The following is a 69172-nucleotide window of genomic DNA, read 5'->3' on the forward strand; positions in this document are numbered from 1 at the left end:
TTGGGATCTGCGGGTCTGTAGTTTTCATCAGAGTTGGAAAATTTTTAAACGTTATTTCCCCTTCCACATCTTTTTTCCATTATCTGTTTCTGTCTCCACATATCTGTTTATCTGCTTATGTACAAGGGGGATTCAAAAGTTCATGGAAAAATGGAATTAAAGGGCAAACTTGGCCAGCACCGCGGCTCACTAGGCTAACGCTCTGCCTTGCAGCGCTGGCACACCGGGTTCTAGTCCTGGTCGGGGTGCCAGATTCTGTCCCGGTTGCCCCTCTTCCAGGCCAGCTCTCTGCTGTGGCCCGGGAAGGCAGTTGAGGATGGCCCAAGTCCTTGGGCCCTGCACCTGCATGGGAGACCAGGAAAGGCACCTGGCTCCAGGCTTTGGATCAGCGCGGTGTGCTGGCTGCAGCGTGCCGGCTGTAGCAAGCCATTGGAGGGTGAACCAACGGTAAAAGAAGACCTTTCTCTCTGTCTCTCTCTCTCACTATCCACTCTGTCAAAAAATAAATAAATAAAAAATTAAAAAATGTTTAAAAAAGGCAAACTTATTTTGGAGCAGAACAATTTTGAAATCTGTACATAGTTTTTGCGTAATGTTTTCCCTGAACTTTTTGAAGGCCCCTCATATATGTGTTTATATACACACCCATACGCACACATGTATACACATACAATACACATGCATGCATACATAACACACATACACATACACTTTACATGCATGTACAATACATACACACAAACACACGTATACATGCATGATACACATGAACACATATATACATGTGAGACATACACACAATACATGCCCATACACAATACACATGCACACATATACATTCACAACACACAGACACATGCACACAATCCACATATACAATACATACACATGAATGCACACAAATGACACACACATACACACAGGAGACATGCACACATACAAACACACATGCATATGCACATATATATACACCACACAACACACACACATACACAATACACACTTGGCACTGTTTCAAGTATCACTGATACTGTGTTCATTTCTTTTTTGAAAACTTTTTTTTAAAGATCTATTTATTTATTTGAAAGTCAGAGAAAACACAGAGAAAGAAGGAGAGGCAGAGAGAGAGAGAGAGAGAGAGAGAGAGGTCTTCCATCTGCTAGTTCACTCCCCAGTTGGCTGCAATGGCCGAAGCTGCGCCAATCCGAAGCCAGAAGCCAGGAGCTTCTTCCGGGTCTCCACGTGGGTGCAGGGGCCCAAGGACTTGGGCCATCTTCTACTGCTTTCCCAGCAGAGCTGGATGGGAACTGGAGCAGCCGGACTTGAACTGGTGCCCATATGGGATGCTGGCACTGCAGGTAGTAGATTTTCCTGCTATACCACAGTGCCAGCCCTGAAACCTGTTTTTCTTTGTGCTTCATTTTGGATAGTTATAACCCAAATCTTGGGTTATACCGAATCTTTCCTCTGTCTTCCTTTTTTTTTAAGGATGTATTTTATTTATTTTAAAGGCAGAGTTGCAGAGAGATGGAGAGAGAGATTTTCCATCCACTGGTTCATTCCGCAAATGCTGCAACAGCCAGAACTGAGCCAGGCCAAAGCCAGGAGCCAGGAGCTTCATCCATGTCTCTCACATGGGTGCAGGGACCCAAATACTTTGGGCATCTTCTGCTGTTTTCCCAGGTGCATTAGTAGGGGGCTGGATTGGAAGTGGAGAAGCCAGGAGTCGAAGCAATGCCCATATGGGATGCCGGCACTGCAGGTGGCAGCTTTACCTATTGCTCTACAATAACTCTGACTTCTTTTTTTTTTAAGATTTATTTATTTATTTGAAAGTCAGAGCTACACAAAGAGAGAAGGAGAGGCAGAGAGAGAGAGAGAGAGAGAGAGAGAGAGAGATATCTTCTATCTGATGGTTTACTCCCCAGTTGGCCACAACGGCCAGAGCTGCGCTGATTCGAAGCCAGGAGCCAGGAGCTTCTTCCAAGTCTCCCACGTGGGTGCAGGGTCCAAGCACTTGGCCATCTTTACTGCTTTCCCAGGCCATAGCAGAGAGCTGGATCAGAAGTGGAGCAGCCGAATTTCGAACCGCGCCCATATGGGATGCCGGCACTTCAGGCCAGGGTGTTAACCTGCTGCGCCACGGTGCCGGCCCCAGCCTCTGGCTTCTTAAACATGGGAAATGCAGTTGTAGTCATAGTTTCCTCATCTTTGTTCATCAATCTTATCAACTGTGTCATTTCTGTCTGATTGCCAGTGATTGACTTCTTCTTCATTAATGGGCTGAATTTCTCTGTTTCTCTGCATGCATGCCTGGTGATTTTTGGATGGATTCCAGACATTGTGAACGTTTACCTTGTTGAATGCTAGAGTCTTTATTCTTCCTCTCTCTCTCTCTCTCTTTCTATACCTAGATTTTTTCCGGGACACAGTGAAGGTACTTGGAATCAGCTTCATCTTTGAGTGAGGTGCTTTTTGATGTAATCAGTGTGACATTTAGTTCAGAGCTAGTTTTTCCCTCTGACTAAGGCAAAACCCCTTGCAAGCCCCTGCCAGCTCCTGGTACATTCTGGTCCCCGGCAGTGGGGACAGGCTCCTGGGATTGCCTCCCACCCGCGTCCTTTCTGGCACTTGCTCGACACACGTGTGCCTGTTCCTCGGTTCTCAGCCGATGCCAGGCACCTCACTCTTCCCCAGGGCTCCTCGGAGCCCTTTGTGTCCCCTCCCCTCCCCGTCAGCCCTCAGGGATCCTGTGCCGTGTGAGCCCCAGCTCCTCTGGGCTGGCCTGGCTGCATTTGTGCTGCTGTCATGAAATAGGAATTTATAGAGCAGAGGTTGTTTCTGTTGGTCCTGGAGGCCTGGGCCCCTGGAGGGGACTGCTTGTGCTTCCAAGGTGGCACCTCCAGGGCAGGATCCTCGGGAGGGGAGGAGCAGAGGGGGAAAGGAGGAGTCTCTGCACCACGCCCCTTCCAAATGGCAGTCACCCATTGGTGGGGGAAGAGCTCCCTCCCAGGGCCCACCCCCTAGCACTGTGGGACTGGGGATTGGGTCTCAGCTTGACTGATGGCAGGGGACAGAGACATTCAAACCTCAGCGGCCTCCCAGCTGCGGGTCCTCAACCCAGGCACGCTGCTGGGCTCCACCTGGGCTCCCCATCCTGCACACTGGCCTCAGAAGTGCAAGAAGCTGGATGCAGGCACCCCAATATGGGACATGGATGCCCCAAGTGGTGCCTTAACTGCCACAAATACCCACCCCTGTTGTCCAATGTCTTGAAAACTATTGTCTAATGTATCTGCCCTGGTTGCTCCTTTGGGTAACATAATAGACTCATTCTCTGTTACTCTACGTTGGCCAGAGAAGTCAACCCATGAGTTCAGGTCTCTTCCCAAGGAATGAATGTGTTTCCAGAAGTTTCTATCTGACAAACAGGATGGAGAACCATTCGATCAAAGCCATCCTGATTCCTCCTTAAAATGCGTGCCAAAACACCGGGTGGACCAAACAAGACCCTCACCAGCCCTTTGCCTGCCTTACCGGGACCCACGCTTAATCTGTATCCAGACTTGTTTTTCTTATTTTTTTTAGAAGATTTTATTTATTTATTTGAGAGGTAGAGTTACAGACAATGAGAGGGAGAGACAGAGAGAGGTCTTCCATCCATTGGTTCACTCCCCAAATGGCTGCAATGGCCGGAGCTGCGCTTATCCGAAGCCAGGAGCCAGGAGCCAGGAGCTTCTTCTGGTCTCCCATGTGGGTACAGGGGCCCAAGGACTTGGACCATCTTCTGCTGTTTTCCCAGGCCATAGCAGAGAGCTGGATTGGAAGAGGAGTAAGCGGGACTCCAACCGACGCCTATTTGGGATGCCGACACTGCAGACAGAGGATTAACCTACTGCGCCACGGTGCCACCCCTGTTTTCCTTAGTTGTTAGTTCAACCACTGTAAGTTTTAAAACAGATCATCTTTGCATGTTACTGCCCCAAGTTAAGAAGCTGGGAGTTGGAAGAGACAGGATTTGAACCCATGGCCTCTGTGACTTCCAAGCCAGAGCCATTCAGTTCCTGACGTTGCGCCCCTCTCGCTCGCTATCCGGGCCTGCGCCTGCGCAGTGCACAGGGCTCAGTGGGTTGGGTCTTCACCGTGGCCTCCGGGCCCCGCCCCGCACGTGGGGATTCAGCAGCCGGCCTGCCTGTGGGGAATGAGGAAGGGGTTTTTGCCTTCTCTTTCCAGCCCCAGGTCGTCGGCTGGGGTGGGGCACATCCAATCTCAAAGAAAACGATGCGTGATTGTTGACCAAAGCTGCAGCACGAGGGGTTATGAGTGAGAACCAAGGAAAAGGCGCGGCTGGTGGCTTTCTCGGTCGGTGCACACCCCATGCTAGAGATGCGGCGGGCAGGGGACTTAGCCGTGTGCATGCTCACTGCAGCGCTGCGCCTGTTGGTCAAAGACCAGGGCTGCAGACACACCAAGGCAGCACCGAAACCTCTGGAAACGAACGCACAGAGGCTCAGGCACCTGTGCCTCACGTCCGAGTACCTGGGCTCGGTTCCTCTCTCCGGCTTCCTGCTCATGCACACTCTGGGAGGCAGCAGGGGTGGCTTGAGCAGTTGGGCCCCTGCCACCCCTCTGTGGGAGACCCGCATTCAGGTCCCACCTGGGCCCCCAGCTCTGACCCCTTGTTTGCAAGCACATGGGGACTGAATCAGAGGATGGGAGCATGCTCTCTCTCGTGCTGTCTCTTTCGTTCTCTTTGGAAAAAAAATGAATACCAGAAGAATAATGACATGAAAAATGTTTATGAGCAATTGTTAAGAAATCTCGATTACAAAATTATATGCATATTCATCACAATTAATACTTCCTTTGTGCTCTGCTAATTCAATTAGCCATGTAATCCCTACAGCAACTTTTGTGAGGCAGGTACTATGCTTGTGGCCACGGAAGCTGCAACACAGGGCGGGTGTGTGTGTGGGGGGGGTGGGGCGGGCGTGGGGGGAGACACAGACTGACTTGCTGCTGGCTGACAGGTAACAGGTGGCAGAACTGGGTTCCGATCCCTGGTGTCCCTGAGACTAGGGGTCCCCAAAGGGGAGTCCCTGGGCCAGCAGCTTCACATCACCTGGACGTTTGTAGGAATGCTGGTTCCCAGGCCTGGCTCCGCTCTTCCGCCGGGAGGCCCTGGGGCTGGGGTCCCACAAGCCCTGCAGGTGGACACAGGCTCCATGTTGAGAACCACTGTGTACCACGATTCCACCTTTTCTTGAAATTTCAATTTAAAAAATGGACAAGTAGGCATAAAAATGTGACAGATTCCTCAATGAATATTCCGAGTGTTATCTGTGGGTGGCAGGATTCTGGGTGATTTCGATTTGCTTCTTTGTGATGTTTTGTCATTTCCAAAAGGTATATAATGAAATTTTGTGACCAAGGTAAAAAGAAAAACAAAAAAAAACTACATGTTCTTAAAAAATGAAGAATTTGCTTCAAAATTCACTGAGAGGGCATTGGCAGTATAGAAGGAATGGTTGCCCTAAATCATATAGAAGCCCTAGTGCTTCTCGGGGCATACACAGCAGCAGGGGGCTTGTGGAAATGCAGATTCTGACCCAGCAGGTCAAGTTCACCGTGGCTGAGACTCCGCATCTCCAACCAGCTCCCCGATAACACCAGCCAATGTGTCTGTCTCAGACCACACTCTGAGAAACCAGGAACCGGAGAGATAGATGGAAGCTTTCAGCTCTCAGAGCACGAGCTGTGCAGGTGAGAGGACATTGTCTGGCCCAATAATATATTCGCAGTGCTGAGAACGGAACTGAGAAGTTATCAAATAAATGACTGGAGACGCTTTCAGAGGGCATCCTGCTGGGGTCCCGGGAAGTGGCCATGTGCACCTGCTGCCAGCCTCGCCTGGGGCAGGCTGTGGCTTCCTGGGGACGACAGCCATGGCGGACCTGATGGGTGAGACCTGCTCAGCCTGGGGCAAGGACCTCTGAGCTCCCAGCCTTGCTCAGAACCAAAAGTACCCAGTACTTGGCACCACTGGCCAGGCTGTGTTCTGAAAAGCCCAAGGGAAGAAGTCAGAAATGAAGAAATGTCTCCGTCGAGGTCTCCGTAGGAACCTTAACTTACCCACACGGGCTGCGTGCTGCATTTGGATTACAGGTTAGGCTCGTGAGCCTGAAATAAATTATATGCTCTTCGTAGTTTTCAGCACGGTACTGTATAATAATAAATTATACAGTTATAGGCCTCAGCCCGAGTTATAACAAATTATAGCACAGCATATAATTACCCCGCACTGCACCATATAATAATAAATTAGACAGCTACAGACCTAAGTTGTGATTCCCGAAAAGATAGGAGAATGAATGGGCCTATTGATCCTTTCTCTGATCAGAGCCCTTCTGTCAGATAAGCTGGGGGCCCAAGGAGAAAGATGGTGGACTCTGTGTCTCTCCCCCTCTCATTCCTCCCTCTCTACTCCCTTCCTTCCGTCCTCTGCCCATCTGGGTGCCCCCTTGGTCTGGGGGTACAGACTCGATCTTGGGAATCTGGGCCCACTTGGAACTGATCCCTGTCCTCAAGGCTTCCAGGCTGTGGGGAGATCCGCGTGGAAGTGGGGGCATGCTCTGTGTACCAGCAGCTGTCAGAAGAGTAAAATGATCAAAGCACCCAGCAGGAGCCACGGCCCCACACAGGGGTCAGCTCCCCAGTCCGGGGGGTGGCCTCTGCCCCTCCGTGTGGCAGGTGCAGCGAGAAGGTGAAAGTGACCTGCCCCAGGCCACACACGGAAGGACATGGTATGGTCCTCCTTGGCCACTCTCTGGAGCAGCCCACCTGGGAAGCACAGATGCAGCGTAGTAAGAAGCACCCTTGGCCAACCCTGGAAGGCGGCAGGTGGGATGTGAAGCCAAGAGGTCTTCTCCCGTGAGGTCCAGTGCTGCCGGGTTTTTCCGCAGCATGGGCACATGCTCTTTCTTCTGGCTAACAGTTGTCCGCGATGCAACCTGATGCTAATGTGTACTGGGCACTGTGTGAGAGCCTCGCAGGTTTGAAACTTAATTTTCTTATGCCCATTTCACAAATGAGGATACTGAGGCACCAAGATGTTAGCAATTGGTTTGAGGTTATAAAGCTTTGTAAGTGGCAAAGCTGGAATCTGAACTAAGTCTGACTTGTCAGGTACCTCTTTCTTTTATTATTTTTATTTGAAATGGGGAGGGGGGAGGGAGAGGGAGAGGGAGAGGGAGAGGGAGAGGGAGAGGGAAGAGGGAGAGGGAGAGGGAAGAGGGAGAGGGAGAGAAAGTATCATACAGTATCAACTGTTGGTTCACTCCCCAGTGTCTGCAACAATCAGACCTCGGCCAACCTGAAGCCAGGAGCCAGGAACTCCTCTGGTTCTCTCACGTGGGTGTCAGGGGCCTGAGTACTTGAGCCATCACCGGCTGCCTCCCAGGGTGCCCATTAGCAGGAGGCTGAAATTGGGAGAAAACTTGAACCCGGGGGCTGAGCTGTAGATGCAGGTGTCCCGAGTGGCGTCTTAACCACCATGTGCCCACTCCAGACCACTCATTCTTGCCCCCATAATGCTAGTTAAAAGAAAAAAAAATTCATCTTTTAAAAATTTATTTATTTTTATTTGCTTGGGAGACAAAGAGAAAAAGACAAAGATCCCCATCCATTGGTTTACTCCCCAAAAGCTTGCAACTGCCTGGGTCCCCCAGGTGGGTGGCAGAGATCTAAGGACTTGAGCCATCACCTGCTGCCTCCCAGGTGTGCATTAGCAGGGAGCTGCACCGGGAAGTGGAGCTGGGACTATAACCCAGGCACTCCAAGATGGGATGTGGGTGCCCCAAGCAACATTTTTTTAAAAGATTTATTTATTTGAGAGAGGGATCTATCTATCTATCTATCTATCTATCTATCTATCTATCTGCTGGTTCACTACCCAAATGGCTGCAATGGCCAGGCAGAAGCCAGGAGCTTCTTCTGAGTCTCCCACATGGGTGCAGGGGCCCAAGCACTTGGGTCATCTGTTGCTGCTTTCTTAGATGTATTAGCTGGGAGCTGGATCAGAAGGGGAGCAGCCGGATCTCAAACTGTTATCCATATGGGATGCCGGCACTGCAGGCGGCAGCGGCTTCACCCACTATGCCACAGCACCAGCTCCCCAAAGTGACAACTTAACCCCTAGCCAACAAGCAGAACCGCTGGGGCCACTGCAGCCTCCAAGCCTAGAATTACGGATTGCAGTGATGCAATCCACCTGTGCCTCCAAAGCCCTGAGCGAAACACTGCACGTGGCCAGTGCCAACCCAGGACCATGTGGGGAAAGGAATTCTGGGAAACAGCTTGGCCCAGGCCTGGCCCCATGGATGGCGAAAGCCAGGGGTTACAAAGGAGGGGCTCTGGGGAGTGGGGTCTGTACCCCAGTCCGGCCGCTGACCAGTTCCACAGCCTGGGGTGAGTAACTGGTCCTGGTTAATTTCTCCAAGCCTTGGTTTCCTCACCTATAAACCAGGACTCACACCTCCTGGTGGAGGGGCTGAGAGGAGAGAAAGAAACAGCCCCAGCAGCTGACAGCTCCCAGGCAGTTAACTGATGATAATTACTATTTGTGTCAGAGTTTGCTCCCCTTCTGTTGTGCCACGGAAAAACAAGTCATTTGTGCTCTAAGATAAGACACAGGAGTCCCCCCTGCTCCGTGATTTCCCTTCCCACGGGTTTGGTGACCCACGGTCAGCCACAGGTCTGTTTATCTCGACACTCGCAAGGGGGAAGCCACACTCATCATTGCTATTGCAGTTTATTGTTATAATTGTTCTGCTTTATTATGAACTATTGGTGTTCATCTCTCACTGTGCCTAATTTATAAATTAAGATTCATCCTAGGTTTGCAAAGGCAGAGAAAACACAGTGTACACGGGGGTCTGTGCTCCTGCAGCTCCTGACTCATGCTGGGGGGGCTTGGAATGCATCCCTGACCCCCGGGAAAGGGTGCAGAATGTTGCAAATCCTCTCTCAATTAAGTCCCTCGCCAGGTCAGTCCTGGGAAGACAACAAAACCATCTTCAAAAGCTCCTGCAGATGCCAGCATTCAAATGAGATCCCGCACGCCCGCCTGCTAGGGAGGACGCTGAAATCTTAGCTCTCCTTCCGCCTTCCCCAAAATAAATGGAATGAATAAGCCCTGAGTGATGGGAAAATAACAAAACTGCACGTCAACACAGTTGCAGACGCAGTGGCTGCTGATTAAAAGAAAATATTTTCTTTAAAAAGCGAAAGGAAGCTGGAAAGGAAACTGGCAGCAGAGTGGGTGTGGAAGGGAAGCCAGGAGGTCAGCCTGCAGGTGGTGGCCCCTGCCGGGATGCTGACGAGGCATGGAGTGGGGGAGGCAGAGGGCTCTGAGGACAGTGACTCCCACTGTCCCTGTGCTGGGGAGTAGGGGAGAAGAGAAAGCAGGGTCTCTGGTGCTGGGCGAGCCGCCCCTGGGAAGTCTCTGTAGCCATGCAGCCTGGGGCTTTCTGCTGGACAGTCTGTAAGTCCAGGCTGCAGCCAGAAACCCAAATGCACCTGAGACTCACGTGCTGGTGCCAGGGGTGGAGGGGAGGGGTGAGGTGTGCCCAGGAGCGGAGCAGGGCCGGAGACCGAGCGGGATGGAGGCCCCGTGGCCCTTGGGCGTGGGCGTTTGGTGGCGGGGTTCAGAGGCCACTCTGGACACTGGCATCCCACCTGGGTCAATCCATCCCTGACCCCAGCTCCCGACTATTGCACACCCTGGGAAGCAGCAGGTGATGGCTCAAGGACTTGGGCCCCTGCCACTCACTTGGGAGACCCCCATGGAGCTCCTGGCTCCTGGCTGTGGCCTGGCCCAGCCCTGGCTGTTGTGGGCACTTGGTAGTGAGCTAGGAGTTGGGAGCTAGCACGCGTTCTCTCCCTCCCTCCCTCTCTCTCTGCCTTTCAAACAAAATACATTTACAAACATTTTCAATGTTCATGTCTTTGACTCAGCCATGTCACTTCTGGGAATTTCTGTGCAATGATGATTTACAACAAAATTGTTTGCAAGTAGGAAAAAAATAGAAACAACCCAAACGGCGACAATAGGGAATTCGTTAATTAAATTAGTGCGGTGACATCCGACCTCAGCAATTTGTTTCTCGTTTCCCTTCAGCTCCCTCTGTCCTAGGCAGCTCCTCCTGTGGGCCCCGCCCCTGGGGCATATTCCCAGCAAGGCTGCCCCGAGGTTCCTGCCACGGCCACCTCTGGAGTGAGCCTCTGTGGATCCTGATCAGCTCCCCATTCCTCCGCACCTTCAGGGCGGGCAGCCAGAGCCACATGCTCTGTGATGAAATCCAGGCTCCTCGCCAGGGGTCACAGGCCTGGCCTCCCTGGGCAGGGCTGGCCTCTCCAGCATCAGGGAGCTCGGTGCTGTCTCCCAGCCTCGTCCTTGCTGTCCCGTCTCCTGGGCTGTCCCAGCTCGGCGCAGGTCTTCTCTGATCTCTGGGGCAGTGGCCCTGCTGCCTCCGTCCAGGCTGTCTCGGTCCCTTTGCCCACCTGGTCTTCTGCACAACACTCGGCTTGCGGCAGGTTCATCGCCGTCACTCATTCGGTGCCTGCTGCTTCTCCCTCCCCCCCATAGAGCAAGGACTGGAGGCGCTGTGTGCCCTGAGTGTGTTTGCTAATTGAATGTCAGACGGCGAGGAAGCTGCTGCGAAGAATGAAGTAGATCTCTCAGTCTCGCTTGGGAAGTCGCCCCAAAATCATAGCCCGGTTGGATGTGAGCCCGTGGGTCTACAAGGAAGGCGTGGATGACAAGGACAGCCGCGGGCTCTGAGCGCGTCCTGTCACCTGGCTGAGTGCCACGCACTTTTACATTCTGTGGCTGGCTTACTCAGTCTTCTCAGCCCCTGGCCGGGGTTGGTGTAGCTTTGCTCACCCTTCTTCAGAGGGGGAACCAACACAGAGAGGTTAAGAAACTTGCATTAGGACACACAGCTGGGGAGTGGGAGAGCCAAGAGGGCCTACATTCGGAAGAGACCCTTATCACCTGGTGTAGAGCGAGCGGGCCAGAGGTGGGGAGGGGCTGAGCTGAGATGTAGGAGTCCGTGAGGTCTGGGGAGGCGTGTAGATGCTGTGTGGCCTGGCACAAGTCACTTTCCCTCTCTGTTCTCGGTGCCCAGCTCAGGGTGGGGGGGAGGGGAGGGCCCAGCACAGGGGAGCCCTTACTGAAAGATGAGAACATGTGGGGGACGACCTGGAAGCCCTGCCCCTGTTACTATAACACAAAGCCACAGACCTGCTGGTGGCTTGGCTCCAGGCCTCGGCTCTCCCCAGGGGCCCCTGGCACTCCCAGCAGCCCCTGCTGCTGCTTGCACAGTGCTGGAATGCTGCTCTTCGGGCAGCCAGCCAGTGTCATTTCATTGGAACAGCTGGGGCCTGGCGCAAGGTGCTAGGAGCAGGGCAAAGGGCTTCAGAGGGGCTTGGCCACACGTCCTGGGCTCCTGGGAGCTGAGGCCCTCACAGCCGGCCCCGCGCCAGCACAACACACTGGAAAAGGAACTCAGCGAGGAGCAGGCGGCTCAGAAATTTGGTGCATGCCGGGGTGTGGGGAGGGAGTGGTCCTGCGCCTGGGGACCCAGCACTTGTCGCCCGCGTGCATTTCACTTGAGTTCCTGGCAAAGGCTTGGGATTTGTCTGTTTCTCTCCACGTGTGCGCGGCTCGCCCTGCAGCCCGTGCCGAGTACATGCTGACCTAAGGAGTCACTGACTTTCCCCTTTGCCCGATTTCATCATCTTGGAAGGCCCTGGGATCCAGGCCAGCCTCAGAGGCCAGGCTGCTGCGTAATCGTGAACTTGGCTTTTACGGCCCTAGGCTCAGAAGGTGGCCTCCTGGTTTGAAGCCAGGCTCTGTTTCTCACTAGCTGTCACCATGGGGAGGGTTCTTAACCTCGTGGTGCATCCGTTTTCTCAGCTGGGACATGGGACACCCCTAGGGCCCAGGCCACAGGTTGGGTGAGGGAGAAATGGCTGAACACCCAGAGGGAGTCCACAACAAGGACTGCTGCACAGGGAGTTCTAGATCAATATTCACTCAGATGACATTATTTACATCTAAATTAACTTTATTAAAGTATAAATTACATACAACAAAATGCACACTTTTGTAAAATTGTGAAACATGTAATTATCTTTTTTTCTATTTGTTCAAAGATTTATTTTATTTGTTTGAAAGGCAGAGTTACACAGAGAGGAAGAGACAGAGATCTTCCATCCACTGGTTCATTCCCCAGATGACTACAGCGGCTGGGGCTGCACCAGGCTCCAAAGTCAGGAGCCAGGAACTCCACCCAGGTCTCCCACATGAGTGCAGGGGCCCAAGCAGTTGGGCCACCCTCTGCTGCTTTCCCAGGCTCATTAGCAGGGAGCTGGGTCAGAAGTGGAGCAGCCCAGAACTCAAAAGCCCACACTCATGGGATGCTGGCATCATGGGTGGTGGCTTAACCTGCTGCACAGCAGCGCCAGCCCCAAAGCTCACGCGTTGGAAGTATGCAGCTGGGTGAGCTGGAACAGTAGATACACCTATGTCAGTACCACGTCCATCAGGACAGAGAGCACTGGGGCCAGCATTGTGGCCCAATGGGTTAGGCTGCTATCTGCAATGCTGGCATCCTGTAAAAACACCCGGTCCAATCCAGCCTTCTTGCTAACGTGCCTGGGAAAGCAGCAGAGGATGGCCCAAATGCTTGAGCCCCTGTCACCCACGTGGGAGACCCCAATGAAGTTCTTGGCTCCTGGCTTCCATCTGGCCCAGCCCTGGCTGTTGCAGCCATTTGGGGAGTAAACCAGCAGATGGAAGACCTCTCTATCTCTCTCTCTCTGTCTCTCTCTCTTCCTGTCTGTTACTCTGCCTTTCAAATAAGTAAATAATTTTGTAAACAAAAGATCATTTTCATGTGCCCCATAAACATCTCCTCCGCCCCTTCGGTGAGTGCTATTTGCACCCCCGCACACACACACACCCCAACATCCATCCGTGTGTTCTGCTGGTTCCAGCACCGCCTAGAATCAGAGCCAGGCTCTGGTGTGAACCTCACCCGGCTCCGTGGCTCTGGTGCACCTGCTGCGTGTGCCGGAAGTCTTTCCCTTTTGATTGCCATCACTCAGGTTACCCCAGCTATTTTCTCGGTCCCGTCTCCTCCTCTGTAAGATAGACAGCAAATCATCTCCAGCCCGTGGAATGTAACAAGGAGCAAGCAGGAGTCTGGGCACCCTCATTCCACGCTGATGAAAAAAGTTTCCTCTCACCTCTTCCGGCCCCTTCTTATCCGGGGGAGCTGAGGGTCAAGGGCACGGTGGAGCTGATGGGGGCCGCTCGGCGGGCAGTGAGACGGTGGCTGTGTTTATAAAGCAGATCGTTCGTTTTTAATTCTTCGCCTGTGTCCTTTCCCCTACTTCCCCCTTTTAAGGATAATTAAAATGCAGGCTGGCGCTCCCTGCAAGGAGACAGCTGAAGGTTTAATTGCCCCAAGAAAAAATTCCCAGTGAAAGGTCCCGCGGTAATGGCAGCTCTCGGCCTGGCTGCTCACACGCCTTCGCATCCCGCACATAATATTAGCGATAATGCCTTAATCTGCACGGGCACTGGCTCCATTTATCGGCACCGAGGGAGCCGTGGCACAACCCAGCCGACCGCCTCCATCAGGCCACAGGTTCCTCGCCATTAAACTCTCACCCGGCCCCATTCTGGATGCAGGGCGGTGGCCCCCCGCACCCAGCCGGCTGTGGCGCCCGCTGACCCTGCCCGGAGCAGAAGGCCCAGGCACTCGGGGACAGCTCCTTCCACCACGAGGGCGTGGCCTGTTGTCCTTGGAGCTTCGCAGAACCAGCTGGGGCCTTCAGCGCTGGGCTTGTGCAGCTTTATCCTGTTCTTGAAGGATCGCCCCGGGGCTCCCCTAGAGGACGCGCCGCACCCGGTCACTGGCTCCTCACCTGTTGGGGATCATGCATCATTTTTAAAAAAAGTGATTGCTCTGAACCTAGGATCATGAGGAGAGGCAAGAAACTCAGTGGAAAAAGTCAGACGCACTAGGGCTTGGATCCAGCTCCAAGCTTGGCAACTAGGGCTCTCATCACGCCTGGGGTGCCACAAGTCTGCATCCCGGACCCGCGTTTCCCTGCTCCGCTTCCCCACTACCCCATCCACCACCCTCCCCTCCATTCAACATATATTTTTAAATGTTTGTTTATTTTCTTCATCTACTTGAAAGGGTGGAGGGTGAGAGGGATGAGGAGAGAGGGGAGAGAGAGAGAGAGAGAGAGAGAGAGAGAGAGAGATCGGTCTTCCATCTGCTGGTTCACTCCCCAGATGCCCACAACAGCCAAGGCAAGGCCAGGAGCCCAGCATGCCCTCTGGATCTCCCACATGAGTGGCAGGGGCCCAAGTACTTGGACCATCTTCTGCTGCCTTCCCAGGAGTATTAGCAGGGAGCTGGATCAGAGGTAGAGTAGCCAGGACTCCACCTGGCACTCTGATACTCTGATGTCAGTATCCCAAGCAGTGGCCTAAGCCACTGTACCACAATGCCTATCCCCACCAGCACATATTTTTTAAATGCATTCAATGCCAGGACTGGGCCGGGACCAATCAGGGGGTCAGGAACGCAGTCCACACCTGCCAAGTGAGTGACAGGCAGATAACTATCTGAGCCATCGCTGCTGCCTCCTCCCAGGGTCTGCACTGACAGGAAGCTGGGATCAGGACTGGAGCCAGGCCCCACACCCAGGCCCTCCAAAGTGGAATGCACATATCCTAACCATCACCTTAACCGCTAGGCCAGACGCCTGCTGCTGAGCCAACAAATCTCGTCTGGTACAAGTGCAGACCTTTGTTGGATGTTCGCTTTGGGCTGGGCGTGGGGATCGTACCAGGGGCAAATTCATCTTCCTTGCCCTTAGTCGGTCCCCGGGGCAGTGCAGGAGAGGGATGGGATGGTAAGTAAGCAGTCACAAGATGGGTGTATTACTCTACATTGGGACAAAGGTTGAATACGGCATCGTGGTGGGGTTTAACAAAGGACCATGGTCAGGCCCCTTAAAAAGGGGGAAGACCCAGCAGGCGTTCCAGGCAGATGGAGTGGCAGTGTGCAAAGGCCGGGTGGCTCATTCTGGACTGCCAGGAGCCTGATGTCGCTGGTGCAGGGAGTGACGGTGCAGGGCTGGCTCACACAGGGAGGCCTCTGCCTGGCCCCTGGCTCCTCTACGCTCACTTTTCAGCACCCCTTGGATCTCAGCCGGGGGATTTCCTTAGGAAGCCTCCTCTGTCCCGTGCAGGCTGAGCGAGGCCTCGGTACCTGCCCGAATCAGAAAAAGTGTCCGAGACTTGGAAGCAGCGCAGTAGCAGGCGGTAATTCCTTTCATTGTCATGCCAGGGTGTAGTTTGAAAGACTCACTAGAAGATTCGTTAACTCTGTAGAGAACCCCTGAGACCGTCTTGGCTATTTCATTAATAGCCTGGATTTTAGAAAGCCAGCCGTAGAACATACTAATTCGTGGATTTCTGTGCCTGGTAGAGGGTAATCGACTTTTCTCTGGCAGAGAAGATAACTCCGAAGGTATGGTTTTAGTGCCTTGCAGAACATTAGCCAGTTTTATATCTAACCTAAAAATTTTATTCTCGCAGTCCTTTGCTGAGAGCCTGTAAATGCAGTCTTAGACTCGGAGCAGCTGGCGGTCCCACTGGCTCGCTCATCACCGGGCTCCGCCCGTGTGGGTCATGTGCTGCCTTTCCCATCCCTGCCTGCCGCTGGGGGAGCCTTGGTGCGCTCCACCCAAGGAGCTCATGTTGTCAGCATTGTGTCCTCAGAATTTTGCACAGGCCAGGATCCCCGTGGGAGCAACCATTGTGATCTCAAGCTTATTTATCTGTTTGATTTTCTGGGCCTTAGTTTTCTCATCTGTGGAATGGACCTATCATGGTCCCATCTGTAAAGAAGGGGACAGTTGCTCCAAATAAGGAGTTCAAGTGCTTGGGCCCTTGTCTGGTACGTGATGGGCTTTAGTCTCTCTTGTCCTAGGGGCTGGGTCCCAAAGATAGGACATGAAATTCCAGTTGAGAGTGGGAATTGTGGTCTATGTGGCTGGGGATGTGGGGCCACTGGTTACAGGGGAAGCGACTCACTGTGGGGGCAGAGCAGGCAAAGGAGGCTCCACCCAGGACTTGGTGGGACAAGGACAGCCTGGCTGGAGGACAGCTGGGGCTGGGGAGCTGCAGGGAACGCCCTGGAAGTGCACCCCGAAAACCAGGCTGTGGTGCTGGACTCCCAGGAGGTGGGAAGAGGGAGCAATTTCAGGTTGAAGAGGGAGGGAGGACGTGGCAGAGCGACTGCAGCTGGGAGAGGAGACCCCTGCTCACACTGTACAGCTCCTCTGGCACCCTGGCCTTGGGGTGCGAGAGAGGACGTGGGTGTGAATGAGGGTGAGTGTGCATAGAGGTGAACGAGTGTGTGTGTAGGTGCAAGAATGTATGTTAGGTGTGTAATGTATGTGTTTACAGTGTCAGTGCACAAATGTGTACATGGATATGTAAGTGTGTGGACGAGCATGTGTGTGGGTGAGCATGTGTGTGTGCAAGTATGTGTGTGAGAGTCTATGAGTATGTGGGGGTGTGCAAATGTGTTTGAGCGTGTATGTACCAGTGTGTGTAGGTGTGGGTATACGAATGCATGTGTATATGTACAAATGTATGTGTGTGTGTGTGTGTGTGTTGTGAGCACTGTGTGTACCCCACTGCTGCCGGGTCTGAAGTATGTTTGCTCGCGTGATTCTCCCTGGACCCTGGGGAAGTGTGTGGCTGTACAAGTGTGAGAAAGCAGAGGCTCAGAGTGAGGCCGTTCGGCTAGGGTCACAGGGCGGGGGCTGTGTGGTGCAGCTGCTTCCCCACGTTGGGGCGCAGATGCCGGGACAGCAGATCGAAGGCAGGCATCCCTGCAGCTGCCTAGCCTCACGCCCGGTCTGGTGCCGAGGCTGCTGCCGAGGCGGGGATCAGTAGTCCCCAGGAACTGGCTCTCAAACCGTCTCACAGCTCCTCGGGCCCCTTGCCTGGGCCAGGCCCTGGGCTGAATTTGGTAGCCTAAGAAAAGACATTGACACCCTCTTTAAGAGTGTCAGATGGGGCAGGCATTGAAGGCTGCGGGGCGCCACGGCCTGCAGTCCCAACATCCCATGTGGCCTCCACTGCTAGTCCCAGCTGCCCCACTTTGGATCCAGCTCCCTGCTAATGCACTTGGGGAAGCAGCAGAAATGACCCAAGTGCTCAGGCCCCTGCACCCATGTGGGGGATCCGGAAGAAGCTCCTGGCTCCTGACTTTGGTCTGGCTTAGCCCCTGCCATTGCAGTCATTTGGGGAGTGAACCAGCAGATAGATAGATAGACAGATAGATAGATAGATATAGGTAGGTAATCTCTCTCTCTGTCTAACTCTGCCTTTTAAATAAAAGATATCATCAATGTCATCATTGTATGCTCAGCAAACAGACCACAGTCCAGGTCAGTGAAGTGGGGAAGGGGGCACTGGGGGAGACCCTTGGGCATCTCAGGAGGTGGGCTGCTGCACAGGCTCCGCCTCTGACTCCGGTGGTGAGACCACACGCCTGCTGTTTCCAGCTGCAGACCGAGCCCAGTGCAACCTGAACCCTCATTGTCTGTCTGTCTGTCTGTCCGCCATCCATGGCTCCCCCTGTCCCTGCACCACCCCCCGCAGGGCCCGCGCCCCATCCCTGGTGACATCGCTTCCCGGCTGGTGAGATGCTTTGTCTCTGCGTGCGCTCGTTTCTTCCTGAAGTGGGAGTCGTCACCGCACCTCACAGGTCTGGGGAGGCTGCAGCGAGTTGACACTGAATAATCGATGTTTGTGCAGAGAGCAGAGGGGGTCTGGCGTGTGCCTTGCGAAAAGGCAAATGAACCTCGAGCAAATCTTGCCTGTTGCGAATGTACTAGAAGCCACAGGGGCTGTGACGGCTGGGCATTGGAAGCCGGGGGGCAGGAAGGGGTGGGAGGGGAGACGTCCTGACACTCCCGGGGAAGTGGGTGGGCCTCTGGGCTGAATTGGGGGGGGGCAGGCCCACTGTCCCCTGGGCTGTTCTCGTGGAGGGGGGATAGGCTCACTGTCCCCTGCACAGGGGACACTTCAAGGAGGTGCCCGATCAAGGCTGCCCTTGATTTCCTGGCACACAGCCCAAGGGCCTCTCGGCTCCCACCTTCCATTTCGCCTGCCGACCTCCAGCCCTGGAGATCCGGGCTGTGAGGTGAGGCCCGGGTCCTGGATAAAATGCACCCCGCGTCTCCTCGGCTGGACACGAAGTCCAGTCTGTCAGCCCCCACTTTCCCAGAACTCAGAAGGCATTGCCCGGTCCACACAGCCTGCAGCAACCCCAGCCGTGCCAGGTGCACTCAGATCTCACAGCTTCCCTCAGGCTGAGGGCCAGGAACCTGCTGAGGGCTCGGTCACAGCCAAGGTCCTGGCTTGTGTGCCAAGGGACCTCTCTGAGCCCCAGAGGAGGCTCCTTGGCTCAGAGGCCTCTGACCATGTGCACCAGGCCGAGGGCGAAGGCGGTTCCCCGGCCTTGTGCATCTAAACTGAGCCCCGGCCAACCTGACTGAAGATTCACTGGGTGATACTAGGCCATGTCATATGTGCTTCCCGAGCCTCAACTTTCCTTCTCTGCAAAATGGGCACAACCACTGCCCTCCAGTAGTTGGGAAAAGTAAACAAGGCAGGAAGTTCGGCGTGGTAGGACAGGCAGACTTCCTGGTTTCAAACCCTGGTTCTGTCACAGGACACTGGGGACACGACTTCTCCATTTCTGCTCGCTCCTCTGTAAACCATGCAGAATCAGAGCTCCAACTTCTCATGATGGCTGGGAGGACGAGTCAATGAAGCACTTGGCTTGTCACCTGCCCAGCTCTTGCTGTTGACTTCGCAGCTGGTGCTCCGTGCATGGTGTATGGACCATTAGCTCACCAGGTAGGCACCAGGCGCCCAAGTCAGACAGCAAATTCGAGTGTCAGCAACATCACTCATTGGCTGTGTGACCCCGTGTAAGTCACACCACTTCTCTGTGCCTTGTTTGTTAAATGGGGTCAACATTACCGACCACATCAGGTTCTAAGGTTGAACACAGTCAGTCCATGTCAAGTGTTGATGCACAGTAACCATGAGATACTAAGAAAAGCCATGGGGACATGAACATGATTACATAACTGTCATCAATACTAGGAAGACACTCCTGAGGGAGGGGCAGGACACTCACATTTATTGAGCACCTACTGTCACCAGCACTTGCCATATTCATCTAGCAGGGATAAGCACTCGGTGGAGGAGGGAAGTGGGGCTCTAGGAGGGTGAGGCGCCTCCAGGGCCAGCTGTGCAGGGTGAGGGCAGGAAGGGGAGCCCCCGAGCCTGCCACGTGCCAAGCATGGGGCCCAGGGACCATAGGGACTGCGCCAGGGGGCGGTGCTGTTCCACCGTGCAGAGGAGGGGCCCGCATTCCCACAGCCACAGAGTGGCAGAGCCGGATCCAAACTTGGCTGTCTGCCTGGACGTTTGCATCAACTCCCTCTGAAATGGGGGAAACCAAAGTTTTATTCCCATAAACACCTAGAGGAGGGGACCCCATACTGAGACAGGTCCCAGCCCTGGGGCCACATCTGCTCTTCTCCCAGGGTCTCAGGCGATAGGTGTGGGCAGCCAGACGCCAAGGAAGCCTCCAGACACACAACAAGAACGACGCTGCACACCCGAACGGGTCCCTGTTACCCAGAAATCTTTATTACAAAAATATTTTGCAAGCCAAAAAGTTTAAGTTGCAACTATATACAAAACGGGGCCTGTTTCCTTCCCAGCGGTCTCAAAATAAACTCCCAAAACCACGCTCCTTCCGCAGCGCTCTTCCAATCTCTTCCTTTTCCTGGGGTTCCATACACAAGGTATGGGGCATGGCCAGGCTGCCAGGCGGAAGCTATGGCCATCCATCTTCCTCGGCCTCCTTCCCCTTCCGAAAATTAAAATTATACAAAATGAAAATGGCACCAAGAAAACATTCCTGGAAAATCCTGTCTGTGTGTGTACACCTGTGTGCTGTCTATAGGCAGGAGGGAGGAAGAAGACAGTTTAAACAGCCAACTCTGTGGAGGCTGGAAGTGGCTTGAGCAGGTGCCTGGGCCCCCGTGGCTACTTGAGGCCACCAAGCTCTGGCCCATGTGAGCAGAAGCTGCCCACATGGCACACACCAGACCACCCCCGCCTCCCCCATGAGCTGGGTCTGTGCTGTGCGCCACCCGTAGCACCTGCAGGAGCGGACAGGGCAGCTTCGGCTTCTTGCTCCGACAGCCTGAGCCCAGGATTCTGGGCATCCCGCTGCAGTGACTGTGAACCTTAGCATCTAAGACCGAATGAATGGGGCCAACATTGCGTGCTCTGGGCCCAGCCAGGCCTCACACCCAATGGGCAGGGCCAGTAGGTGAGAGGGCGTGGCCTCTGCCCCACCTCCTTGGACATGGTTCGGCCCCGGCTCTCAGCAGCACCGTCCTGGGGGTGCCCAGGATCTACTTCAGTTTGATCCCTACAGGGTTTGAGAGCAGACATGGAAGATTCCGCCTTTAGGAATCCACTCGGAGAGCAGTAAAGGGAAGGTGCTGGGGGAGAGGGCAGCCAGCCAGCCTGTGTCCCTAAAGTGCATGTGAGAGATGGCCAGGAGGGCAGCTACGTCCCTCTCCCCTCTCCACAGGGGAACAGACTGAGGCAACAGCTCTGGCCAAGACTGCACCGTCACAGAGGTGGTCTGGAGACCCCCTGGGCCGACTGGACTGACCACAGTGGGGCCACAGAAGGCAGCAGCACCAGCCACATGGCTCGGCCCGGTCACGGCCAAGTCCACGGAGCAGCCACGCCAGCGCTTCCGCCTGCTGCCCGGGGCTCTGGCGCTTGGGAGGTGCTCCGTTTCTCTGCTGTCAGAAAACCCTTCCAGGACAACAAACGGTTACACCTCGGACTTCACAAGACCCAACCATGGACTTCAGCACATGACAAAGAGCCAAGAGAACGCTGCTCCTGTTTTAAGAAAGAAAGGAAAAAAAAAAAAAAAAAAAACAACCAAAACGAAACAGCACAGATCAAGTTTTCTAACAGCTCAGGTTCAAAATTGCACGTTTCACATTTCTCAGTAATTTACAGGCGTCCCTAGCGAGATGTTGCTGAGTTAGTGCTAGCTGGCAGGAGCAAGCTCGGGTCTAGAGAGGAGGGGTGGGACCACGGGTCCCCAAGGAGGTGAGGAGGAGCCCCAGGAAGAGGGGGGTTTTGTCTTGAGGTCCTTTAGGGGGCTGGGGTGATCCTCAAGGGTCCCCCCTCCCCCCAGGGCATGTGGCTCAGCAGCCCAGGGACCCAGGGGGGCCAAGTGTGTTGGCAGCAACCTCACCAAGTCTCGTTCCAGCCTCGCCATGGGTGGGGCCGTGTGATCTAAAGGGAAAGATTTCCCCAGAGCCCCCGCTGGGGGTGGTGGCGGTGGGAAGTAGGGTTTCGTCTTCCTCACCCTGGAAGATCAGGCTTCCCAAGACACAGGAGGCAGTCCAGGGTCCTCACCCATGACTCAGACCCAAACGCTGGGTGGACGGAGGCACCAGAGTGCGTGGGCTCCAGGCAGCTCTGGTCAGTTTCCTGGCTGGTTCAGCAACACCAGCCTCCAGGTGTGTGGCCAGGAGTGGGGCCGTGGCAGCCCCGGACGTGGTGGAGAGCCAAGGGGGCTGGGGACAGAAGAGCCACCCTGGCCCTGGGTCCCAGGGCCTCGCCTCTGGGAACTGGGCTGGATGTCCCCATCACAGCTGCTCCATGCGGGACAAGAAAGCTCTCGGGGACAGGCCCTCGAGCGGACAGAAGTCCCATTCACTTCCTCTGCACCTGGACGCTGGCGTACTCGGAGAAGGATGGCTCGGGCTTGGGGGTTGGCTGCTTGGGGGTGCGGTTGAGATGCACCATGTCCAGGTCGGCGTAGGTGAGGGTGTCCTCAGTGGCGGGCGGAGGACCAATCTGAATGCTGGCGTACTCCGTGTGGTTGTTGGGCTCGGCAGCCCGGGGGGCGGCCTTCTTCCCCTTGGGCAGGTTGAGGTCTGCGTACGTGATGTCATTGATGTCATTGCTATCTTGGATCTGAAAGAGAGGGCCCTCGCCATCAACCACGTGCCAAGCCTTGATGTTGGTCTCCTCCTGGCCACTACAGGTTTGGCCTCAACTCAGGCTCCCTCTCCTCGCGTCAAAGATTTCCTGCCTCCAGCCTCACTTCTTCCACCCTGCTTTCCTCCTCACACACCCTGGAAACACCCCTGCGGTCACCTTCCCCCTCCTCCCAGCCCCAAGCACCTGCAGTTCTTGTCTCTCTTTCCTGTGTTTGTCCCTCTGTCCAGAGCGCCTGCCCCCTCCTGCTCCTTGGATGGAATCCCAACCTTGGTCAATTTCAGCTGAAACATCTCTTCATCCTGAGTCCTGGCCCAGCCCGCACTCCTCCTGGCTGCATACTCAGAGGCTGATCTCCCAGTTACTCACTTATTCAACAAATATTCACTGTGCATTTGTTATGATGCAGAAACCAAAGCTGGCATGGAAGCTACTGGATCCCTGTTGGATGGATGGATGGAGGGAGGGGTAGTAGATGGATGTGAGTATGGATGGATCCATGTTGAGTGGATGAACAGGTGGGCAGGTGGACGGGATGGATGGGTAGGTGGATGGATGTGTAGACAGATGAAGATGGATGGATGAGTGGATATTGTATGAATGCAGGCATGGATAGGTGAGTATGTGTGGATGGATGAATGGACGGATGGATGGATGGATAAGTACAAGGAAGGAAGGAATGAAAAAAGGCAGGCAACAATTTCAGCCTCATTCAAGGTGAATGTGGGGCTTGAGGAGACAGAATAGGGACCACCTACTCTCCATGGGAGACTGAGACCACTTGTCAGCAGGGGGTGACCACAGATTCTCTGAGAGCTTTTGGGCAGTTCATTTAACCTCTCTGGGCCTCCATCTCCCCACCAGTAAAGTGAGGATAATGACAGTACTTATCACCAGGGCTGCTCTGAGGATCAAATGAAAAGACCCAGTCAGGACACTGAGAGCAGGGCCTGGCATGGACCAAGCTGTATTCAATAGCCATTAGCAACCCCGACCACGTAGCAAACCCTGGAATGCCCCTATGTTAACCGTATCACCTGCAAGAGTCCTCTGGAAGTTGCTTCTGCACCTGGCATGTGTGTGGTGGCGCCATCTCCTAGTTGTCACAAGCTAGTAACTGTACCCCACAGTCACCCAGGCCTTAGCACAGCCCTGCCTGGGAGAAGCACTGACCCCACTTTACAGGAGAAGAAACTGAGACCTGAGCAGACGACACGTGTCAGTCAACATCTCCCAAAGTCTATTCGCCTCTGCAGCTGCGGTCTTCCTGCCTGGCTCCGCTGTCCTAAGTCCGGCACACGTGCACAAACTCCTGTCTGGGAAGTGCCGTGGACAGAGCACAGGGCCTCCTTGGTGGGGACTGGCACCTGGCATTGGGACACCAGGACCAAGGCCGCCAGCCCCCCAGGAACAGGTTGTACCTCTCCTGCTGGCTGCCCAGGCCCTGAACTTAGTGGTGCTCAGCAGGTCTCTGCTGAAGGTGGATTTCTACAGGTTTCAGTGAGCAACTCTTCTCACCATCACCCTTTCCCCAGAAGGTTCCAGAAGGAAGTCCACAGGTAAAATAACCAGGGAGAAGGCTTACCTCTCCCAGGACTAGAAGCTGTCTTGTTTGTCCTAATTATGACCCAGGCTTATGCCCAGGGCTGCTGGGGTGCTGCAGTGGGTCAGGAGAGCAAGCAAGCAAGATGCTTCAGCCTACAGACGCCTGCACACACCTACAGACACCTTCAAATACCCACAGGGACCTCTCACCAGCTCCCCTCTTTCAGCCCAGTGGAAACAATGACAATTGCAAGGCAAATGTCAAGGACAGCCGGCGCTGTCTGGATGCCAGGTTCAGAGCAGGGCCTGTTTTTTTACAAGAGGCAAGGAGACCTCTGCATCCGAGGTCTGGGTGTCAGGTCAACCACGCCCCTGCAAGATCTGCTCGGCCCACGCCATGTGAAGGAGAAACAGCCAGCTGAAGAGGTTAATGATGCTGTAGGGACTTCCCTTAGCAAAGGCTAAAGAGGCCCCACCCGGCAGGCTGTGCTGGGCTGTTCTAAGTCAAAGCAGGGACACAAGGAGGTAGGGGTGAGCCAGGTACGGTGCTGCTAGTGGAGGGGCTAGCCTGGGCAAGTGCCTGGAGGCAGGAAGGCACAGTCCCCACTAAGGGAGACTGCAGTCTGACTCCAGGGCATCATTCCTACAGGCCCTACAGGCCACACTGGGAACGGGAAGGGTGCCCCCTGGAGTTGTGTGATAGTTGGTACCGAGTCAAGGACGCTGCCACAGACCCTGGGGCTGGAGCCGAGGGCAGGGACAGGCAGAGGACACAGGGGCAGGAGAAATCCTAGACTCCTCCACCAACCCCACCCTGCCGCCCTGGGGACTGTGTCTTAATTTAGAACCGGATGTGCAGCACCAGCTGATGGCAGGACATCACGCCACCGAGTTTCCCAGGAGGGGTGTCTCACCAAGGACTGTACCTGGGTTATTTCTCTGGCGTTCTTCTCGGGCTCATGCAACCTAAAAAGGAAAGAGACACAGAGATAAAAATACCCTCCCTATCTCGAGCACTCATGCAAATTGGGCTCTACTTCCTAGAGGACGCGGATGAATGCCTCACAACAGAAATACAAGCGCCTGTCAAACTGTTTGGACAACGAGGTCAATCTCAGCACAGAGGGATTGTAAACAAGGTACTGTCTTTACAGGGAACCAGAGATGATCTTTTGAAACTCAACACTGGGAGAAGAGGGGAGCTGGGGAAGCGGTGATCAGAGCACCCGGAGTCTGGGTCACTATGCGGGTCAAAGTCAAGGGCTCTGACGGCTTTCCCTGTCTGACCTGGAACTGGGGAGGAGAGGAAGCAGAGGCGAAGCCTGCTGCCCAGAGGCCGTCTCCGGCGGGATGGGGGAGGGAGGGCCGCATCCCAGCGCTGCCAGCTGGGGCCGGCTCAGGAAATTGGGATACGCCCACAGATAAAGATTTTAAAAATTTATGAGATTTTTTTAAAAAATTACAAATGACTACATTTAAAATGATAAGTGGGACAAGTGGCATTCTCTGTGGGGTGATGCCAATGATGCAAAATGTGTGGATGACACCGGAAGGAACCAGCAAAATGCTAACAGTCATGGTCTTTACGGGGGATTTTGCTTCCTTTTGGTTTTCCATGTTCCCCAAATGTCCTACATTATAAAAATCTATGTGTTATCACTAAAAAAAGAAAGGAGACGGGACCAGCATTGTGGCGCAGTGGGTTAAGCCACCATTTGTGACACTGGCATCTCACACTGATTCCAGTCCAGGCTTCTCCACTTCCCATCCAGCTCCCTGCTAATGTGCCTGGGAAAGCAGTGAGGATGGACCAAGTTGCTGGGACCCTGCATCCATGTGGGAGACCCAGATGAAGCTCCTGGCTCCTGGCTTCAGCTTAGACCAGGCCTGGCTGTTGCAACCATTTAGAGAGTGAACCAGTGGATGGAAGAACTCTCTCTCTCCCTCTGTCATTCTGCCTTTCAAATAAATAAATGAATTTTTTAAAAAATAAAAAGCAAGAAAGGAGAAAAGCCAAGACATCTTGGTTAATCCAAGAAGCTGTTCATGCACTTGATTTTGTGCTCGGAGGCCGTGGCTTGGCTCCGTGGAGGCTCACGGTCAAGGTGATGAGCAAACCAGGGTGACCGGTTGGGCAGGAGTTGCGTAAATACTGAAGCGGGCGACCATGGGATGTGAGCCTGGGTGAGGTCAGGAATGAGCAGCGGGACTTGGCACAGGGTTGGTAACAGGTCTGGTACCAGGGCTTGGCTCGGAGGCAGTTCTGGGGCGCGACGGGCCCTCGGGGCCTTGCAGCAGCCCTCCAGGCTTGGGGATGGGTCTGGGAGACTCCACAGTGCCTTCCACAACCCTGCCATCTCCCTACAGCCTGTCTGTTTCAAGTCCTATCATCACCCTGCTCAGAAGGCCCGAGGGTCGGGCCTGTGACCAGATGACCCTCCCACCCGATGTTCCCCAAGGGCTGCCCCATGCTCCACACTTTAGGCTTCCACGATAGCCCTCCATGGCCCCCAGCAGTGCGTCTTCCCTTGGTTAACTTCTGCGCAACCTCTAAGACCCAACTATGACATCAGATCCTCGGGAAGGCTTCCTGGACAGTGCAAGACTGGGTGGGCTGCCCTGTGTGACATCTCAGACCTCCCTACACATTTTCCTCTGTGGTTCATGCTGCTGTCTGTCTGCCAGGCAGTACCACATTGGGTAGAGGTGCTCAAAAAGTGACTTGGAATGAGTGTCAGTCAGACTGCCCCAGGGCCTTTGCACACTCAGCCCTCCCTGCCTCTTCATCTGCTTCACTCTGCCTCTTCCCTCTGCTCTGACTTTAAAGATTTATTTATTTATTTTAAAGAGTTATAGAGAGAGACAGAAAGACACACACACACATAGAGAGAGAGAGAGAGAGAGAGAGAGAGAGAGAGAGAGAGAGAGAATCTTACACCTGCTGGTTCACTCTCCAGATGGCTGCAATTGGCCAGGACTAGGCCAGGCTGAAACCAGAAGCCAGGAGCTACTTCTAGGTCTCCCACGTGGGTGCAGGGGCCCAAACCCTTGGGCCATCCTCCACTGCTTTCCCTGGCACATTAGCAGGGAGCTGGATTGGAAGTGGAGCAGCCGGGACATGAACTGACACCCACATGGGATGCCAGCGTTGCAGGTGGCAGCTTTACCTGCTACACCACAGCACGGGCTCCTCTCTGCTCCTCATTTAAATGGTTATTTCCTGGGGAAACCTTCCTTGCTGAGAGCCCAGACGCCACTCTCAGAACACCAGGTTCCTCTTTCAGAACAGCATTTCCAACTGTAACCAGGTATGCACTGTCTTGTCTGTCTCTTCCCTGGTTTTTCCTATCTGGGTGACTGGTACCACTGCTTCTCCCGTGCTCAGGCTGATGCGGGAGTCACGCTGAATCTTCACCCTCCTCCTTGACCACTCACAGCTACTCCATCACAACTTCAAACAACACAAGGTCAGCCTCGGCCAGCCCCACCAGCCCGGCTCCCCAGGCTCCTCCTGGCCGCTCTGCCTCCATTCCTGTCCCTCCACAACCCACATTTGAAATGCAGGAGTAGGGTCACCTTATCTCACCAGAAAGCTCAGCCCTTCCTCACCACGCAGAGAATTCTGGCTCCCTCCTAAATGGTGAGGCCCAGCAAGGTCAGCTCCCGCCCACTGCTCCTCTCTCCCCCTCCCTCTCTGGGCTCCACCATGGCCTCCTTATGTTCTGTGTCCTTGTCCAACTGTCCCTGCCTCAGGCCCTTGGCACTGGCTCTTCCCTCTGTCTGGTCTACTCTTGCCCCAGATAGCAGCATTGCTGGAGTTGTTCACCCTTCAGCTGCCTTCTAAGTGTGTCTTCCTTAGCCAAGCCTTCCCGGATTGCCCCACCTCCCTGCTCCTCTCATCCTGTAAGCGGCCTTGGCAGCCCCTGCATCGTATCATTCTTGAACCTTCCAGCTTCTTCTGTATCCCGCCTCCCCCGGGGACTGGGGACCCTCCCCCACAGGGGGAGGGACAAGGCCTGTCTCACTCACCTCCGAAGCCACAACACCTGACACAGGGCTGGCACACTGCCTGCTCTCCTAAAGCCTCTGTGGAATGAATGACCGTTCCTCTCGCTGGCTCCTAAGGGTCAGGTGGCCAGGGCTAGCTTCTTTCCTGTTCCCCTTGGCAATCCCCCTGCTCAAGGTCCTGCACTCAGCTGGGCTCAAGGAAGATGAACAAAGGAAAGCATCAGGGAATCCCTAAATATTCCAAGAATAAATGCAGCCAACATCCGACAAGAGAGCACGTGGTCGGCCGTTCGCACCCAGTGCCCAATTAAGGGAGTGGAGACAGTTCCCTCTCATCTGAGCTGGGGACAGTGACAGGCCACACGCTCCCTGTGCATTTGGAGCCCAGGAAGTCAGAAAGAGCCAGGCCTTCCGCCGGCCCTGCCACCTGGAGGGTCCTCTGAGCCTTGCACACTTGCTGGGTGCACGCCTGTTCCCCACGCCAGTGCCCTTGGAAGCATCTGATCGCAGTGAGCTGAAGCTGAGGCCAGCCGCCGCACGGGAAACCACTCGCGCTCACTTTGGCTGGGAGACATGAAAGGGAGAGAGTGATCCCAAGGCTCCCTTGGCAGACTCACGCTGGGAAAAATAAAACCCGAGCAGAAAACAGCAACAGCAGAGGCACAGGGGGCCGCAGAGCTGCAGCAAGAACACTGGCGCTCGTGCCAGAGACCAGGGCTGCAGCTGGGGTGCAGGGATGACCCGAGCCTGTTTGTCCAACCACATCACAGGGACAGTAACAACTGTGTAGAACGGGGTTCTCAGAGCATGGTTTGGAAACAGCAGCCTTGGCTGTTAAACTTGCCGGAACTACAAAGCCTGACCCAGAGCCTCGGGGGTACAGCCCGGCACCCTGGGTCTGAGTCAGCCCGCCCAGGGTCCACCATGCACTCAAGCCCAAGAAGGGACAGTGCTCATCACGGGGGTCTTGGCAAACGTGAGAGTCAGGCACTGGGAGGACAGGGGCCACAGAAGTTCTCCACTAAAGGGGCTGTGCTGCTGTCACAAGGATGACTAACCCTGTCCTTTGTTTCCAGAAAACTGTCTAACCCGGGAGCTAAGACAGGTGAAACGTAATGACAACAGCCAAAACCTAACCAAAGACAGATCCCTCCCACTGACGGAGTTCCTGGGAATCAGAGAAGGAAGAGACGAAGGACTGCCCTAGTGGTTAGGGGTGGCCCGTAGGCCTGCATTCATACATTTGTTATTTCAACCTTTACTGAGGGTCTAATCCCATTCCAGGCCCAGGTGCCGTGGAGTTTGAACATGACACAAGGTCTTGGACCTGAAGAGGGCTGGGTTATAACAGGAGACAGGTGCAGAGACCCCCCCGAGGGGCCCCAGGAGTGCTCACGGGAAGCCCCTGACCCTGGGGAAGGTAATGCCCTCGCGGTGAGCTCAGAAGGAAGTGCAGGTGAGCAGGTGCTCACTCTGGCACTGTTCCTCTCCTTGGCATCCCGGCATGCCCAGGGCTGCCCAGCCACGGTGCTCCACACAAACTTACTGAAGGGAGCAAAGAGCCAAGCGCACAGCTTGGAGGTGGGTGGGGGAGCCCGGTGGCATGCATGATGTGTCTACTCAGGGTTCGGCCAAGGTCCAAATGGGAGCAGACGAGGGCCTCGCTGCCTGGGGCCAGCAAGCAAGGAAGCCATGCCGCTATGCCTGTAACCCCTCGGGGGTTAAGAGGGCCCTGAAATAGAGAGGGCCAGGGGAAGGAGACAGAAGTGTTCATACACACGTGAGGGATGGGGGCAGTGGATGACACACATTCAGGGGAATGGGGGTACCAGACAACCAGTGACTGCCAAAGTGCCCGGGCCAGGGGCAGTGCACCCACCTTGTCGAAGAAGTGGAGCCCTTGGCTGCAAGAGAAAAGAAACAGGGGTCAGTTGTTTACCCAGGAACACATCTCTCCTGTGGGACTCTCTGTGAGGGCAAAGGAAGGGTAGAAAGCAGACCTCTGGAACTCTGGGGGTGGTCCCTTGCCTTCCAACGAGGAAGCCTACAGGGACCAGGCCAGGCCCTGCTGCTGCCCCACTTCTGGAGTCACCCAGGAGTCTGCCATAGCTGCACCTCCCATGCAGTCGCACGCTCTGTGGCAGAGCCTCAGCATGCCCAGGCCCAGTGGAGGCTATTCCCTGCTGGAGAGCAGATTCTAGCAGGGCTGGAAGTCCGGGGGCAGCTAGGACCTTCAGGCCTCCACCACCTCACTTGCTGGGTGTCCCAGAGTAGGTCACGACCCCTCTCTGAGCTTCTAGATCTTGCAGGGGTGGGCTGGGCATCCGTTGATGTACATCTCACCGCTTTCCAAGAGAGCGAGCACTGGTTTGGTTCAGAGGCTTAGCGCCTGGGACAAAGAGCAGCCTGGGGTGCTTTGTCACTTGATGCCCACTTTTCCGTGCAACTGTCGTGAAAAAGCAACACTCACTCAAATCCACTCTACGCTGTATGTAACAGGCTGCAGGCTGCCACCACAGTACAGGCTTCTCACTGCTCGTCAGCACCCATGCCCGAGGACGGACCTGGATCTACAGGTGAGTGGGGGTACCAGCTAGGAAGGCCAGGTCCACCTTCCAACATCCGAATGGAGATCAACAGGTTGCTAGTGCTGGGCTATTAGTCCTTTCTGTAACCCAGGGAGGGGATGCTGACCACCCCACTCCGCCATTCTACAGCAGAGAAACTGGTGACCTCCAGGCTGGCAAGTGGTAAGAGTTGAAGGCAGGCCATTTCACATCACAGGGCAGACTCTTCCAGGGGCGTCTTGTCAGGGTGGAGGGAGGTAGGGTGCAGGTGCTCCCGAAGGCAGTCCCTGGTTCTGAGTTCCGGCCCCACCACTTGCCAGCTGAGGTGCTGAGTAACTCCCTAACTTTTCCACACCTCAGTCTCCTCATCTTTAAAATGGGGTTAGGTTTACCGCCTCAAGGTCAGGGGTGAGGACCATCTGTGTTAGTACAGGCAAAGCCAGCACCTGAGCAGTGTGCACACATGGGAGGTGCTGAATGAGTGCTGGCTGTCACCACACGTCACTGTCACATCCCCATGAGAGCTGGGCTCTGCACACAGACCTGCCACTCAAGGGCTACATGGGCTTCCCCCATCCCTGCAGCTCTGACCCCCAGTCCTCTTCTTCAACACTGGGGTGCTGATGCCTAAACCCACAGCAAACAGCTCACATGCTCCAGGAGCCTGGCGTGAGGCCTGGGGCTGAGCCTCAGAAAGGATGGCTGGGGTTCCACAGATGACCCAATGCTCCAGCTCACCTGGTGCAAGAGGGACCTGCTTCCTGCCGTGGGAGGAGTCCCTCCTGTGTGTCTCCAGGGACTCCAGAGCAGGACAGCTGGAGCATTCTGCAGAGCTGGGCCTGACTCCAGCCTTCAGACAGAAGCTTAGGGCTCAGCCAGGCTCTCAGGGCAGAGTCCTGCCAGCCAGCTCGATGGAGGGAGACCCAGTGGTGGTGGGGCACAGCTGGAGGGTGCAGCAGGGTCATGTGACTATGCACGGCACACCTATGTGAGCCCTGCTGGCCGCAGAGACAGCCAGGGCCAGCACTTGTCACTCTGGCTGTGGCTTGTGGTGCACACAAGCTTGTGTGCTGCATTCAGATATAATATGTATTTGGGGGCTGGCACTATAGCATTGCAGGTAAAGCCACTGCCTTCAGTGCCCACAGCCCATATGGGCACTGGTACCAGTCCCGGATGCTCCACTTCCAATCCAGCTCTCTGCTATGGCCTGGGACAGCAGCAGAAGATGGCCCAAGTCCTTGGGCCCCTGCACCCAGGTGGGAGACCTGGAAGAAGCTCTGGAGTCCTGGCTTTGGATTGGCCCAACTCTGGCCATTGCGGCTACTTGGGGAATGAACCAGTGGATGGAAGACCTCTCTCTCTCTCTCTCTCTCTCTGCCTCTCAAATAAATAAATAAATCTTTTAAAAAATGTATTTGTATAACATGTGGTTAAAAAGTAGTTTCAGAAAAACCAGGTTAAAATCATCTCCCACAAGGGTAGGGAAGAGGGACAACATGAGTGAGGTCCTGGAATGGGTCCGCTCTGTGATTTCACCAGAGCTAATTTGGGTTTCATGACTATCCTCCCAGACAAGATACTGCTAAACCCATTTTACAGATGATCCAACAGGCTTGTGGAGGCTGAACACATTGTGTAGAGGATATACATGGGCCTGGAAGCCTGGTTTACCTGACTTCAATGTCAGAGGCCTTGCCACCCCGCTATACACATGCACGCACTCACACACACACAAGGGGAAGCCGTCCTAGGTTGGAGGCAGTGTCCTCCTGCTGGGGAATCTAAGGCCATGCACCTTGCTCCTGTGAGAGGCCTTCCAGGCAGGGGGCTCATGTTTCTGGGCTCACAAACAGTATTCATAGGCATGGACACTGACTGAGCACTTGTTGTGTGCCAGGCCCTTTGCTAACATTTGACATCCATTCAGTGAGTCCTCCCAACCACCCTGGAGGGAGGCGGAGATATCATCCCCACTTCCGCTCAGCTTCCAGTCCAGGAGCCGGGCCTCTCCCTGCACATGGGAGAGCCCAGTGGACATTTGCCAGGTGGCTCCTGGCAAAGCCTGCTTCTTCCTGAGTCGGGCAGGAAGAATCTCCAGGTCTCCTGGTGCTGCCCCAGCATCTCCCTGCTTCACCTCTTGGGTTGGGATGGGAGCTGGGGAGGCGAGCAGGGATGGGGAGACCCATCCAGACTCCAACATGGTGAGGCTGTGGAGCCAGCTCTGGCATCATTGTCTCTGGAAGTCACCCATGCCCCAAGCAGCCTGTGGCCTCTGCCTCTGAACAGGACAGCCTGCAGTGGGGGTGGGGGAGACTCCCAGGAGGAAGAGGGGAGCACCCACCTTTCTTCTGTCTGAGTCGGAGGAGGTAGAGAGCCGCCATCAGCAGGACCACCAGCAGGGCGCACACCACACCCACCACGATAAAGACATTCCAGTTGTCAGTCTGGTCTGGGGACCACACGGAGAAGAGGCTTCAGGCGTGCAGATCAACAACAGAGAACAGCAGAGCCCGCTGCTCCTGACCACCACCATGCAGGCCTCACTCACTGCCAGCACCTGGTGGCTGGGGCTGCACACGCACGGGGGCTGCACATGCGTGCCCACCCGCATCACCCACAAGAACACATGACCCGTGCTGAGGAGAAACATGGCAAAGGTTGGCGGCTGCCAGCCCCACAGCAAGCTGGGACGCGCGATGCGGGCAGGAATCTGCCTCCTGAGGAACCGGAAACCTGTTCCTTTTCACCTGGAGAAAACCACAGAGCAGCCACCACAGGGACAGCGGGCAGCCACCTGGAACCTGAGTAAGCAGGTGTTGCACAGGAAAGGGGGGTGGCGGGGAGGAAGGGGCAGAGGGAAACAGTGCCTGGCCATGGGCTACTGGACCCTGTGGAGTTCACACGGCTGACCACGGCCCTGTACTGGGACTTGGGCCACGTGTGTGGGGTTTGGGAGTCAGCACAGGAGCTCTGCATCAGGACCACTGAGTTGGAAACAGAAGCTTGGCCTGCCCCAGGGCAACAGATCCTAAAGTGGAGCAATGGCCCGAACTATTCCTATGACACTGGGCAAATCCTGAACCTTCCTCCCCCTGCCTGCTTCCTCTTTGGTTACTGAGGCTGACAACAATCTCTGCCTTATTGGATAGCTGGGAGGATTATCTAGTTAACCACCTCTTTGGTCCTTCCTAGTATTTATGTTGTGCCTACTATGTGCCAGGCCCTGAGCTACGGGTGCTGAACACAACAGGCAAAACCCCAGCAGCTGAGACTCAGAGCCAAGGGCGTCAGGAAGCTCAGCTCCTACTACACGGCCCCGAGCAAGCCAAGGTCCAGAGAGACGCACTGACTTCCCCTGAGGATCACAGCAAGCCTGCAGCAGAGCCAGAGTGGAAACCCAACATCCCATCTCCCACTGCAGGCACTGAGGACATCCGAGGGCTGCTTCAGGGTCTCCACAAAGGATGCACGAAGGCAGGAAGTGTCTATTGCAAGTCCACTGTCAAGGTTGTGCCACGCACAGCCCTCAGCCAGGCACGGTGGCACTCAAAGTCCAACCGGCTGCTAATGTTTGAATGAGGAATTCGAGGGTACCTCACCAAATTGATGGAAAAAATTGGAATTAAAGATATGTTTATTTGAAATCCAGGCATAGCTTTTTCATGGTCTACGTTTCCACGAACTTTTGGAAGACTCACTGTATGCATGGATATCAAAATGATTTGCACCCAAAGAAACTTAGCTGTTAACACCACATGGCACAAACTTCTTGAAGAACCCAGGTGTGCTGACAACGCCTGGGAGGGGGGCTGAGAAAATGACACCCTGACACCCTCTTTCTCTCTGGGAGAGTGACCTCGCTGTGGCGAGGAAGTGCATCCCACAGAGCTACTGGCACGTGGCATAGGATCTGTACAAGGATGCGCATGGCTACAAGCAATGCCCCACCCCCCTCCCAGGGGGCAGGATTGCAGCAGGACCCAGGAGAGCTGGCAGAGGTTACAGAGAGCATGGAGGCACAGAGGAAGGAACGACTGTCAGGTGGAAAGGGCAAGTGGCAGGACCCCAGGAACAGGATGGACACCCCCACCCCTGGTTTTGACAGCTGCTGATGGCAGAAGGTCGATTATGACATATCGACATGTCCCAAACTCACAGAAGTAGTAACCCTTGGAGTGTGGGATTTGGAGGAGTGAGCCGACTTTAAAATTCTGCTCAGCTTTTAACTCCACTTGGCACAAACTGGCACTGTGGGTAAAGCTACCGCATGCAGTGCCAGCAACCCATATAGGTACTGGTTTGAGTCCCAACTGCTCCACTTCCAGTCCAGTTCTCAAGTGCCATCCCCTGCACCTGCATGGGAGACCTGGAAGAAGCTCCTGGCTCCAGGCTTCAGATTAGCTCTGCTCCAGCCACTGAAGCCATTTGGGGAGTGAATCAACAAATGGAAGATTTTTCCCTCACTCTCTTTGCCTCTGCTTCTCTGTAACTCTGCCTTTGAAATAAAATAAATAAATCTTTCAAACAAAATAAAAAAAAAAACTGCTCAATGTTTACAGATGTTCAGATAATGCTATAATATGCATGGCCACTACTTGTAACATTAAAAAAAAAAAGGGTTACGTTAAGATAAAATTTCAAAAGAGCCAGGCCAGCTGGAGGGGCGGCCTCACCAAGGCTGGTGTCTGTGCCCTGCTCCTTGGGCGGGGCAGAGACCTGCAGGGTGTGGATTCTGGTGACCACCGGCTGCCCGTCATGCTCCACCTGGCAGGACAGCACCACGTCTTCCCTGTGGGCGGAGGAGTTCACCAGGAGCCAGCTCGTGCGGTTGTAGGTCCCGTCCTTGTTCTCCACCAGGGTCCAGGCCGACTCTGTCCGGGACACGTTTCCATTCTCCAGCCAGCTCAGCTGCAGGTCCCGGGGGTAGAACTTGTCCACGTGGCAGGTGACGTTCACCTGGGTCCCTGCCCCCATGGGCTGCTGTCTGACCTCCACAGTGGGGGGAACTGAAACAGCACAGGGCAGAAGCTCTGAGCTTGTGGGACAGGCAGATCCCAGAGCAGGGGCCAAGTAACTCGGCTCCCACCGCCAGGGCCAGGGCACCCCCGCAACAGGGCCAGGCATGCAGCAGGCACTCAGCATGGAGGGTGCCCAGCACACAGGCGGTGCTCGAGACAGGGAGCTCCCTAAGGGTAACAGCGAGTGAAATCAACAAGCCCAACCCTGGATGCAGGAGGAACGTGGCCACTGCAGAGACAGGGGCTTGGCTTGCACAGGTGCTCAGTACCTGCAGAATATTCTGGAATTGGTAGAATGAGAGGAGTTACTGGCATAGCACTTGGCGTGCAACCGGGGTTGACCCGGCAGCTGCCACTCAAAGGACAGTGACTGGCACCCCAGTCACTGGGTAGACTGGTCCAGGGTCAGTGGACAGGGCTGCTGGGAATTAGAGGCAGCAACTCAGGCCCCAGAGCAAAGCCAGCAGGGGGCAGGCACGGCAGCCAGGTGTGGGCAGCATGGGTGGGGTGTGGTTGTCTACCTCGGATGGTCTCAGACAGGTTGGCAGTCCCACGGAGAGGGGGGCCTCCCTGCAGGGTGATGTGGGCCACCTCGCAGATGACCTGGGAGTGCACATCGCTGGAAGCCAGGGCCACCTTGGCAGTGCTGGTGACGTTGTAGGAGACGCTTTCTCCCGCGGGGTACACGCTGGTCTGGAAGGCCGGGAGCTCGTTCCCGTTTTTAAACCATTTCAGGCTGATGTTGCGGGGGGAGAATCCGTGGGACTCACACGTGAAGTCCACTGTCTGCTCCGGGGTGGCCCTCGCCCCAGGCCCCGACACCTTCGGGGTGGAGGGCTTGGCTACAAAAGGAGCATTCAGACAAGAAACAGGATCATGATGACCTGGCGACAGGCAGTGACACTCCCGTCACGTCAATCTTTCTAATCATGCTGGGGGGACAGAGGGGGCTGTGGAGCCTCCCAAGGCCACACAGTGAGTGACAGGCAGGGCACGCACAGGTGCACTCTCAAGTCTGAGTTCAAGTCCTCTGCAAGGCCTACTCCCTCCAGCCCCGCCCAGGACCAGAATCATGGCTGCCCTCTCCTCTGTGCTAACTCTTCCCAGCAGCCTCCCCAGGAAACCTTGCAAACCTCAAAGTGTTTCTAGAAGCAGATGCAGGGGGCACTGGGCAGCCTCTCTGCCCTCACAGCTGGACCCGGGAGGCGGACCTGACACACCCCGCTGGCCTCTGAGAAATGGGACGGCAGGCGTTTCCCCTCCAGACTTGCATCGAGGGTTACAGAAGCCAAGGCTTGGGATGCGGCACCCAAGGTGCTCCACAGAAACAAATGTCACGGGTCTCCCTTGAGCCTGGGTCTGCTTCCATCCAGAGCTCTCCCTCCAGGGAGTAACGAGTCTACTCTGCATTTCCCACAAACGTTCCAGCAGGGCCCAATCTGTGCCAGGGCCTCCCTGAGAGGGAGAAGGGCGAGGGGTCTTCTGCGGAGCCCGCTGTGGACTGCGAACAAAGATCACTGAGTGCCGAGAAAGCCAAAGGCGGTTAATTTCCCAGTGGCTCCTGAGTTCCGGGAGATGCAGGCACAGCCCCTGAGCAGGCAGAAGCACTTCCCGCAAGCACACAGGGTTAATCAGAAGAGCCAGGGCAGCCCCTCCCTGTAGCCAGCTCCTACAGGTGTCTCCAAAGTGCTAACATCACACCCAGCACTGTGTGGGAGCGGCCGGGCCACAGGGACACAGGTGTTTGCTCCTGTGAGTATTCAACCTGCTCCCCTACACCCATCCCATATTTTGAACAGCAAAGAGGGTGCTGGGGCCAGCACTGTGGCACAGAATGTTAAGCTGCCACCTGCACCACCAGCGTGCCCTATCAGGGTGCCAGTGAGAGCCCTGGCTCCTCTGCTTCCAATGCAGCTCCCTGCTAATGCGCCTGGGAAAGCAGCAGAAGATGGCCCAAGTACTTGGGTCCCTGCCACCCATGTGGGAGACCGAGATGAAGCTCCTGGCTCCTGGCTTTGGCCTGGCCCAGACCTGGCCACAAGCCATTTGGTGAGTGACCCAGCAGATGGACGATGTCCTTCTGTCTCTGTCTCTGACATTCACTAAGCCTTTCAAATAAATAAGTTTGTTTGTTTGTTTGTTTGTTTTTAAAGGTGTTACTTGATCAGTCAAGTCATCAAGACCCCAGCAGCCCGGACGTCCCTTTGTGGACAAAGGGCACTGCAGTCAACGCTTGGGATCTGAGATTCCCCATCTGCGGACTCCACTGACTACAGATCAGACTGATCTCAGGAACAAAATTGTACTAAACAAGCAGACTTCTTTTTCTTGTCACTATTCCCTGAACAATACAGTAACCAGTGATTTCCATAGCCTCCATCGTAATGGGGCTTAGAAGTAAGCCGGAGGATGTGCACACTCTATGGGCAAAACGACCGGAGCATCTGCAGATTTTGCTACCTTTGGGGGTCCTGGAACGAATCCCCCCAGGCTATCAGCATTTCTGAGGGGGTCTTGGGAGCCCAGCAGCCCCATGAGGTGGGCACCCGTGGAGACTCAAGGAGGCAGTGGCTGGCCAAGGGCACACAGCTGCTTAAGGGTGGGGCCCATCCCACCCCACACAGGCTGATCTTAGCAACTCACTTCGTATCTTCTTAGAGCCCCAAATCTCTGTCTAAATTTGATAAAATTACCACCCTAGTGAGAAGGAGTGAGGAGGGATGCAAGTCAGAGACTGGCAGACAGTAGGTGCTTAATAAGTAGCATCTGTGACTGTGCACCGGTGTCCTGCTCATTCCTGGTTCTGAACCTGCAGGTGTGTTTGGTGGCGGGCAGCTGGCTGGGTGCAAGCAAAGGCTCCTAGAAGAGTTCAAATCCAGCCCCAGCAGCAGCCACAAAACCCAAATGGGGACAGGAAAAGATATCACCCAGCGAGGTCACGCCCTCTCCCCTAACGATCCCCAGGAGAGGTGCCTGGCAAGTGGCTTGCAAAGCCCCAGCAAGACCACAGGTGTCTCGGGTGTGCAACTGCCGGGCACTGGAAGCCTGAGGGCAGCAGGGGTGGATCCCACAGGGACCTGTGGGCTGTGCAGATGGGAGGGTCTGTGGCTGCAGGCCAGGACCTGCTGGGCCCTCGCTGTTTAGACACAGGCAGGTTTCAGATGCTGAGACTGGATCTGAGCTCGGTGTATCCGGGATGTGTGTGGGAGGGGCCCTACCAGGAGGTCTCTGGGACTCACAAGGGCTGCCCAGGCTCCTGCTGTTCTGAAGCATCCGCACCCTCACAGCTGTTCTCACCCAAGTCCCGGGGCCACCTGTGCAGGGAAAACCCCACTGCTCCTCTGTGGCCTCAGGCTCGCTCAGGGCTTCGAGGTCCTGGCCCTGTTTCAGCATCTTCCAGTAGAATTAAGACGTCAGCTGCCCAGGGCCTCGGTAGGTGGGTTCTGTTGGAATGTCCAGGCCGAGCCTGGGTCTGGGACTTGGCTCAGTGTCCCGGGTGATTCCAAGGAGCCAGCTGAGCCCACCCAGACCCTGTGTCCGTCCGGGACTTGGAGAGGAAGTGACCTGTCCAAGGTTACGTGGCCCAGCTGCAGCCTCATCTCCATTATCCAGCACCCCCGGCCCCTGGCGCTGCTCTCAGCTCCTCACAGGACTCAGCTCAGCCCTGCCCTGCTGAGGGAGACCCCAAGGCCCCGGGGGAGCACCGTGTGCCAGGGCACAGCCCGGCGGGCCCGGGCAGGTGAGCTTCAGTGCACTCTCCTGGCCACCGCGCCACTGACGCAAGGGGACAGCCCGAGCCCAGTGAGCAGGGCTCTGAGCTCGTCCTCTGCGGGCCTCACAGAACCCATCGGGGCTATGGTCATCCCCGTCCACAGGTGGGGAACAGGACTGCGGGGAAGCCAGGCCTGGCCTGGGACCGCACACCCTGGCCAAGCTCCCACATCACAGACCCTGGAAGCAGCCCTCGACGCCCGGTGCCTGCTCCGGGCTGCGCCATTTCCTTCTGCATCTCCCAGAGGTGCCCCGACTGCCACCATTTTAAAGATGCGAACACTGAGGCTGACAGAAACCAAGGCCCGGTGCCCTCGTCCCCTCTGCAGCCCTGGACACTTCCTGTGCCCCCCCCCCCCCACTTCCCAGGTCCCCCTGGAGCCCGCGCCCCGGGAGATTTGTTGACTCCAAGCAACTCTAGCGGGAAGCCCTCCCGGTGCCCGGCCTGGAGACCCTGGACGAGAGGGGAAGCCGGGGGCTCCTGCTGGGGGCTCGCTCACAGGGCGCGCACTCCCTGAGGAAAACGCCAGTGCTCAGCCCTGGTCCTGTCAGACGCGGGGGCGGAGCCGCGTCCCACCCGGGGGCGGAGCCTCGGGCTTTCCGCCCTTCCGGGCCCGCCCTTCTGGAGCCAAGGGAGGAGACCAGAGACTTGGGGAGACCTGGCAGGGTCTTCTCACCTCTGGAGGCAGAGGCCACTGAGGCAGTGTGGGGTTGGGAGGCAGAGGCCGCGGGGCCCTGCGCACGGGCGGGCGAAGAGGAGAGCGGGGCCGATACCGGTTGTTGGGGCAAAGTCAGCTCCCCCGCGGCTCACGTCAGGGCCCCCGGAGCCTCAGCGTCCTTGTCTGAGGCGGGGATTACCGCCCTCCCCACACCCCTGCAGTCCCCTCGCCTCTCGCCCTCCACACCCAGGGCGTCCCTGAGGACAGAGCACCCCACGGGGCGTGGGCAGATCTGAGTCCCCCTCGAGCCCCTGGGGCGGGGGGACACCTGGGGGACCTCAGTGTCAGGACCAAGGGCCCGCGGGCAGAGTGCATTGTGACGGTGTCCAGGGGACACACAGCAGGCTGGCACAAGAGCCTGCTGCACGGAGAAAAGAGGGGCCCCCGAGGGGCAGCACCCCCTGGAGGCAGCGGGCGAGGCCTGGGCCTGCCCGGTGGCGCAGTCCCTCCGCCTGGCCGTCCCCCCGCTGTGGGACAAAGCCTGGCCGGGCTGCAGAGGGGGTGCAGCCGTCCCCCCAGCCGCGCAGCTTGAGCAGGAGCACGGACCCTGCAGCCTCGACTGTCCTCATCTGTGGAAGGGGAGGACACCAGGCTGGGGAAGTGAGCGCCCGCACGGCCGCTGGTTCCGGGGCCCACAGAACGGAGGGTGTCATGGGCGGGCGAGGGACCGCCCAGCAGACAGCACGCAGCCCGCGGCGTACTCACCACTCACAGACACCTGCGTGCCTCCTCCAGACTTAAACTCCACGTCATCGCCACCCTGCTTCCGGAACTTGACGCAGTAGTAGGTGCCGGCGTCCGCTGGGGTGATGTCACGGATGCGGATGGAAAAGTCCGTGTTGTTTCGCTTTGTGGCATCTGAGACGTTTGTGACTCGGGGGTAGTGGCCTCCCTTGAAGCTGTAGATCTCCTTCCGGTCTGGCCCAGCCCCTCTGTACCACTTAATGGGCCCCACGGGCAGCAGGGTGTTCATGGTGCAGCGCAGAGTGGCCGTGTCTCCCTCTGCCACCGACACCCAGCGGTCAGGCTGAGTCACCCGCAGCTCCTCCTGTGCTGCCGCTGCTGGGGGAAAGACGCAGACCTTACACATGTGTGTCAGCAAAGCCTTCAATGACGCAGCACACGCTCAGCACGCCGCACCGCATCTCACTGAACCTTCTCACGGGCCTGTGAGCCGACCTAGGCCACCTCTCGGGTGACTTGCACCAGTGCCCGCAACACAGAGGGAAGCACAGGTCCCTTTAGGGCTCGCAGCCTTGGTTTCTCCATCTGTGACATGGCTACCCTGAGCCCATCTCTGCAGAGCTATGTTAGGAGCAAATGCACCAGGGACAGTGTCAAAAAGAAGGGTCCAGTCTTTGGAGCCATCAGGCCTTGTTTGAAACCCAGCTCACCCCTACTCACGTGTGACCCTAGTTTGTACATTGGTTGGGAGCTTCAGTTTCTGTATCTATAAATAGGTGTGACATCCCCTAGCCCTCTGTCTTGTTCTGAAATGAAAATGTGTTGGGGCTGGCACTATGGTGTAACAGGTAAAGCCATTGCTGTGATGCCAGTGTCCAATTGGGCACCAGTTCAAGTCCTAGCTGCTCCACTTCCAATCCAGCTCCCTACTAATGTGCCTGGGAAAGCAGCAGAAGATGGTGCTTGGGCCCCTGCTGCCCATCTAGGAGATGTGGTGGAAGCTCCCGGCTCCTGGCTTCAGCCTGGCCCAGCCCTGGCTGTTGTGGCCATTTAGGGAGTGAACCAATGGATTGGAAGAACTCTCTCTCTCTTTCTCCCTCTGTCTTTGTAACTCTGCCTTTCAAAAAACATACAATCTTAAAAAAGGAGGAGGGGGAGGAGGAGGGGAAAAGAGAGGGAGGGAGAAGAAGGGGAGGAGGAGGGACAAGAGGAGGGGGAAAGGGCGAGGGTGAAGAAGGGGAGGAAGGGGAAGGGGGTGGGGGAAGAAAGGGAGGAGGGGGTAGGAGGGACAGGAGGGGGGAGGAGGAAGATGGAGGAGGAGGAGGAGGGAGAGGAGGAGGAAGGGGGAAGGGAGAGGGAGGGGAAAAGAGGGAGGGTAGGGGGAAGGGGAGGAAGGGGATAGAGAAGGAGGAAAGGGGAGGAGGGGGGAGGGAGGAAGAGGGGGAGGAGGGGAGAGGAGGGAGAGGGAGGGGGAGGGGGAGGAGAAAAGGGGCGGAAGATAGAGGAGGAAGGTGAGGAAGAAGAGGCCCTTGGCCCTGAGCTGGGCATAGCGGAGTGTGTCGTGATCATATGAACAATGAATGGACGAAGGGCTGCAGCTCACACTCCTTCCCACCCACCCTTGCTGACGCCTCGCAGGCCAGGCCTGTGCCAGATGCTGGGGACACAGGAGCTGCACCCAGCCAGGCCCCCAGGGTTCCCCAGCTGGGCAGCTGGCAGGAGTCCTAGAGGTCAGCTAAGGGAAGGGACCTGAGCCCCATGATGGAGACCATGGGCCAGGTCAGACAGGGACCCCGGGAGACAAAGTGGGGCTGGAGGGGAGGACACAGGCAGGGAGAGAGGCCAGGTAGGACCTGTGGTGGGGATGCATGGGGCCGAGGGAAAGCATCTCAGAGCGAGGCTCAGCCAGGACCTCGGTTCTGAACAAGCTAGGGATCGGGGGAAGAAGAAAGGATGGGGGTAATACCCTGGGGAAACACACACAGCTAGCTGTCCCTGGGGACCCAAAGGGGACAGGTTCCAGGCCCCCTGCAGGTCCCGTGTGAGAAAGGGCATGGTCTTGGCATGGAGCCCACACCTCCTGCTGGAAACCTCAGATTGTCCCTAGGCTACAGCTCCATGTTGCTCAACAACAGGGAAGACACGGTCAGAAGCACAGAGTTAGACGGTGTCATAGCCATGGGGACATCACAGAGCGCGCGTCCACAAAGCCTGCTGGCACAGCCCACACCTGGGCCGCATGCCCCCTACCATCGGTACGCAGCGCATGCCTGGAATACTTCATACAACGTCAATGCCCTGTAAGTAGCTGTCACATGGCACTGTTTAGGGAATAATGATGGCGCAGATAGGATTCTCAGCCTAACAACACCTTCCCACAGATATGGAGGCATAGTCAGAGACAGAGACAGAAGAACAAAGTTAAAGAGGGAGTCAGAGTCAGAGAGAAGGAAGAAAAGAGAGCAGCAGCCTGGTATGCAGAGGGACAGGTGATCCCGGTCCCCATCTGGGCTCTCCACTGACCGCCCCCATGCGCCCTTGTCTTGCCCTCCCTGGGTCACCCTGGTCTGGCATCAGGCAGAGTTGCACAGATGCCCTGCACATCCCTCTCTGGCTCTAGCCGGGCAAGAAAGAGAGATACCCAAGAGTTTGCTCACCAGCTGGTGGACTGGCACCATCCCTCATGCCAGGAACGAGTACCCAAGGGAAGGGAGACCCATCACTCAGACTGCCCACACTGTGGGCAAGCTCAGGGCCTCTGGACAGGTTCCTTGTCCACCGCCTGGTGGCCTGCCTCTTCCCCTCCCCACGGCCAGGGCTCACTCTCCAGGCTGGGTTCTCCTGGCAGATGAAGGGAGTCTCTAAGAACAAATCTGAACATTGTGTGATTCTCAGCAGGGACCAGGGAAGAAACTCTAGCTCCACAGAGAGTAGTGGCTCAGTGGTGTCAGCCAGCCCAAGAGGGGTGGGGCTGGTGGCCCAGTGGGTGAGAGGAGCAGGCAGCCACCCAGGGACATCAGAGGCAGCAGCAGCAGCGGCCAACAGCATTAAGCCAGCAACGTTCCCAGGGGATCTGCACTTGAGCAGGACAGATCGGATGAACTGGAAATGCCACTTGCTGGGGCCAGCAGGCCTGGGCAAGAGTACGAGCTCCCCTTAGCCAGATGAGCACTCCCATTCCCTGGGCCTCCCTGCCGTCATCCAGAGTGCGGTACCAGCAGGTGCCTCAGCAGTCTTGAGGACGCTGACATAGCCATACATAAGCACCTGCCGCACAGGTGCTGGTTAAAGGTGGGTCCCTAGGGGCTGGCATTGTGGCACAGGGGATTAAGCCACTGTTTGCAACACTGGCATCCCAGGCTCTGAGTCCTGGTTGCTCCACCTCCAGTCCAGCTCCCTGCTAATACTTCTTGGGAAGGTAGCAGATGACCCAAGTATTTGGGCCCCTGCCATTCACGTGGGAGACCAGGATGGAGTTCCAGACTGCTGGCTTTGGCCTGGCCCAGATCTGGTTATGTGGCCATTTGGGGAATGAACCAACAAATGAAAGATCTCTCTCTCTCTCTCTGTCTACTTTCTTCTGTTGCTGTTTTATAAATATTTTTTTTTAAAGTTGCTCCCTAATCCCATCACTAGGACATAGCTATATTCTTTGTGTATTTGATTTTCTCTGGCTTCTCACAGCCCCCTCCATGCCCTTCTGGGGACCAAGGATCCACAAAGGACTGGGTCCCACCTCCTGCCTAGAATAGTGTCTGGCACACACTGGGTCTTCAAGAAATAGATGTTGAATGGATGCATTAATCAGTGAATGAAGAAGGGATTTTATTTGCTCTGTGACCCTGGGCAAATCCCCTCTCTGAGCCACTTTCTTCATCTGTTAAATGGAGCTAATATTGGCACATCCGGGAGCTGGCGCAGGCCTGGAGCCCGGCTCAGTTATTATTATCCTTATCAATAACACCGCACCGGGCTGTGAGTCAGCAGTCAGGGAGGGAGCAGCGTGCACACGGGGCTGCAGAAGGCGGCGTGCGGCACGTCAGAGCAGGCCGGGGCTGTAATCACACCCTGGGCGGGCGACAATAAAATCTGGAATTGGGTAGGGCTGCTCCCCGCCCCCCCACAGCCCTCCCTCCCCATGCTCCGTTCAGCTCCTCTCAGGCTCTCTCCACCAACTGCAGCCAGATTTAGGTGGCTTAATTAATTAGCTAGTGTTTATAAAGCGTTTGAAGAATTTTAAAAGTGCGACGTAAGTGCCAAATATTATTTTAATCTTGGTATGTGTGTTTTTTTCCAGCAGAGAGTTTTTTTTTTTTTTTCTTGCCTGCTTTCTTTTCTTTTTCTCTGCAGGTTCTGTTCTGGGAACCGAGCTCGTTAAAAATCACTCCTGTGGTCCGGATCTGGGGTCATCGGGCTAGCATCGCTGACAAGACTATTTCCTGTTCTCTGGTGCCCTCCTGGCAGGGGAGCGACTGTTCAAGGGACAAAGCATCTCCCAGAGTGGAGGGTGGCTGGACGGGCTTTCCCACGGGGAGTGGGAAGCTGCCAGGCAGGCGAGGCCACAGGTGTGGGTTTGCCTGCCTTTCTTTGGTTACTCCACAAGGCCAGAACCCCAGACACGGTGTGGTTTCCTGCACAATGATTTTGAAAACGCTGGGGAAAACCCAGATGCCCAAGGATAGGAGATGGTTAAGTGAGTTATGGCCTATTCCCTGCCTGGAATGATAGGCAGCCGTACAAAGTTGCTACCAGGAAGACTGTGGCTAATATGGAAATTCTTCACAGCATAATTTAAAATAATATCTTGGTGATGTAAATAAAAGCTGTTCATCGCAAAGCACTTAGAGGAAACATAAAAGTATAGAAACAAAATAATAATCTTGTATAATACCATCAAGGATCATTGCAATCAACATTTTCATGTACGGTACTTAAAACTTAAGTGAATCAAAACAATGTAGAATCACACCTTTAGATCACAAGGGATGTGTGCAAACATTCCGTTTTACAAACTGAAATGTGCTTATAAAAACGAAAAACTGGAAATATCCTGACACACAAGGGAAGGAGACGGTCCCATCGTGGTGAATCTGCATGATGGCCAAGTCCACAGCCGCGACGTCCACCGCTGGACAATGCTGGGCCCCTGGGAGGTAGACTATGCCTGAGGTCTCAAGATGTCAGGGCAGAATGGCGAGGGAGATGTGCTGCGAGACCAGAGCTGGTCGGCAAGGGACAGTCTGATCCCAAACTTGCAGTTTCCAAAGAAAATCACATCAAAGATTAGCAGTGATTAACTTTAGGTGGTAAACGTACATGGGATTTTGCTTTTATTTGTTTTCTGTTGGCATTACTTGTGCGAGGGGAAAAACTCCTTCAGTATGAGTGACTATAAAATAAAACTACATGAGCAACTGCAAGACTCCATGCAAAGCTATAGCCTCTGAGTCTCTTTGGGCCATGAACCGAAAAACTTGGTGGGGTTTTTCCCTTCGCATTGGGTATTTTAAGATATTTGAAACTGCATGGGGTCCGGCACTGTCGCGTAGCAGGTTAAGCCACCGCCTGCAGTGCCGGCATCCCATATGGGCGCTGATTCGAGACCTGGCTGCTCCACTTCTGATCTAGCTCTCGGTTATGGCCTGGGACAACAGTAGAAGATGGCCCAAGTCCTTGGGCCCCTGCACCTGTGTGGGAGACCTGGAAGAAGCTGTGGCTCCTGGCTTCGGATTGGCGCAGCTCTGGCCATTACAGCTACTTCGAGAGTGAACCATCGGATGGAACACCTCTCTCTCTCTCTCTCTCTCTCTTCCTCTCTCTGCCTCTCCTCTCTCTGTGTAACTCTTTCAAATAAATAAATAAATCTTAAAAAAAAAAAAAAGAAACTGCATGAACATGAAAGCGTCTTTACGGTATCTCATTGGGTTTAAAACGTGTCCGCGCAGCAAGTATGTTATGCCTATGCTTACTGCTGGCATGAGGAACCTGCCTGTTCACTGCTTCCCCCAGCTCCTGACACCCTGCTTGGGCCCGAGCACACACTCAGTAAGTCCTTGCTCACTCCAGGACAAGGAAAGGGTCTGGAATGAGAAGGTAGACGCCACAGAGTTGTGACGTGTCACAGCCCAGCAATGGAACTGGGGCAGGCACGTGTGCTCATTACATCATAGAATCCATTGAAGCTTTTTATTTTTTGCAGTGAATATCGATTGCTTTTGGAAAAACTGCAAGTAATGAAACAGAACACGTGAATACATTGTCTAAGGGAAGCAGTAACTGCCAGCTTGTTGCTGGAGGAGCTCAGCACCCACAGGACCCGGGAGCCCACAATACAGGGATGGGCAGGGATACGTTCCTGGCTCCCTGTGTGCACCAGGCCCTGGGCAGGGGACTGCACAGTGCCTGCACATGAATAGGGAAGACAGACTTGGAAGAAATCACTCAAACAACTGCACTTATAACCAGCCCCAATCTGCCCTCAGACAGGGAGCTCCTGCCAACGTCTCCAACCCCAGCTTCTGCCATCCATATGACCAGCTGCTCCCAGCACCACTTTGCCTTTCTCCAGTTGGTCAAGGAGGGCTCGCCTGCCTGTGTGAAATGCCACCCAGAGATGCAGCAAGATGGCAGCTGAGAATGGACTGTGGGGCTCAGAAGGATGTACTTGAATTTTCAAAAGACAGCATTCAGGGGCCAGCATTGTGATACAGAGTTAAGCCGCCCCCTAGGATACCAGCATCCCATAGAGGCGCCCTTCAAGTCCCAGCTGCTTCACTTCCAATCCAGCTCCATGCTAATGTGCCTGGAAAAGCAGCAGAGAATGGCCCAAGTGCTTGGGCCCCTGCCACCCACGTGGGAGACCCAGATAGAGTTCCAGGCTCCTAGCTTCCACATGGTCCAGTCCCGGCCGTTGCAGCCACTGGGGAGTGAATCAGCAGACTGAAGAGCTCTCTTACTCTGTCTCTCTCCCTCTCTCTGCAACTCTGCCTTTCAAATAATGAAATAAATCTTTTTTTTTTTTTTAAAGTCCACAATGTTCATATGTGGCTTTGAGATTAAGAAAAGGTGAAAACAGCTTTCCTAAGAAGTGAAAAGCTAAGCGCAGATTATTTCCTAATGAAAAAAGGCCACTGCAAACCCTGGGTGAGGTCTCCAGACTCTAGCCTCACGGGGCTGGGGAGAGCCGAGCTGGCCCAGACACGTCCCGCCAGCCAGCTGGGCCCAGGTGGATGCTAACTGCCACTTGCTGGGGAGCTTGTTTATCTCCTGGTAGCAGGAGCCCCGAGGTCTGCAAGGCTCAGGAAGGGCTCTGGAAACCCAGAAGCCTGGAGTGACAGGGACAGCACCCCTTTACCTGACCACCACCGACACTTGCCCCCCCCCCCCCCCCGATCATGTGCCACCTCTGCTTTCATCTGGTCATGTTTTAATGGTCGTGGGCAAGAGTGTGACAAGTGGGAGTGGGCAAAGGGCCGCAGGAACACGTAAGTGCTACAGTGGTGAAGCAGTGCACACACGGGGTGTAGCGCAGGAGTGAGCAGAAGACGCAGGGACATGGGTGCTGCGTGGGCAGGAAAGTCCACACCTGAGCTCGAAGGGGCAGGTGAGTGCGTGTGCATAGGAACATCAGTGTGCACGGCTCCAGCCTTGCACACCTGTATACCTGGGGACCTGTGCACATGCGAGAGGCGATGTGTGTGTGTGTGCAGGAGCACGTGTGACTGCAGCACAGCGGTGGGTGTGCTGAAGGGTGTGGACGCTGCGGGGTTGGGTGGGGGGAGCATCTAAGTTGGGAGGACTGGGAGTGCGTGGGAGTGGGGACAGATGCCTGGCAGGGTGTGAGTGAGTGGGTGCGTGTGAACTTGTGTGTGGGAGGGTGACTGCAGGGGTGGCATGCACGTGAATGTGTGTACGTGCGTGTGCGTGCATATAGAGAGGTGTGCTGCTGGGGGGGGGTGTGATGGTGTGGTATACTCATGCATGTAAATGCCAAGGTGTGTCTACTAAGAGCAGAAAGGTACGTGGGGCCATGGGTGCACCTGTAAGTGTGCCCAGCACAGTGAGGCTCCACATACATGGGTCCCCATGCACACAGTGGTGAGAGGAGGAGGGTGGGAAAGACAGTTCCCTCAGGTCTGTCGCTGGCTCCTGGCAAACCAGGCCCTGTGTAGCCCCTGACTCACAGAAGGGGCTCTAACCTTTCTGGAGCACCTGCTTATCACATGCTAAGCATGGGGCACAGCAGCAAAGGGGCCGGCCTAGGACTGCCTCACCAGAGCCCATGACCCAGGCATGGATCCAGAAGGTCCCAGGGGCTGGATTCACTCAGGGGCTGCCTTAGGATGGCCGTGGACTCCGTAGCTCCCAATGAGGCAGCTCAGGGATCTGATGGCACTGGCTCGGTGGGACGATTTCTCCGGGAGCACCGTCCGGGTACCCTGGGACCCTGCCCTTGAGAATTGCTTCATCTGTGAGGCAGTCCTGGACATGGGCAGTGACCACGCACTGGGTGATCAGTGTTATGAGAGGAGGCTTGGGGTCTCGAAAGAGGAGTAGGATCCAAGAAGACTTCCTGGAGGTGGCAAGCCCTGGGCTAGAGGCAGGGAGAAGGAAGGCAATCCAGGAGGAGAAAGCAACAAGGACAGAGATACAGAGGTGTGACCAGGGCCCTGCACAATCTGGGGAAGAGGATCGGGTTCTGATGGGCCTGTTGGCTAAGCACGCTGGTGGGAGGCCAGCCCGAGACCGGTCTAACCTAGCACTCTCAGTTTCAGTGCCCATGGAAAAGCAGGCCATCAGTTGGGCATTCTGTGCGTGCCACTGGGTATGCCCCTCGGGTGGAGTCAACCTCAGTGCTTGGGTAGAAACGGCCACTGCACTGAAGTCGGCACGAACAGAGAGGTGTGTGGCCCTGGAACCAGTGGGGCGCTCCCCTGGCCACCTCCACTGTGCAAACTGGGCACAGTGCCCCATCCTCACGGGAGGCGCAGGCCCTGGGGGGTCCCCTCCGTGCCTCAGGACACTTGGACGGCCCATGTCTCGTCCTTGGTGGTGCGATCTGGCAGTCACTCTTCTCCAAGCCTTCGCTGTTGCCTCACCTTAACCAGGGGACCAGCCCCCTCCCCAGGGCAGAGGCGCACGGTTAGAAGAGCTGCACTGGGACCTGTGCATTTCCTGTCCTCCTCCTCCTCTATGAGACGATCCTGCCAAGTCCAACTTCCAGAATACAGCCAGGCCTTGGCCTCCCCTTCCCACCCTCTCTCGCCTGGGTTCTCATCACGGCCCCCATGCTGGCCTCCTGCCTCCACCTCACCTCTGTGGAGCCCAGAGCAGTCGTGAAAACCCTAGTCAGGACAGCCCCCCTTGTTCAAAACCTTCTCAGGGCCCCTGCTGCACTCACAGGGAGACCCAGAATCCCTACAGTAGCCCTAGGGCCCTACAGCCTGGCTCTTCCTCAACTGTGCCAGAGTTTCCCACTCGCTGCAGGGCCTTTGCACATGCTGTGGCCACTGCCCACCACTCTCATCCCCTGGGTATCTACACATCTGGTGCCCTCGCCTCCTCCAGGCCTATCTGCAAGGCCTTCCCACCCCTCTTGATGTCCCTGCTCGGTTTCTTTTTCTCCATATCACCCACAACGCAGTGCTCATCTCCCTATCCTAGAATGACACACATCCTTTGAGAGCAGGGAATTGGGCAGGCCCCAGGTATGGCCAAGTGCCTGGGATTTGTTGATGGTGTGCTTTGGTTTGGATTCCAAGTCTGCTACCCATACAACCCCAGATGTTTGCACCCCCCCCCCCCCAGGCCTTCCTGTTCCCATCTGTGGAATGGGAATAATGTGCAGATCCGCAGATCCTACTAACAACACGTGGGCTGAGCGTGTCAGGAGAGGGGCTGGCAGCCCAGCGTTCACAGGTGACATGGGCAACAGGGGATTGTGTCCTCAAGCCTCAGACGCTAAGGTTCTCTCTGCGGCAGAACCGGCTCTGAATTAAGGTCGTGCACCAGACCTTCCCATGAGCTGGCTGGCAACACCGCTGGCACTGAGGCAAGGAGGCCAGGGTGGGCCACCGGCCTCCAGGAGCCTTTGTAAGGGTTTAGCAGTGCCTGATGGCCATGGAGCAATGCTTGTGGCAGGGTCCTGTCTTGGCAAAGTGGCAGGGAAAGAGCTGCGAAGGCAGGCACGCCACAGCCCCTTTTGTACTCAGACTTTGGGGAACGGGAACAGGCTGAGAGCATGCGGCGTGCACAACCGCCACCATCCATGGGGCTGGGTGCCTCGACAACCTAAGGACCTTCTTCCCACTGTCCCATTTTGCAGTGGGAGAAACTGAGGCTGAAAGTGAGGCCCTGAGGGGCTGAGAACCCAGGTGGCATCCTTCAAACCCCAGGCTGCCCCAGTGGGACCTCTGACACGGGCCCTGGTGCTGCTGACCACACTGTACAGATCAGGATGGACAAGGAGGAGCCTCTGCTTAACCCTCACGAGAGCCCAGCCAGGTGGCCGCTGCTGTCACCATGCCTGACCCGTGGGGCAGAAGCTGTGACCCAGGGAGGCAGGTAAGTAGCAGCCAGAAGTCACACGCACGCTCCCTGGCACGGAGTTCCCTCCAGCTCAGACTTCTGCATTCTCAGGCTGCCAAGGGCGCGTGCACGGTTTCCCATCCAAGGTCAAGGCCCCCTTCAAAGCGACACACGTCTATGAAATGACGTCTGCCCAGGTCTTGGAGCTCTGCTGCCCACAACAGGCAGGTTGTGGCCGGCTGGGAGTCCTCCCTAAGCCCACACTATCCCCAGATCCCTCTTACAGAGCTCTGTGCTGCTTTCCATGGCTCTTTGGCATCTTACCAGGCACCTTCAACAGGGAGGAAAATGTAGCTGTGCTTCTGTTCACAGATGGAGAAACTGAGGCTCAGAGGGAGCAAGACACCTGTGCCAGAGCACGAGGCCAGTTTGTGGAGCGTGCGAGAGTCAGGCTCAGGGCCAGGGCCCTCTCCACTGCCCTCCAGCTGGGGATGGGGTCTGGGGGCTCATCAAGATGGAGGGCAAGATGGGCACCCGGGCTGGAGGTCGGGTCGGGGGGGACCTGCAGCATGGCACCCACGTGGAGCCTCACGGTGCAGAAGGGGCAGCGTAGCAGGTTTCAGGCCTCCTGGCCGAACAGTGATGCAGGAGAGGCTCCGTCCACTCCTCGTAACAACACAGCTGTCACGGGAATAGCAACGCTGGCTAAGGAGCGCTGACCCTGTCCAGAGCGTGCCTCCCTGAATCTCTGCCGGGACCCAGCAGACAGGGCTGGCTCCACCGTCATTCCACAGGGGACCAGACCCGGGCTCAGCGAGGTACAACGGGCCTCAGCCTGCACCTCCATCTATCTGAAGCCCCCCACCCCATCCCCACCAGACCACCTGGTGCCACGGTGACCCCTTAGGGGAAGATGGCCCCGAGCCACGGCCGAGAGCGTGTGGCACGTGGGGTGTCACACTCAACTGGCGGCAGTCCCCGCGCATTCTAACAAGGTGTCCGTGGTGGGGCAGGCAGATTTCAAAGTGTGAATTCTGGGGTTTCCTGGCCACCCCTGGCCCCATTAGGCACTGCAATGGTCATGCTTCCTGATGTGCTAGCACCATGAGCAGGGACCTATGGTATGGTTGTGGCCCTGTGGCAGGATGTGTGACAGCCAGGGCTCAGGCTCCGCTTTCGGTCGAGGGTCACTGCCCGTGTGACCTCATGGCTCCAAGTCTCCTCTCCTAAAGGGAGACTTCCATTCCCAGCTTGTTCTTCCACTCAGCTAACAGGTGTCCTCCCACCTACAGGGGGCCAGGGCCTGTGCAAAGGTCCTGGGGGGAGGGCAGCAGTGCACAGCCGAGACACAGTCCCTCTTCTCATGTAGCTTACATCCTGGTGGGGAGAGAAAGAATGAAACAGAGAGACATGCTAGGGAATGCACAGTGCACCACAGCGACAGAGGATCATAGGGGGCTGGGCAAGGCGTCAGAGGAGGTGAGGGTACCAAGGCCAGGGGAGTGCTTACGGGGCGAGGGCAGCAGATGCAAGGGCCCTGCGGTGGGAGAGCAGCTGGTGCGGAGGAGGGGCAGAAAGAAGGCGGCCAAGGCTGAGGTCCACAGAGGAAGGGGCAGGTGGTGAAGACGGCCAGATGTGTCCAGGAGTTGCTACCAGCTAAGGACACCTTTGCTCATTGGTGCCCTCTGAAAGGTTTGGAGCGAACTCCAGGATGACTTGAGTTGCTATCTGTGCTGCATGGAAAGTGGGGGAGGGGTGGAAGCAAGAAAGCAGTGACCAGGGGCGTGGGCTCAACTCTTAGCCCTGTACCTAAAGGCTGTGTGTCCTTGGGCAAGTCACTTTACCTCCGAGTCTCAGTTTCTACATCTGTCCAATGGGTACAGCGATAGTTCCCATTTCGCAGAACTGTGCTGAGAATTATATAAGATAGTACATAGTGATCCTCTCACACAGCCTGAAATGCTCAGTGAACTGGATTCTCCCGGGTGTGGTCCTGTCTTGGCTCACTCCAGCCATGCTGGCACAGCAAGGGCGGTCCGCCTCCAGGCCCCCCACCCCCCACCCCCAGCACTTGTTCCCCTCAAGGCCGGCTCTCAGCCTGCGGCTCCCATGGCTGCTCCCTCCGCCTTATTCAGGCCTCTGCTCCTCAGAGGGGCCAGGTTCTTTCCCCTTGTCCTGCTCGGCTTCTCCTCCTGGTGCTGTCTCCGTCTGACATCACGCTGGTATGTTTACTTGGGTCTGTTTTGCTTCCTCAGCTGAATGCCAGCCCCAAGAGAGCAGGTATCTCTGTGTCTCATTCATGGTTGTTTCCCCAAGCACCAAGAACCACACTCAACAAACAGTACCTCCTCTCGGGTATTTGTTAAGTGTAGATCCACCACTGAATGTCCCTAATAAGGCCAGCAAGTGGCTAAGCACAAACCGAGGCTTGGATCCTGGCTGAGCGGCCTGGAGAGGAGCCCAACTTGGCAGGGGTGTGTGTGGGGGAAGGGGTCTCAGTTTCCCGATCTGTAAAATGGGGATGAAGCCCCATGCACTGGGGCTCGCTGTGAGGACTACAGAGCAGTGCACAGGAAGGGACGCGCATCAGAGACGTGCGGGGAAGTGAGGCCCGGCCCCTCGCCTTCGCAGGGCAGCATCCAGCTGGCCACGTGAGGGGCGGGCGGGACTGCGTCAGTGCAGAGCCGGCCGGGATGGAAGCTGGGTGCATTACATCACTCGTTCTCATCGTGCATATGTCTGAAATCTCCCCCAAAGAAACAGATGAGGAAGAGAGACCACGTGTGCGCCGAGCGCTCTGCACTGACTACCGCCTTCTTCCTCGGCCTCCCAGCACTGCAGGACGCCGGCAGGCCCCGGAGAAGCAGAGGTGGCCCTCGCCTCGCCACCCACCCACTCCAACTGCGCTCTCTGGCTGCTAGACCCTTCGCTTCCTCCCGCCCACCCCCCATGCAGATCTGATCGGCAGCATCTAACACCCTGCGCCCCCAAACGGATGCACCAGGAAATCTCACAGACACAAAGGACTCACTCTGTAGCCCCTCCAACTTCCAGCTATGCTGTTTTGCCTCTTCCTGGACCAAAGGCCTGGCCAGGCCCCTGGCAGGGGAAATCCATCTTGCAGAGGCTCCATGAGAAGACTGGCCCCAGGCCCAGCCCCACGCTACTAGGAAAGCAGCTTCAGCTGGGAAAACAGAGGCTTCCTCCTCCAGCAGGGGGTCCGACACACATCTTGGGAACACCTGCTGCCATGGCTCCGGACAGGATGCATCAGCCAATTGGCAGACACACGAGAGGGGCCCCAAGGCAGCGGGACGCCAGCACCCCTTGGCCTCAGTTTCCCTACCCATCAGGCAAAGCAAAGGCATGACATCATAGTACCAACCCAAGGATCTGGGTGGTCAAGGACTCTGATGCTTACTGTGCAACACTGGACAGCCTGCCTCATGTCTCTGAGCCCCAGCTTCGTCACCAGCCAATGGGATGGATGATAACTGTGCACAGCACCCAGAGCAGCTGTGGAGACCCCCGGGGTCACATACACCAAAGTGCTGAGCAGTGGAAGTGGCTGGAAACAACGGTTCCTATTAGTGCTTTTTAGTTCCTACAGAATTTGGGATCCTGCCGGATTCCAGCCTTGTTGACGGTGGAATATTCCAGCATCGCCCTGTTGTAACAAGCCTTGGCCTAGGCCCCAGGAGGCTCGGTGTCCCCCGCAGGCCTCGCCACGGAGCGGCTGCGTGAGCTCCGCCAGTCCCTTTCTCTCTGTGGCTCCAGTTTTCTGGGCTGCACAATGAGGCGCTGGAGGAGACAGAAGGTTCTTACAAAACCCTCGAGCTGGCCAGGCTGGAGAATCCACAATCCCAGATCCTTGCATCCAGAAGGAGACACCTAGAGGCAGGCTGCGCCCACAGCGCTCGTTGCCAGAGACAGGCAATTAAATCACTCCAGCCTGGGTTTGCCTGACTCGACCAGCCCCCAGTAGCATAAAAGCTACAGGGCAAAACCCCAAGCTGAAAGACAGGCACCCACGGCACAGCTCCCATGGTTTCGTGAGTACCCACCATGTGCAAGGAGCCGTGCCAGACGCTTCATGGAAGCCAGCCTCAATATCACGAAGAAATCAAAACAGAGCAAAACAAGGATGATCACCACCCTGGCTAGTACGTGCTGAGCGCTTACAACCTACTAGGCATAGCTTCGGGCAGCACACACGCATGCTTTGACGTCACCGTTGAAACACAGCCAGTCATATTATCTCTGACAAGAGCAGTAAATTGTCCAAGGAGGAAGTGGGGCTGGGATGGACACCCAGGGTCTCCAGCCTCTCCGTGGAGGCCCTGGGAGTCACCGAAGTCGCAGAACCAGATAGGAGAGCTGACCCCATCTGCGATGGGGACAAAACCAAGAGGAAGTAACGAGGAACCCCAGCTGGTGGCAGATAAAGTCCTGGGGGAGGTTTCAGAGAAAGAGGAACTCCCCTGGAGCGGGAGGCACAGAGGTTGAACCCCGAAGGATGAGTAGAGTGTGGACGCAGGCAGGCGGGGAGGGACAGCGAAGGGCACCTGGGACGGCAGGCGTGGCATGGGCCACAGAGCAGAGATGAGGGTTTAACTGAGGGCACAGAGCCTTTCTGAGCCTGAGCCAGGCTGCACGTGAATGGGTGCCGCCCAAGCCACACGCGGCCTGGTGCTCAGATGCTGGGAGGGGGGAGCTGGTGCAAACGTGGCCCAGCGTGGGGTGGGTGACCCGGGGTCTCGGAGGTGCCAGGGCTCTTGGCCAGCTAGCACTGCCCTCGGTCAGCTGGTGGCAAGCCGGGTTATCCTGCAGCATCTCCACAGGCTGGCTTGTTGGAAAACCCAGAGCAGAAGCCAGCCGGGGGCTGGGGAATGCGCGCAGGCCCTGCCGCAGCTTTTTTGTTTTTTAGAGAAAACTTGGGCCAACAGCTCACCAGTCTCGAGCTGGGGAGCGACATGACGTAGCTGTGTTGACAAGCCAGAAACCGGAGCGCATGCAAAAAGGCAGGGAGGGAGGGGGCCCCTTCCATCAGTCCAAGACTCCAAATAAGAAAATAACCTGTCGCACGGAGCCATTGGAAGCAGCGAGCGAGTACGTGTGGGATCCGTACAACGCTTTTAGACTGCCTTCCTCTCCCACACCCCCTCTCCATCTGTCGCAAAGGGCACCAGGAAGACGCACGGAGGAATATTCCAGCTCTGGGGGCCCCAGAGCCCGGCAGCCCAGATGGGGGGCTCTCAGCCACAGCGCTCCCAGGCGGCGTCGGCTGTGAGGGCCGAATGGCTGTCAGTGTTTCCACCCTCAGCAGGCTTTCCGGGACGCGCCTGTGAGTCAGCCGGAGACTTCTGCCCAGAGCAGGAGCTTTGCACAACCCTCCACGTGAGCCAGGAGGGAGTTCCTTTCAACTCCTACAGCTCGGCCCCAGCTGTCCTGGTTCAGCCGCTCCACTTCTTCCCTCCCAGCTCCCCCCCACCCCCCCGGCAGGAAGGCCTGTGTTCAAAGTCCCTGGGGTCAGTTCCCACCCCCGTTTCCTCATCTGTAAAATGGGGCGAAGAGCTGACTCCTGCAAGACTCTGCACATTCAGCACAAGGCCCTGGGGACACCTCCCTTCTCCCCATGTCTGGGTCACACCAGGACTTCATATGTCAATGACCGCAAGTAAGGTTAGTAAAGGCACAAGGAGAGCCAGAAATACCCAAAGAACACGACAGTCTAAAGGGACTCACAACAGCCTGAGCCTGGCAGAGCCACGGCCCCCCCTCCCCTTGCTCTTCTTACGAAAGAGGAAGTGAGATTACCACCACCACTTAGGAAAGTCCAGAGGAGCGGGCAGCACGCCGCCCCCACTGAAGGGCACGGCTCCAGCTAGGAGCTGTGCCGCCCCCTGAACCTCATCCCCAGCTGGCCTTGGCTTTCTCCAGGCCAGAGGGAAGGCAGCAACTGGGAGGTCACCCAGAGGTCCCGGGCCAGGGTGAGGCCAAGCGCCCCGACCGTCGGCAGGTGCAGGGGTAGGTCCTGCAGCCACAGCACCAGGCTGCCCAGGCCCAGGTGCCCCGAGCCCCGGCCCCCCACCCCCCCGCACAGTGCATCTGTGTTAGGAAACAGGCCTCGCGCTCGCTCCGCGAACATGGGGTGGTGACTTCACCAGTGTCTTTTTAGAATTTCCCTTTGGCAGCATTTGCGCTGAAGGCAATCTTTAGAAACTTCTTCCCCTGCCTTCCCCAACCCAGAACATCCACATGACCAGCTCTCCCCCCAACAGTGATCATGTGAAGGCACAGCAGTCACGTGACACACACACACACACACACACCCCCCGGCTGACAGCGTTGCCTGAGATGCTGGGAGTCCGTCAATCCACGGCCACCTTCCAAAGCCTGACATTTGAGTTTCCTACTCGAACAAATCCATCTTCTTAGGAAATAGGACAACTTCCTTCTTCCACCACCCTGCCCTTCTCTCGGCTCTCTCTTCTGCTCTGTGGTAAATTCCAGGCCCTGAGTACAGTCCCATCCCTCCGTCCACATAAGTGAATTCCATGCCTGGGGCCAAAGGCAAGGACAAGGACCCCCAGGGAACCCACACTGAAGGATGCTGGGAAGCTGGAGTGGTGACAGCCACAGCCCAGCCCTCCCGTGTCACCCTCATCCACGCAACTCATCCTCACCTCCTAAGATTTATCTATTTCAAAGTTAATCTGGGCCCCTCTGCCGCTCCCACTTTTTCAGGCTATTGATGCTGAATGGATTGGAACGGAAGTTTTATGGCCCAATCTTTACCATTTTATAGATTGTTTTTATAGGCAAAAGGGAGAGAGCTGCTTGAAAGCAAGGTGTCGGCGTCCCCAGCCGGAGCCCCGGGAGAGGCAGGCTGCCCGGCTGAACGCTCGCTCACCAGTGTCACCGTTCATCTGCCGGGGGTGGAACCAGAGGGTCCCAGGTGCAGACATGCAGAAATGAACTTGTGTCCCCCGGTGCCTGGCTTCCGGAAAAATCAAGCCCTTGTGAGAGCCACTCCTGCGATTCCAAGCCAGGAAGGCTGGCAGGGCAGGAACTTGGACTTTTGCAGGGTGCTAATGGCCGGCGCTGGCAGGAAGGAACAGATCCGAGATGTCACTCACCAGAGAGACATGGAATTTATCAGGGCTTCCTTCTGCCAGACAAGGGCCCAAGTGTAACTGCAAAGACTGGGATGGGCTGGGGGCGGGGCAGGGGGGGAGCGTGTGGATTCTGAGAGTTCATGGGAAACTGCAGGGTAGGCCGCTGTCCACCCCCACTTCTCCTTCCACCCACTCTTTGCTAGTTCTCCTTCTCACTGCTATCAGATGGTTACCATCTCCCAGCAAAGCCAACAGCGGGGTGGGGGTGGGCACTGAGCTCTTCTTTAACTCCCTCCTCAAGGGTGGGAGGTACAGGGACCCCTCTGCCTATATCCCAGCTCCAAGAGGCAGAAAAACAAGATCCCTCTTCTCCTCTCCCCCCTCCCCGGGGCCCCCGGTCCTGGTTAATTTAACACCAGTCCTCGTCCCTCCACCCCACGCCCTCCCAGGAGCCACGCGGTTTGGCGAAACCCTTTTAAGAAGCAGGACTTCTGAACGGTGACCTCACCCCTTGGCGAACACACACAGTAGCCTTCAGAGCTGGCCTGCGGGGCCGGCCAGGTGTATGATGTAGGCCAACAAAAAGGCGTGCTCAGAGCCACAGGTAACAGCCCCTCGGAGCACCTGCGCTGCAGGGAGGCTGCCTGGAAGCCTAAGGAAGGAGGGGGGAGGGGGGACAGCTTGGTGGGGGGGAGACCAGCCAGCCAGCAGCTCTGGCAACCACAGGGACAATCGGCTGCGTCTTCCCTGGGATCTGTTGATGGCAGCAGCTCGCCCGAGCCTCCCTCCCCATGCACACACAAACACCACTTGACTCTGAGCACCAGAGGGAGAGCGCACTCTTCCCCCATTGCAACAGCCTGTTTCTGTTCCATTCCAGGCGCCACCGGGAACCTCGCCCCCCACCCCTCTCTCCCAGTCTGAAGTCAAACATGCAGAGGGAGAGGGGCTTCTGGGGAGCCCCGGATGCCTGCTCCCACAGCAGCTGGGCAGGGCCGGGGTGAACCAACTCATTCCTGTGTCCCGGTGCCCAGCGCTGTGTGCCACACTGACACAGCCCACAGAGAGGGACGCTGCCGGGGACAGCTCTATCCTTGGGGTCCACCCTTGGCTGTGTGACCTTGGGCAAGTCGCTGGCCCTCTCTGGGCCTCAGTTTCCGCACCTGTAACCCTGGGTTACAGGCATCTCTCCCCCTTGTAATGCCCGATCTTAGCCGAGTAGCTCCCAGCGGCAGTCTGGGAGGCCTGAGCCCGCAGTTCGCGGAAGGCAGCCGAGGGGAGCTGGGGAGTGCTTACCTGACACGGCGCAGGACGCGGCGAGCAGCAGGCAGAGCAGCGGCCCGAGGCGGCCGGGGGCCGGGCCGGCGGGCTCCATGGGCCGCGGCTGCGGAGCGAGGAGGGAGAGCGGCCGTGAGTGCGCGCTCGGGCGGGCGCAGGCTGGAGCGGGGAAATGACTAAGGCTCCCCCCCCTCCTCTCCCCGCCCGGCCGGGCTCCCCCCCCTTTCCCCGGAACGGGCGCCCGGAGCGGCTTAGGAGCCCCCGGCGCCGCCGCGGTTTTCAGAGGAGCCACCCCTCCGCCCCCCAAGAAAGCTCGGCAGACGGGGAGGGGCAGAGACCCCGAGAGCGCCAGGAGCGAAGGCAGGAACGGCCAGGGAGAGCGGCAGGAGCGAGAAGCAGACCCAAGGGAGCCAGGCAGAGAGCCAGAGACAGAGAGAGGCGCGAGAGGGGGAGAGAGCGAGCGAGCGAGCGAGCGAGCGAGGGAGAGCGCGCGGGGCGGCGCAGAGCGAGACAGACAGCGCGGGAGAGAGGACGCGAGCGCAGGGCGCGGGGCAGCGGCCGAACCCGCCGCGCGGGGCCGCCCCCGCCACGGCCCACCCGCCCCGCCCGGGCTCCTCGCGGCGCCGGCGGCTAGCTCGCTCCCGGCCCGCAGTCCCGGCCGCTGCCCCCGCCCTCCCGGCAGCCCGGCCCCCTCCCGCCCGCGCTCCCCGCCTCCCGCCCGCCCCGCCAGGCTGCGGGGCTCCGGCCCCGCCGGCACCTTCTCTGCGATCGCCCGCCCGCGCCCCCGCCAGCGGCGCGCCCCAGGGGAGGGAGCGAGGGCTGCGCGCCGCGCGCCCGGCCCGGGAAGGCAGCGGCGGCCCCCGCGCCGCGCCGCGCAGGGGGCCCCAACACCCCCGCGCGGGGCACGGCTGCAGCCCCCGGCGCAGCCCGCGGGGCTCGGGACCGCACGAGCAGCCGCCGATGCGGGCCGGGGGGGAAGCCCGCGCGCTCGCCCCCCGCCCCGGAGCGCCCGCCCCGGAGCGCCTCCCACTCCCGCCAGCCCGTACCTCCGCCGCGCGCGGAGCTGGAAGGCCGGGAGGCGCAGCTGGAGGCTGCCCGGAGGCCGAGCCCGGGCTCCACTTTGCGCAAACTTGTTTTCCTAAGGTCTGCGCCGCGAGCTGGCTACACGGTCCTCTTAAGGTGGACTGGGGAAGTTGCAACCGCCCGCCCCTGCTCCGGACTCCGGCCACGGTGCGTCCCGGCTTCCCGCTGGCGAGAGGCTGCAGGTGGCGGCGGAGGGGGCAGTGGAGGGGCCGGGGACGTGTTTGCGGTCTCCCCCTGCCCAGGCAGCCCTGCCCCTGTGCCCCAAAGCTGAAGACCCCACTTGGGGATGAGGGTGAGGGTGGGCGGGGGGACCTGAGTCTTTCGGAGCCCGGCCGAGGTGGAGAAAAAGCAGGAAGTAAGTGAGGCTAGGGGGAAGGGGAGAGGAGAGGAGAGATGATGGTACAAAAATAGCGTGTGAGTAGGAAGGACTCCAGTGCCGCCTGGAAGAGAGGCGCAGGAGAGGGAGGAGAGGGGCAGGAAGGGAGAGGGGGCCGGTCCGGGCCCCTTCCCGGGAAGTGGGTTCCTTCTGAGCAGGTGTTCTGGGTCCAGGAGGGCAGAATCAGGGAGGGGAAGGCCCAGGCAGGGAGGACCTGGAGGCCTGGGCTCCAGAAAAGTCAGGGAATTGGGGGGCGCGAGGGTGGGGGGACGGGGACAGACGCAGTCTCTTTCCCGCGGAGAACGCTCCGGTGCCCTGGGCGGGTGCAGGTCCGGCCAGGCTGCGGGGGCATCTGGTGGAAGAGGGCCAGCACCAGGTTGGAAGGGAGCACAAGGCCCTCGGCTAACTGGACGGTCTCTGAGCTGGCCATCAGCTCGGACACAGCCAGCTTCCTTTCACACGGGGGCAGTGGCGAGGAAGGGAATGAACCAAGGCGCGGAGGGAGGCCTGGCTCTGTGTGGACAGAGCAGAAGGAGCTGAGGCCCAGAGAGGGGATATGCTTGTCGCAGGCCACACAGCAAGGCCTGGGGTAGAAGCAAGGCTCTCAGGCCTTTGCAGTGGTCTCCATCCGGCAGTCTGGCCTGCTGGTCAAATCCTGATCCTGATTGAAGACAGGTGCAGCTGTTGGGACCACGGGGCAGGCTCCCTGGGTTGAAGGCCTCCGGCCACCTCTCAGGAGCTAGCCCTGGCCTCATCCTTGGGGTGCCCCAGCTTCATCATCGGGAGGGAAACCCACGCGAGTGAGAACCCAAAAAGTCCACAGCGAGGCTCAGACGAAAGGACATGCTGGTGACACCCGAGCAAGCACGACGCGAGCATGTGACAAACGCTCAACACATTTGATGACCATCCCAGCGACCCCACTGGGCCGTGCAAGGGAATGTTCGTTTCTTTGGGAGTGGGATATGACAACAGCAGCCCTCACACAGGCCCCTGTGGCCCGGGAACTTCCATTCGAGAAGGGAGATGGACAAGTAGAAATAACTAAGGAACACCAGAAGATTGAGATCAGAGTGCGAGAAGAGGTGAGCTCATTTAGGTAAGGGGCGCCAGGGAAGCCCCCCCTCAAGAAACTGGGAGCTGAATCGCAACGAGATATTCCAGGAAGACTGAAGGACACCACAGATAAAGGCCCCCCCAACCCAGGCTGGCTCCGTGGGGGTGGGGGGATAAAGGGTGGTGGATGGTGGTCTCGCTGGTGGGCCTTGAAGGCCCAGGTAAAGAACCTGTGTTTAGGTTCAGCCCCTGCCTGCTATGGCTGTCACCCCAGAACAGAGTCCCAGCTACTCCACTTTCAATCCGGCTCCCTTCTAATGCTCCCAGGGGAAGCAGCAGAAGGTGGCCCAAGTCCTTGGGCCTCTGCTGTGCATGTGGGAGACCTGAGTGGAGTTCCAGGCTCCTGGCTTCGGCCTGGCCCAGCCCTGGTTGTTATGGCCATTTGGAGAGTGAACTAGAGGGTGGAAGACCTCTCTGTGTATCTCTTTCCTCTCTCTCTGTAACTCTACCTTTCAAATAAATACATAAATTTTTTTAATTTTATTTTTTATTTATTTGAAAGTCAGAGTTACACAGAGAGGAGAGGTGGAGAGAGAGAGAGGTCTTCCATCCGCTGGTTCACTCCCCAATTGGCTGCAATGGCCAGCGCTGAGCTGATCCAAAGCCAGGAGCCAGGAGCTTCCTCTGGGTCTCCCACATAGGTACAGGGGCCCAAGGACGTGGGCCATCTTCTGCTGCTTTCCCAGGCCATAGCAGAGAGCTGGATCAGAAGTGGAGCAGCCGGGTCTCGAACCAGCGCCCATATGGGATGCCGGCGCTTCAGGCCAGGGCTTTAACCCACTGCACCACAGCACTGGCGCCCCATAAATCTTTTTAAAAAGGAAAGAAGGAACCTGTGTTTAGTCTGCAAGTGGGAAAATGCTGGAGTGTTTGGGGTGGGGGAGCAGCGGGTCTGATGGATACGTTCAAGGCTCCTCTCCGAGAGGTGTCAGGCAGTCAGGGCACGGGGAGGAAAGAGATTGCTCTGCGGTGATCCCGGCATCTGAGAAGACCAGACAAAGTCCCAGCTTTTCAGTCTGCATCAGCCCAGCACCACAGTGCATCTATGGTGGGAGTAGGGGTTGGGGCTGCCACTGAGGCCGGAGGTGAGTTGGCCTCCTGTCCTGGGCTTCCAGAAGGCTCTGTGGCTCCCCGTGTGCAGGACACACACACACACACACACACGTAGACCTGCCTGGGATTAGGAAACCGGGGATTAGGAAGGATAATAATGGAACCACCTGCTGGTTATAAATAGCAGCTTTGTCTGAAGGCGCTCAGTGGGGCTTCCCAACAAGGGGGCCCCCTGGGCCTTGTTCTCTGTCCATGTGGAAGTCACTTGTGGCTGACCAAGAGGGCTGAGAGGTCATTAGCGACCAATGGGCAGTCGGGGAAACTGAGGGTGGGTGGGCTTGCCTCTTTCTGGAGCTCACACAGAGGGGTTAGGGCAGATGATTGGTATGAATCGGCCAGCCTTGGAGCCAGCAGCCTGGGCTGTGGAGTTTCAGATCTCACTGTGGGGGCTGGCGCTGTGGCGCAGCGAGTTAACCCACTGTTGGGAACACCAGCATCCCATGTGAGCTCCGGTTCAAGTCTCAGCAGCTCCACTTCCGATCCAGCTCCCTGCTGAGCAGCCTGGGAAAGCAGTGGAAGATGGCCCCAAGTGCTTGGGTCCCTGCATCTGCGTGGGAGAACAGGATGGAGTTTCTGGCTTCTGCCTGGCCCAGCCCTGGCTGTTGTGGTCATTTGAGGAGTGAACCAGTAAATGGAAGATTGTGTGTGTGGGGTGTGTGTGTGTATGTGTGTGTGTGTAACTCTACCTTTCATGTAAATAAATAAATGTTAAAAGAAAGGAAAAGAAAAGAAAGTGGATTAGGAAAGGTATTCCAAGGAGATGAGAAGGGAAGCCAGAGGCAGATCCGGTTGACTCCCTGCTACCCCTGGAGGGCAGTCCCACACAGCTGGCCCTGTGCTCCTCACCGTTGCCTCTGGGTGTTCCATTGCCACCTGTCAGGGATCTGCTGGAAGAAGCCTCGAATGAGGACCCAGAGGGACAGCTCAGGGACTTTAAAGCTGAGGCTCTGCCTATCTGATGCATGCAGGTTGGGCAAAGAAAAGGAACATAGTTTTGTAGTTTTTTTGTTTGTTTGTTTGAGCCTGGATCTGTGACCTAGAAGTGACAAAGACAACACTGACCTGAGAGGTCATAGGGGCACGCAGGTGAAAGCAACTGTGTGTGTGTGTGCGTGTGTATGTGTATTGTGTGCACACGCGTGTATGTGTCTGGAGCTTGCCTCTGCTGGCATGGAAGTGGCGCCCTTGTGGATGGCAGGCCCTACCATACACAAGGCTGCCTGCAAAAGTCTGGGGAAAATGGGAAAATGGAATGACAGCTCAGCGTGTCCCGGTGGGAAAACCTTTGGAAACACACGCATAGCTTTTTCATAATCTGCATTTTTTTCTTGAGCTTTTTGAAGACTCCCCCACCCCATATGCACGGACTTTGCACGTTTTGAACCAAAAGAAGCTGATGTTTTCAGTCCCCTTTCCAAGAGCTGTCGGAAGAACCCTCATACGGTGTCTCCTAGAAGTCCCACCAGCTCCCCTGGAGTCCCACAGGCACAGAAACAAACTTGACCAGGGGCTGGGCCACGACAGAACCTGCAGGGGCCCGGCTCGGCCTGGCACCAGCCCTGCCAGGCTCTGCGCGTCTCTTCCCGTGGCCCTGGGCTGGCGTCAGCAGGCAGGCCCACGGGGCTGCCTTTGTGTGGGGCCTGTCAGGAGGCTGGAGTTGCCAACGACCTATTTTTCTGGGCAAGAAGAGCCATTTGGAGTTAGAAGCCTCAGCTGTGGAGCCAGAACAATCAAAGTAAAAACAGCCTGGAGTCCCGGGGAAGCCTCCGAGGAGGTTGCCAGCCAGGCTGGAGGGAAAGCAGGCTTGGGGGCTGAGGGGGGAGAGAATTCATGGAGCCCCGGTCCTGCTCTCCGACCCTTCCGTGGCTTACTTCCAAAGCTCACAACAGCCCCTCTCCCTGCGTGGCTGTTAGTCCCATTCTGTAACTGTGGACACCGAGGCTCTGAGGATGATGGGCTGGGCTGCCCAGGATGCTCTGGCAAAGGAGCTGGCTGAACCAGTCAGGATTGGAACTCAGTTCTCCAAACAACAGCAACCTCCGTTGCTCAGCAGCTCCTGAGCGTCAGTGACCATTTTTGCGACATATCCATGGTGTACCTGGGACGGGCGCTAGAAATTTCTCATTTTACAGACGGGAAAGTAGAGACTTCTAAGGCCACCGATCACAGACAGCGTCTCAGAGAGGATTTGCCAGGCCACCCTGTTCCAACAGCCGCCTCCACCCGGACCCACAGGGTCCCATTCCCTTCTTTCCTTTGTTCTGCCTTCCTAGCGTATGTCGCATGTTGCCCCCATCACACACATCTTTATCGCATTTTCTCTGGTTCCTTAACCAGCTACGAGTCAGTGCAGCCGGGGCCCAAGGGTTGACCAGCTTTAGAAACAGATCCTGGGGCTCAAGCCCCCTATGGTCTCTCGGACTATCTGCTGACCGGACAAGTTCCTTCCACAGTCTCTGTCTCACTTGCTGAGTCAGAGTACCGACAGAACCTTACCGAAAACGGTTCCTGTAACGTTAGGTCGGGTGTCAGCAATTGCCATGGTTGTGTCCCAGAGCTGCAGCCCCGGGGCCTTCAACAGTCAACAGCAGGTCGTGGATGAATTCGTGTGAAATCTAAAAGTGATCCAGCTCGGCTCACAGAGCGTGGAGTCAGCCGAGCCTGGACCAGAAGGCTGCTGCCCTGTCATCAGGCGGCAGTCCTCCCTTGCCCGAAGGTTTGCTGAAATGCAGATCCCTGGGCCCCACCCCTGGCTTACTTCCAAAGCTTTCAGGTGCGGCCTATGCTGCTGCTGGCTTGGAGACCCACTGTGAGCATCACAGGGTGGGACCAGCTCATGAACCCCTCGTCTGTCTGTCTGTCCGTTGGTGCCTCCTGTTCTGTCCCCCTGAGGGTCAGACAGCTCCCTTTTTGAGACTGTAGCTGGTGCTTCGACACTGAGGGGCTGTGACAGATCAGTGAGCCAGGCAGGGCCTGGGGGAGCCGCGCTGTAATTAGTGCTTCTCGGGGCAAGCAGCTCCGCAGACAGGCAGGCAGCTGGCCCGGCTCTGCTCGTCAGGGGTGGGGCCTGCTGTCAGCCCCTAAACACTGCTCTCTGGCTCTGGGGAGCTGGCTCCGTGCAGAGTTGAGCCCAGCTGTGCTGAGCCGAGACTGCCTCCACAGCTCGGGGTAGGGGTCCCCTGCAGGGTGGTGGTGGGGTGTGGGCAGAGTACCGGTTGCCTCAGTGTGCATTGGGAGACCTGGGTCCGAGGGCTGACTCCCAAATGAAAACATGAACCACAGTTCAAATGTAGACACACTTACCAACCCCCAGCCCTGCAGGATGTCAGTGGATTCGCTCATGACACCTCATTAGGACTCTCTTATGGGGGGGCACAGTTCTTATCCCCATTTCGAGAAAACTGAGGCACTAAGTGGCTTGGCCGAGAGTACACAGCTCTGAATCCAAGCGCCTGCTCCTGACCTCTGCCTATTCTGGCTTCTCCTTTGCTGTGCACCTGTGAACAGGAAGCTGACTCCCTTTCCAGCTGGATGGGACCACGTAACTCAGTCACTGCACCTGCCGATCCAGGCTCTGCCCCTCACTTGCTGTGTGATTTTGGTGGTGGTGGGGTGGTCTCAGCCTCCGTTTTCTGATCTGAAAACAGGTTGAGGGCCAAGACTAACAGAGAGAGAGAGAGAATACAAACTTACAAGAGGTCTTCAAAAAGGTCATGGATGAAAAATCTATGTGCGGATCTCTTATCTCAAAATCTGTCACATCAAAATAAACTTCTAGTTGTGCTTGTCCTGAATGGTCTGAAGTGCCTTGTGAATTGGCAAAGGCTGATGAGGATGGGCTGGTGGCTGCTCCCGCCCCACCGGCCCCACCGGCCCCTTCGGCCCCTTTGGCCCCTTCGCACTATGCCCATGTGTTCCCAGGTGGGAGGTTTCAGTGCCCTCATGGGCCTGTCGCTTTCTCTTTCTCCCCGCCCACCGTCCTGCCAGCCACACCTCTCCGCTCCACCTTCACGTAAGAACAGAACCTCACCTGTCCCCACCACCTGTGTCCCACACACCTTTGCGGCTCTCCCGCGGTAGCGCAGTCACTGCTCCCTGCCTACCCCTTCCTCCCTGGACTCTCCTCCTGGCTCCTCCTTCCCATCACCATCTCCCTTGCATTCCCACTCTTCTCCTGGGATAAAATACCAAGTGCTGCATGCAGCCCACAAGGGACCTTACATAGAGCCGTGTCATCTGCCCCTCCCCACCTCTGACCTCACCGTCCCTCGTCCCGTGCTCTCCCACCTGCTCCCCGCACTCCAGCCAGCCTTGTCTTCTTAGATTTTTACGTGCGCAACAGGCACCACAGGACTTTTGCACTTGCTGAACCCTCTTTCAGCAGCAAGCTGCCGAGTCCTTCCTCTGGGTCTCTCTGCTCAATGGCACCTCCTCAGAGAAGCCTGTCCTGACTACCTTCTCACTTCACTTCCTCTCTCCTTGCCACTTTGCTGTTACAGGTAGCATATAAATGTGTGTTTACTGGGTGCAGAGGCCTCTCCGACTCCCATCTGGGCTCCACGCGGGCTCCTGTTTTACCAACACCCGGAGCTGTGCCTACCCAGAGCAGAGCCTCAAGAAATAGGTGCTGACAAAGTGAAACAGGGAACTGAGCAGGGAGTGGGCGGGAGGAAGCAGGGAGCAGCTCTGCCCGCCACGGCACTGGCGACTCCACAGAAGGGTTCAGGCTCCGCTGCCCCAGGGCCCGGCTTGGCCTGTGTTTCTTTGAGGAACAGGTGTCCTCAGTGAACTCCCAGCTACCTTCCCGGGCAGGGAGGCCAAGGCTCTGGCTGGTCTCGTTGCTGCTCCTGAGAGGAAGTGTTCAGGAACTGGCAGGAACTGGCATGACCGTCAGCCCACGCCACTTTCTCTGCTGCAGCTTCCTGTGAGCTGGGGACTGGCCTTGGGGTAGCAGGGGCCACGTTGTCCTCCACTGGGGCAGGAAGACAGTGCAAGGAGGTCTCCCCACGTCTTGTGGCTACCCTGTGCTCCAACACCAGTCTCACCCAGCTTAGGATTGCTCCGTTCTACTCCCCTGTACCCTTTGCGCAGATGGGCAAACAGAGGCTCTGTGAGGGGAGAGATTGCCCGGGCAACGTGCTGGGCAGTGGCACAGCAAGGTGATGGACCGGCATGTTCTTTTAAAAAAATACTTATTTATATTTGAAAGGCAGAGTAACAGAGACAGAGGGAGAGAGAGAGAGAGAGAGAGAGAGAGAAAGAGAGAGAGAGAGAGAAAGAGAGAGAATCTTCCATTTCCTAGTGTACTCCCCAAATGCCTGCATCAGCTTGCCTGGGCCAGGCCAAAACCAGGAGCCCAGAACCCCACCTTGGTTTCCCACGTGGGTGGCAGGGACCCAAGTGCTTGGGCCATCTGCTGCTGCCTGGCAGGTGCCTTAGAAGGAAGCTGGATCAGAAGCTGGGTCAAGCGCAGACTTAAGTCCAGGCACTCCGATATGGGGTGTGGACCTGCTGCACCCTAATGCCGGCCCCCACATCTGTTGATATCAAATCCCTTTCTCTTCCTTAACCCCATCCACCCTACCCCTCACCCACACCCCCAAACTCCTGGAACTCCTGGCTGGGTCGTACCTGAGGCTCCACCTTTAGCATCTCCTCTCTCACTGTCCCTCTTCAGCCAAGAAAAGTGGTAGCTGTGCCCCTGGAACAGATGTGAAGACTGAGGCACAGAGGGAACCGCGTGGCCCAGGGTCTGCCTGCCGGGGGGTCTGGCAGGCCATGTGGGAAAACGTTCATCTGAGCTTGTCCCACGGAGGTCTCCTCTCTGAACAGCTGGGCTTGGGACAGAGGTGCCGGGGGAGGCAGGCAGAAGAAAGCCCCAAATGAGGACCCTTCCAGCTAGCAAAGCCGAGAGCCAAGGAGGTGACAACAGAGAACTGGGAGAGCCTGGGGGACCCGGAGTCATGCTGGGGAAATGGGAGGGTCTCAGGCTGGCCACGGAATTAGCCCCTACCCACT

At 56.7% G+C, this 69172-nt stretch overlaps 1 protein-coding gene across 3 annotated transcripts; it reads right to left on the minus strand.

Annotated features, from left to right (window-relative positions):
- Nucleotides 1-21174: 21174 nt before the first annotated feature.
- SIRPA (signal regulatory protein alpha) lies at nucleotides 21175-60595 on the minus strand. Of its 3 annotated transcripts, XM_062203957.1 has the most exons (9): nucleotides 60513-60595; nucleotides 59485-59572; nucleotides 40565-40921; nucleotides 35891-36211; nucleotides 35025-35357; nucleotides 32693-32800; nucleotides 29661-29685; nucleotides 24688-24739; nucleotides 21175-22204 (listed from the first exon to the last, which is right to left on the minus strand). In XM_062203957.1, the coding sequence occupies exons 2-9, from the start codon at nucleotides 59561-59563 to the stop codon at nucleotides 21941-21943; spliced, it is 1539 nt and encodes a 512-aa protein (XP_062059941.1). In that variant the 5' UTR covers nucleotides 59564-59572; nucleotides 60513-60595; the 3' UTR covers nucleotides 21175-21940. The 3 variants fall into 3 exon arrangements, with proteins under 3 accessions (XP_062059941.1, XP_062059942.1, XP_062059943.1); XM_062203958.1 differs by lacking the exon at nucleotides 60513-60595 and having other exon boundaries at nucleotides 40565-40918; nucleotides 59485-59594; XM_062203959.1 differs by lacking the exon at nucleotides 60513-60595 and having other exon boundaries at nucleotides 24700-24739; nucleotides 59485-59590.
- Nucleotides 60596-69172: the final 8577 nt, after the last annotated feature.

This window comes from Lepus europaeus, chromosome 10, assembly GCF_033115175.1.
Source record: "Lepus europaeus isolate LE1 chromosome 10, mLepTim1.pri, whole genome shotgun sequence".
Lineage (NCBI taxonomy): Eukaryota > Metazoa > Chordata > Mammalia > Lagomorpha > Leporidae > Lepus > Lepus europaeus.

Excerpts from the sequence above, each read along its gene's own strand:
- SIRPA (XM_062203957.1), bottom strand. The coding sequence starts at position 59,563 with ATGGAGCCCGCCGGCCCGGCCCCCGGCCGCCTCGGGCCGCTGCTCTGC. Across the intron at positions 36,212-40,564 it reads CACGCAGGTGTCTGTGAGTG|CCAAGCCCTCCACCCCGAAG; the intron begins GTGAGTACGCCG and ends CTCCTTTTGTAG. Across the intron at positions 32,801-35,024 it reads GGGCACAGACACCAGCCTTG|ACCAGACTGACAACTGGAAT; the intron begins GTGAGGCCGCCC and ends TGTGGTCCCCAG.